Source organism: Talpa europaea (genome assembly GCF_964194135.1).
Source record: "Talpa europaea genome assembly, chromosome: 1".
Lineage (NCBI taxonomy): Eukaryota > Metazoa > Chordata > Mammalia > Eulipotyphla > Talpidae > Talpa > Talpa europaea.
In genome coordinates, this window is record NC_140073.1 from 144,053,566 (window position 1) to 144,123,443 (window position 69,878).

A 69,878-nucleotide genomic window follows, 5' to 3' on the forward strand; every position below is an offset into this window, starting at 1 on the left:
CTTCACGTTATCTAAGAATTACTTTTGTTGTTTTGCCACTTTTTAACCACTACCATACTGCATTTTTATCAATGATTTGACACAATCACTTTTCAGTCTCCATTCTCTCAGGATTTTTCCATCAAATGAATCCTTTACCCCACAATGCCTTTTTCTACAGAATTACTTTTTATCTCTTTCACTAGTTGTCTCTGTAACTTTCTCCCTGAAGTGGAGATGGAGGGCCTGGGGAAGAAACCTGTATTATCTTCTCTTATAACAGTACTTTTAGTAAGTGCTAATACTAGTGACTGATATTAATTTCTGCCCAAATATTAAAAAATAATTATTTTATTGTTGTAAGAATCATTAACATAAGATCTACCTACTTTACATATTTGAAGTGTAAAGTACAGTATCATTATACTTATATTATTTTACAATATTTATTTATTCACCTTGTTCAACTAAAATTTTTTCAAACATTTTTAATAGCTCATCACTACCCATAATATAGATCCAATGCTTCTCTGTGTTTGGCATTCACTTCCTATTTTTCTGTTTCCTATTTTCAACACAAATCATGTTTCACATACACAAGTTATTAAATTTTAAAGTCCTTCTAGACCCACTACCAACAACTTACTTAAACAGACAACTTTCCTTTAACTATTTTTGGAAATCTCATCCTCACTGGTCTGCGTTTAACCTGTTTTAAAAATAACAAACCACTCTGATTTATAGAGGCTTTCTCCCCCCTAAAGAGAGCCATACAAGTACAGAGATAAGTAGTGTTGTTGCTGAAAATAAAGGAAAAGGTGACCTAGTAAAGTTTCTGTATGAATTTATGACCCAAAGCTGGAAAACCCTTTCCTTTTTTCTTTTGTGTCCTTTGTAGAATTAAAAGGTGCCTGTTATCAGATGACAAAAATATCAGTAAACTGGAGCTTCCAAGAGATACAGCAGGTTCTTACAGCAGATTCCAGTGTATTTATTCATTTAACAAATTCTTGAGAAACAGAAATACTTACTAGTTTATACTCTATTAGGAAACAGATTTTAGATAATCATACAAGAAAGTACAAAATTGCCAGCTCCAAAAAATGATATAAAGTACAGGGCATGATGAAAGATTTTAAGAGGGTACCGACGTAAGACTTGGAGGACAGAGGGTAAAGAGCACTGAGAGAAAGCTTACTTGAGAAGTGCCACTTAAGCTTGAATTTGAAGAATGAGTTAATTGGGGAATGGTCATGATGAAACAATGCTGGCAAATCAAACTGCATGTGCAAAGTGATATGATGTGATTTCCTTTTGATAGAAAATAAACTGGTGTGACTAAGTGAATGATGAGGCTAGTGAAACAGAATCAGGTTACGCAGGGTCTTGTCAACAATAGTAAAGATTTTAAATTTTACTCTACAGGTAATACAGTTAGTGACGTGAAATTCAATGAGGGATTTTAAGCAGAGAAATAAGTCACCACTGAATAAAGAGGTGATATGGTTGGTTTGGGTTTAGGGAAGAGCGTGAAAGAAACTAGAAGAAAACAAGGCAACCAGATAGGAGAGTATTAAAATGATCCCACCTTTTGTTAACCTTGGTTATCTCATTTAATCCTCTTAACAATAAAAATTTGATGATTTTACAAATGAGAATACAGGGAATCAGTGACATTAAGTCCAGGTAAGAGAGGATTGTGCCTTAAACTAGAAAAATGATACTAAAGATGCACAGAAAGATTCAAGACAAATACTGGAATAGAATCCATCTTGAAAAGGATATGGATGCATGGGGTGAAGGAGAAGTCAAGAATGGCTTTCATTCTTGACTAGTAAGTGGACAAAGGGATATGGCACTGAATGAAATGGTATACTGGAGGAGAAAGAATTTGGGTATGGAGAGAAAAATTAAGACTGGTTATATTTGAAATTCCTAAAAATATCAAGTTGAAGTGTCAAACAGTGGGTTATTTAGATCTAGAATTGAAAACAGGGAACAGGATGAAAAAAAAAATTCTTAAGTCATCAATTTATAAATGGAATTAAAGCTTTGGGCAAGGGCCTCCCCTGGTGGCACAGCGGTTGAGCGCTGGGTTGCGAGGCTGCCCGCAGCCTCTGCAGCGCCAGTTCGATCCCTGGCCACTGGCGAGGGTCCCACCAAAAAAAAAAAAAAAGCTTTGGGCAAAAGGGAAGAGTAAAAGAACAAGACCTAATACCGAATCCAGGCATTCCTAAACTCTATCAAACATCTCTATGATAACCAATTACTTTAACGTGACCAGGTTTTTCAGTCCTCATTCAACTTTACCTTTCAGCAAAATTCAATGCTGCTGATTACTTTTCTCACCTCTTTTACAAGACTTGTCCTCCTCTATTCAGTTGTTAAATTATCAAGAATCCTTCAGTGCTACATCTTAGGTCCACCCTCTTCTCCAGCACTATACTCTTTAGGCAATATCATCTACTTCCACAGCTTCAATTACTATCAACCTAACAGATTACATAGATACGTTTACCTATATTTCCATCCCAGGACTCTCCTCTGAGCTCCATCCTACTAGATTCAATACCTACTTCATATGTTCTCAAGGTATCTCTTCCAGTTAAGACTTGTCAGACACTGCCACCCCAAAAAAGGTATTTACACAAGGTAGAAATTTTCAAAGAACTACCACAAAACCACTACAGGCCAACGCTCCAGGACACAGGATTATGCCATTAATTACAATTCGCTTTCATGGAAAATGACCTAAAGTGGGTAAACCTGACAACCTTATCTGATGATTAGAGATGGAAAGCAACCAAATGCACGACAAAAATACAACTCAAGCCTCTTAGACCCGGCTAGGGAAAAGAAAGTGAAGAATGGTCAAGAGAGAAGAATACCATGTCCAAGGCCTGATGGATGGATGGCAACGGAAGTCACCTGGAGACACAGCAGGCCTCGCTAAGGGGCGAGTGGAGGGCGATGACAGCCCTTGCGAAAAGGGGCCACGTTGGGTTGCGGAGGGAGCGAGTGACATTAAAGACCAGGTAAAAGGAGAGCGAAAGCCTGGTAGGGGGACCCAAGTAGGGTACCTGCGAGGCCAGGGGGGCGTCGAGGGGTTGGGGGCAGGCTGAGCAGCCGCGGGGCGAACTCCAGAAGAGTGAACGCCGAGTGGGCGGACCGCACGGGGCGGGTGGGGGGGCTACGGAAAACGGCTCAGTTGAGAAGCTCGCCGGGCCCGCCTTACCTGCGCTTGCGGGTCCGGAGCCCCCGACTGGCCTGCCGGAAGCACCGAGTCCGCGCGGAGGGGGAGGAGCCCGGGCTAGGAAAGGAAGGGACACCCGGCACGTAGGAACGAGACCCCTCGCTCCCCCCAGTCAGGGAGGGCGGCTGATGGCGGGAACTGTGACCACACGCAAACACGCACGCACGCACGCACGCACACTCGACGCCGGACCACACTAGGCGCGTGCGCGCTAGCTTGCAAACTCCGCCTCTCCTGTGCCCTCGCTCCGCCCCACCACCGAACGAAGTCTCGCCGGGGGAGGCCCGCCCCGGCCGGGAAGTAGTACGCATGCGCACTTTTCCACGTCGGGCACTTCTCGCCCTCCCACCATTTCCCCTCTTACAGTCCTGTGGGCATGCGCATACCTCCGAGACGGCCCGGATTTTCCCGCTCTTCACTGGCCACCGGAGGGGGGTCAGAGTTCATGCCCCTCTCCTGGGATACCTGCCTGAAGTCGGGGGGTGCGGGGACTCGTAGGTGGCAGACGTATTTCCGGTACCGAATCTTAAAGGGGCAAAGGACATTCTCCGGCCCTGTAAACTCGGCTAAGGAACAAGAGGCGGGAAAAGGTGGTGTGGGCGGGGTCAGGGGTTAAAGGTCAGGGGCTGCTAAGGGGGCGGAGCGAGCCGGAGGCGGATGGCGGCTGCGGCGCCTCATCATCTTTGGCGGCAGAGGCGCTGAAGCGGGGACGCTCGGCGGACGCGTCCGGCGGTAGGAGGAGAGCGGCGGCCGCTCCCAACATGCACAGTCTGGCGACGGCTGCGGTAAGCGCCCGTGCCGCCGGGCTGGGCCCGGAGCCTCAGCGCGGCGCTTCGGCCTCCTCCCCTGGTCCCCTGCGTCGGGCCGGGTCTCTGGCTCCTCCGGCCCTTACCCCCGAGGCTCCGGGCCGGGTCCGCCCCGCGCCTGGGTGTGTGGAGCCGGCCCCACTTCCCCGGCCGGCCGGCTCGCGCGGCCTCTCCCACCGGCGATAGGCTTCTTTTCCGGCCCCGGGGCCTGGTCCGGCGCTCGGAACCCCTCCCTCGCGGCGGGGATCCACCATTCATTGATTCACTGCGCGGACCAACAGTTTCTGGGCGCCAGTTGCGTGTTCGGCGGCGGCGGGGATGAGGCGAGTTCCGCGGTCAGCCTGACAAGGCCGGTGCTCTCGGAACTCACCGCCCGGCACTTCGTAGCGCGAAGGAAATGGCTTCTGGCTCTACCTCCTTGCTTTGCACATGGAAAATCTGAGACCCAGAAAAGTGAATAATTACTACGTCTGAGTTGCGGTTTTCTGCCTTTCAAATTTTTCTCACACTTCTCATTTTACCGGCGGGATCTTTTCACAAGAAAAATGGATCTTGAGATGCTAAGGCTTCTTATTGCATTTAGATTAAATCCAGACACCTTGCGGAGGCTTGTAAGGCCTCACCTGTACGAGATAGTCTTTACTGCCTTTCCAGGCAGTCGTCTTCTGTCATTTGCTCTGTAAGCTGGCCGCCGTTTCATCCCTTCTGCCTGTGTTTTTCCACTTCAAGGTGCAGTTTCTGATCTCTGCTCCAGGAATGCTGTTCTTACTCCCCCTCTCTTAGGTCCACATACAGCTTGTGGGTATAATTGGGCGATCTTTCCTTGGGTTTCTGCCTCGAGTGGCCTTCCCTGACCCTCCTATTTAAAGTAGTTCGTAAACTCCAATTGTTTTTTTGTTTGAGTAGTCTTTATAGCATTGATTTCAATTTGCAAGTTTTGTATTTGTTTGCTTGGTTATTTTCTATCTCCCTCTTGAGGCCAGGGACATGAGATAGTGTGGTTAGCCCAGTACCAGGACAGTTCCTGGCATAAGGTTGAGAGTTCCTGTTTGCTGGATAAAGCGGGATAGGTGAGGGAGGTTACTACTGAGAGCACATAGCCATGATGGGAAAAAGGAATTATGTGATTTAAACACATTCTTCTGAGCACCCTGTCCCAACCTTTTTGGTTTCACTGAGGTGAAGTGACTTAAGGAGAGTAGTACACTTAAATTGCATTACCAGGTAAATGAATGAGTACTAAATGGAGGACCAAAAAGTTGCCTTAACTTTAAATTAAAGAAGTGAACTGAGTGTGATTAGGTTAGAGAAAACATTGTCATTTCCAAGACCAGTGGCATATGTCACCATTTTTCTAAGTGTAACTATTCAGAGTGGAGAGGTACCTTTTATATTTCTCAGGTGGTTATATTTTCCTGATTTTTTTTTTGGGGGGGGGGGTTTGTTCTTCTCCCACATTATACATGTAATTTAGAAAGAAGTCCAAAGATGAGGTTGCTGCTGGTAGGGGAAAAGCAGTTTATTTATTTATTTATTTTTTAATTTTATTTTTATATTCCCCCATACAATTGCAAACGCCCCATTCTGACCCCAATCCTTCCCCTCCCGCCCCCCACCCCCCAAAAAGTGTCTCTGGTTCATAGTTTTTTGTTGATTTTGATTTTCACTTTCTTATATTCATTTTCCTGGTCCCTTATTTAAGTTTTCTAGATTCCTGCTATGAGTGAGACCATCCGGTATTTTTCTTTTTCTTTTTGGCTTATTTCGCTGAGCATGATCCCTTCCAGCGCCATCCATGTTGCTGCAAATTGCATGTGTTTATCTTTTTTGAATGCTGAGTAATATTCCATGGTATATATGTACCACATCTTCTTGATCCAGTCATTTATTTTTTGGGCATTTGGGTTGTTTCCAAAGCTTAGCTATTGTAAACAGTGCTGCTATAAAGATAGGGGTGCAGGTGCTCTTTGGAATGGATGTTTCTGTGTCCTTTGGGTAAATACCTAGGAGTGGAATTGCTGGATCATATGGAAGCTCTATGTTTAGTAGGTCCAGAAATCTCCACACAGCTCTCCATAGTGGTTGGACCAGTTTGCACTCCCACCAACAGCGCAGAAGAGTTCCTTTTTCTCCACACCCTCGCCAACATTTGTTGTTGCTAGTTTTTTTAATATGTGCCATTCTCACTGGTGTGAGATGGTCTCTCATGGTAGTTTTGATTTGCAGGGAAAAGCAGTTTAAACAAAGAAAAGGTTAGCTTATTTGTCTCTCAAAATCTGTGTCTTCTCCAGGCCCTGAGACCAAAGTTTTGTTTTCCCTATGCCTTCCCCAAACTCTATACCTATTCAATTCCTTTTATTTTCAGTTTTTCCCTCAAGCATTTTTTGAAAAGCCCTTATAGCTGTGGCACATTACTTATAATAAGTATTCAGTTAATTTTACAATACCTTACACTTATTTGAAACTTGAACTTTTAAATATATTTTCACCTGTTGGGCTGTTAAGATTGCACAAAAGTTTTGACAAGTTCCTTTGTACCACTCATTCAAGAATATTTGGTTAGTGAGAAGACTGAAACAGAAAAATTGAGCCACTTATTTCCCAATCTTTCATGCCTTTAATTAGAATAAATTGCCTGTATTATTCTGATCTGAGTAAAGGAATGTATCACTCAGAAATTGAGAAGAGTTAATAATACATGCAACACTACCCATAATAATCTGAACTAGTTGAGAAGATGCTTACTTTTTATCTAATGATGAAAATTTGTACTTGTATTTATCTTTAGTTCTCTTTTTTAAGTAACAGATAAATCATCCCTTAGGCTAGAGAAACATTAAGACTGTGATCACAAATGAATGCAGGATGCTAGAAAAAGGAATTGAGATAACTTGAGAAACATCTTAAAATTTGACCCCAGCCTGGGAGCTACCCACATGGCGCAGCAGACCTCTCCTGACTCGCCCTCTGCTCCCCTTGCAGTGTACATCTGTCAATCTGCCTATTCTGCTTCCCACTCTGTCTCTGGTGAATCCTCTCACCCCCCACATACCTCTGGCTTTTGCCCCAGCTCTTGTATTCATAAATAAATAAATCTTAAAAAAAAAAAAAAAAAAAAACATTTTGTGGGCCTCCCTGGTGGCACAGGAGTGGAAGACACAGCCCTATCAAGCTGTTGCCAGCCACTGTAGTACCAAGTTTGAGCCCCGGCCTGACCCACATCACACAGCAGTCTTGCCCCCTGCTCCCCTCAGCAGTGCATTTCAGTACATCTGCCTGTTCTATTCCCCACTTTGTCTCTGGAGAATCCTCTCACCCACTGTACCTCTGGCCTACACTCCAGTTCTTCTATGCAGAAATATAATAAATCTTAAAAAAAAAAAAAAAAAAAAAAACTTGTTACAGACATTGGAGTTTGCGTCAGGTTAGTAAAACTGTACCTCTTCAGGGATAATGGGTCTTCTATAGTGAATGCTATACTACTGATCTGATGCAATCGAAGGTAAGCCTTTAGGGGACATTAGGTATGTATTTAAAAAAAAAAAAAGTCCCACTGATTTCCACTGGCAGTTCTAACATCCTTAAACTGTTTCCCCCTCACTTTCCACCTTTTCAGCAGCATCATTAGTCACTTTATATCTTTTTTGTTCCAACTGTGCTGGACTCCCAGGTGCCTTCCTCTTTGGCAAGTGGAAAGAACACTGCACTCTGAAGGATCTAATTCAAACACTGTCCTTCTGTTATAGGACAGCCCCGATATTGAATGGTTCTATGTCTCCTTTTGAAGCTTTAAGCCAATTCCCTAACTTTTCTTTGCTTTTTCACTTTAATTTTTAAAAAAGTAATTTTGAAGGACATCCTGGCCTTTATTTTATGAAGATGTAATAGTAAGCTAATTCAGTGTTTTCCTCTAGCATCATTCAGAAAGTGTGTGTTTTTTTTTTTTTTTTAAGATTTTTAAAATGTATTTATGCATTCAAGAACTCGGGTATGGGTGAGAGGATTCACCAGAAACAGAGTGGGGAGCAGAGCAGGCAGATCTACTGAAATATACTGCTGAGGGTAGCAGTGGGTGAGACAGGAGAGGTCTGCTGAGCCATGTGGGTTAGCTCTCTGGTGGGGGATTGAACTCATGCTGCAGTGGTTGGCAATAAGCTTGATTGCGCTGAGACTTTAATCCATCTGCCACCAGGGAGGCCTCAGAAAGTGTGTTTTCTTAGAGTATCTTCATTATGTAGACAGCTAAAGCCATCTGTTGAGTCACCTCCAGATTTGGGGCAATGATCTCTATCAATCTAATTCCTTTCCTTGTTCACTGTCCCATATTCATTAGTAGGAAAACCAGCAGGTCAATAAACATAGAATTCTTTTGATAGCAATGCTTTCTATTTAAGAAAGTCATCAATACCAACTTTTTAAATTCACTCAGAGGGAGAGAAATCCTATTTTCCTTTTATGGATAAATGTCGATCACTTTTATTTAATTTCTAGGTATTTTTTCACATAGTTTAGCTCTTTCAGAGATAACCAACTATTAATTACAACCCTGTGTGATTCTTGGAGTTAACCATTGGTGACTGGCTCACTATGGTTAATGTCTTGCTTGTGCTAAGTTTTGTTAAAAGAAAAAAGTGTTTTGAAATACTTTTTCTATTAACACCCTGTTAAAGAGAAAAAGAGTGATTCCTTCCTAAATTTTGATAATACAAACTTTTAAAAACATATTAAAAGGAAAGGACCACAGGCTTTAGCAGACCATAACTAAAAACATGCAATCATATGCCTTTTTAATCTTGGAATTAAGTGTCAAATACTAATAGTCCCTCATAAATGACTGTTTCTGGGTATGTGATGTTTGCCTACATTGTTTACTTAGAGTTTCATCAGTTGTAGAATGAGAATAATAACCACATTGTTGTGGACATTGAATGAAATCATGTTTCAAACAAAAATATGCCACACAGTTTCTTCTCTTCCCTCATCCACCCATCCCCTCTTTCACTTCTCATTCCCTTTTAGAAAGAAACCAGTTTTCAGATTCTATTGTTTTTGTGAAAGGTTTGCCTAAATGATCCTTTGGATTCAGAAGGGGAGATTTGTATACATTTTGGATTTTTGTTAACACCAAAGTCTCCTAAGGTGTTAGAGGTGTGCTTTGGAGTTTTATGCAGGGATAGTCTCCAAAGTATTTTGTCAGTTGTCTAGTAACAAATTAATAGATAAATCAATGTGTAGTTTAAAATGTAAAGATATTTTTCTCTTAATTTTAAAAAGTAACTGAATTTCTGACTTATAAAATTACTTGATGTATGTATGTATATGCGCACACACATGCACACGCCTGCTAAATTATGCCCTTGTCTGAGTCATATGTCAAACTATTTCAATGACTTTTCTTTTAAAATGATGGTTGTTAAGTGCCTCATAGTCTCAATAAGTAAATTTTTCTTGACATCAATGAAATTGCTCCTGGTGTTGATTGTTCTTGCAGATTCTGCTGAAGTAATGGCCGTTACATTTTAACTTTTGTCTTAGATTCTTGTAAGTTCTCTATCTCTGTTTAAATCACAGTAATAGTTTTTTAGAAAGTCATCTTTAGATCAGACCTAATTTTTCAGGCAGGTTAGAAGCAGCATTGGCAAAGCAGTTAGAGTATGGACTTTGTTGCCAGGCTACCTGGGTTAAAACCCCGACTTTGCCACTTAATTTTAGATAGTATCCCTGTTCCTCAGTTCCCTATCTATAAAACCAATGCGGTGATGGTGTTTATTTATGCAGTGCCTGACAGAGTAAGCACAATACACGTTAGCTCCCATTTTTATTTTAAGAAATAATTGTATTCTATGGGGACTCAATCTGAGGGGGTGGAGGGAAGCAAATATTGTTTAAAAAATTAAAACAGGGCCTCCCTGGTGGCACAGGTGATTGAGCGCCCCGCTGTGAGGCTGTCTGCAGCCTCTGCAGTGTGGGTTTGATCCTGGCCTGCCGGCTGACCAGCCAGTAAGAATCCCACATGGTGCGGCAGACCTCTCCTGTCTCGCCGGCTGCTCCCCTCAGCAGTGTATTTCGTCAGTCTGCCTGTTCTGTTCCCCGCTCTGTCTCTGGTGAATCCTCTCACCCTCCACGCATCTGGCCTGTACCCTGGTTCTTGTATAAATAAATAAATCTTTTTAAAAAATTAAAACAATGATAAATGTTAAAATAAAAAAATCTGAATATTCAGGGAAAAAATAAAAATAAATTAAAATGGGGGAAAAAAGAAATAATTGTATTCCCCCCATAACAAGTAGGTATTCTGTGGGTATAAACCAACTCCTGCTATTAAATTGGAGCAAAATTCAATAATGATGAAAAGGAGGGTCCTTATCCCAGGTATTTCCTGGTACCAAACTGCCCTCATTGCCTACCATGCTATAATGGCTACAGATTCCATAGCACCAAACCTGAGAGAACTGCATTACACCTACCTGATGTCCCCAACTCTTAGAACCAAAGTCTCACTGATGCTGCAGTTTCCACAAGCAGCCTCAAAAGTTGGTATATTGCTAATAGCAGGTTGCCATGGCCTAGGGACCCAAGTAGACCTCAGGGATTGGCCCTCCAGTACCAGCACCACTCAAGGGGCACTGTCTCTTCTACTGGAGTCAGGCCAGTTCTGGAAAGAGAACATATAGGGAGGGATGAGGCCTGGTGTTCAGAACCTGTGCATTGGTAGCTACCAGGGCAGCGTGGTCTCCCATGGGCAGAGAGGGCTAAAGACATGCTGGATATGAGTCACAGACTGAATTTAGTGGGGATGATGGAGCTTACTTATGGTGGTGTTTGAATAATGGGACTTAGGAGATATTGACTGGACTCAATAATGAATAACCAAGATAGATTTATTGTTGGTGCAGTGACTGTAAGATTCCCTTTATTTACTAGATTGTTGGTCCAAGACAGGAAACCCAGAGCTAAAAGTTTAGCCCTGGTTTCCACTAAACTTTTAAAGTGATGTAATACTCTAAGGACACCCTGTCTTCTGGCGGGAATTACACTTCCAAAAATAATTTTTTAAGTTAAGAACCTAACTTAACTAACTTAACCTAACTATAGAGATGCATAGAAAGGGCAAGTGTTTGGACAATACTGCTCTTGTTGGGAGAGGGGAAAACTGTCCTATTCCTTCTACACCATATTGTTTTAGAAACATGTTTTCTTGAGGAAGGAACATCATTAAAATGGTGTCAAAATACGGCTTTTAGCAGATCACTCTGTGGCACTTGGAGAAGACTTGAGCTGCATGGTATTTCAGCCCACTTAGCAGAATACTTTGTGATTCATTTTGTCAAGCAAGTATGAATTGATAAGCATCAAGCTAAAAGCTTATAATCAAGTATCCATTTATAGAAAGCTGTTCAGTTTAGTAGAGTAAATGTGAATATACCTCAGAGTCCACCTTAGACTCATTCTATTCCTCAGCAAAGACAGTTGTCCGTTTTGTTCTTCAACTTATCCCTCTGTGCAATTCTATCATACTGAGGTATAATGGGAACGTGTAAATACTGCAAGAATCTGCCATACAGTGGAAGAAAACATTGGAATATGTTTCATAGTTGGATGGAGTGAGCAAGTTAATTCCTCAAAACTTTAGTGATGTCTTAGAAACATAGATGCTTTTTTCTGTCTGCCCACCCTTTTATTCCTCATTGTTTGGGAGGAACTAGGTGAGAAAATATTGGGCATAAGGGTAGCAATCACCATGAATTTGTTAGGATTTTAGAGCTAGAAATAGTAGCAGTAATCATTTTTTTAGTCCGCCATCTTATTTTCCAGATAAGAATAATTAAGGGATTTAACTAAGACCACAAGGCTATTTGACAAGTAAGAAGATTATAGAGATGCTAAAATTGGGGGACAATACTGTGATTGTCAGCACAGCAGTGAACACATATTCTGCATGTCTTTTGGTACAAGTCCCTACTACATGAGTAAGAAATGAGTGATTCTCAAAGAGATAGAGGTAGAATATGTATAAGATACATTAGAAAGGTGAGATTTTTCAAGTCACATAGGTTTTCTGCTCCATCAAGGTGTGGGGGGGTGGTGACAGAATTATTGGGGAGGGACCGATAACGGGTGGGGACAGGGTAACTTTTCTTTCAAGAATTATAGGCACAAGAAAAAGTTTTTTTGTTTTTTGTTTTGTTTTTTTTTTTTTTTTTTTTTAGATTTATTTATTTATTTATTTATACAAGCACTGGGTACATTCAGAAGCAAGCGCGGGAGGGTGAGAGAATTCACCAGAGCCAGAGCGGGGAGCAGAGCAGGCAGAAGGACCGAAGTACACTGCTGAGGGGAGCAGCAGGCAGCAGGAGAGGTCTGCGCGCCATGTGGGACCCTCCTCCCGTGGCCGGGGAGCAGCCGGGGATTGAACCGGTGCTGCAGAGGCTGCGGGCAGCTTCACAACCGAATGCTCAACTGCTACGCCACCGGGGAGGCCCCACAAGAAAAAGTTTTAAAAGATTTTATTGTATAGGATGAAAAGTCTCCCATATAAATCCCAACCTTAGAGATAACTATAGTTAATAGTTTCTTATATGTCTTCTTAGAAACATTGTGCTTGAGTATATAAGCATTATGTGTATGTATATCAATGTAAGCACGTTGTATATACTGTTCTGCACTTTGTTTTAGTTTTCATTTAGTCCATTGAGAGCTATCTCTCTTTTTTTTTTTTTGAAATATAGTGTTCTATATAAAAATGGTACCATGCATATTTAACCAGTTTCTTATTGATAGCTATTACTTAAAGTTTCTGCTTTTAAAACAAGGCCACAGTAACATCCTAGTATGTGTTCGGTATAGCCCAAGTATATCTATAGGATAAATTCTTAAACGTGGACTTAGTTAAGGGTGTGTGCATTCTAGATTTTGATAAATACACTGCCAAAGGAGTTAAATTTGTTTACGTCAAATGTATACATTTAGAAAAGTACCCTCGGTATTTATGAAAAATATATTTACTCTAAGCAGTACTACAAAGTGATACTTGGTTCGAATCTAATGAAACTCATGTTTGCTTTCTTGTTTTTCACCTGAAGCCTGTGCCAACCGCACTGGCTCAAGTGGATAGAGAAAAGATCTATCAGTGGATCAATGAGCTGTCCAGTCCCGAGACAAGGGAGAATGCTTTGCTGGAACTAAGTAAGAAGCGAGAATCTGTTCCGGACCTTGCACCCATGCTGTGGCATTCATTTGGTACTATTGCAGCACTTTTACAGGTGAGTAAAAGTGGCATTTCAATCCTGTAACATCACATTTATTTATCTCTCTGCCTTTGTCTAAATGATTGTGAAGATTTTAGGAGGATTATTTGTTAAATGTTAGCATTTCTAAAAATTTACTCACAAAAAGCACTTAAGGATTATTGGATACTACACAAGAGATTTAATTAGTTTGAGATTAGAAATCTGTATTTTTTTAACAAGCACCTCCCTCCACTCCCAGGTGATTCTGATGTAGGTGGTCTAAGAACTACACTTTGAGATCTTTAACTTTAGGGAAACGACAAAATGATTCTTAATGGCCGGTGGCAAAGGTGAATAGTAAAGTATAAGAGCCTCCCTGGTGGCCTAGAGGTTAAATCTCAGCACTAGCACCACTACAGCTTGAGTTCAATCCCTAGCCTACATATGGGGAGCTAACCTACATATGGGGCAGCAGACTGCTCCTATTTCTCAGGCAGCTCCCCTTAGCAGTGTATTTCAGTAAATCCGCCTGTTCTGCTCCCAGTTCTGTCTCTGGTGAATCCTCTCATTCCCCCACCCCGACTCCTGCACCTCTGGCCTAGACCCCAGTTCTTCTATGCAAAATTTTTTTTTTAAAAAGGCAATAAGAAAAGTATAAGTACGGGGCCTCCCCTGGTGGCGTAGCAGTTGAGCACTAGGCTGCGAAGCTGCCCACAGTCTCTGCAGCACCGGTTCAATACCCCAGCCACCGGCGAGGGTCCCACATGGCGCACAGACCTCTCCTGCTGTGCCCACTGCCCCCCTCAGCAGTGTATTTCGTCAGTCTGTCTATTCTGTTCCCCACTCTGCCTCTGGTGAATTCTCTCGCCCTCCTGCGCTTCTGACGTACCCAGTGCTTGTATATATAAATAAATAAATAAATAAATAAATAAATCTTAAAAAAAGAAAAGTATAAGGACGCAGGATATATTCTGGGGAAACAAAATGTTAAGATCAAGAGAAAAATGGCTGTAGAATTTAAGATAGGTACACTTAGGCATCAAAGAATAGAAAACTTACTTGGGTCTGACCAGAATGGTCCCTGGTGGAGAATAAATTGATAAGGTATAGTCTGAAGATATCAAGATAGTAGAATGATCATCTATTGCTTAATTTTTTTTTAAAGATTTTGTTTATTTTTGCATAGAACTGGGGTGTAGACCAGAGCTGAGGGGGTGGGGTGAGAAGATTCACTGGAGACTGGAAAGCAGAACGGGCAGATTCACTGAAGTACATTGCTAAGGGGAGCAGCATGTGAAATAGGTATTCTATCCCTGCTGTACGTAGCCAAGAAACTAATCTTTTTTTTTTTTTAAAGATTTATTTTTTATTTATTTATACAACCACTGGGTACAGTAAGAAGCGCGGGAGGGTGAGAGAATTCACCAGAGCCAGAGCAGGGAGCAGAGCAGGCAGAAGGACCGAAGTACACTACTGAGGGGAGCAATGGGCAGCAGGAGAGGTCTGCGCGCCTTGTGGGACCCTCCTCCGGTGGCCGGGGAGCAGCCGGGGATCGAACCGGCGCTGCAGAGGCTGCGGGCAGCTTCACAACCCAGTGCTCAACCACTGCGCCACCGGGGAGGCAGGCCCCCGAAACTAATCTTTCTTATAGGAACATTTTCTATGTAAGATTTTGCTATTAAAATAAACGGAATTATATTTAGTAAATGATCATCTTTTACAGAGAGCAAATACATGCGTTGTTGTTTGTATACATCCCTACCAATGTTCTTGTTTCTTCCATTTTTCATTTGCTACCTGACCATACTCAGACTTCTTTATGAGTCACTATAGTTCACTTGCTTTCTTTTTCTAGGCCAACTATCTCTTCACCATAACTTAAAGAAGTGTGTTGACAAAAGGAGGGATTATGAATGTAAATTGATTACTGTGAATAATAACGAAAGTAATCTGAAAGCCTCTGCAGATACAGGGTGTAAAAAGAAGTATAGTTGCTTCCATAGAAATCTTCCCAGAGATATGTAGAAGTGTCGCAGATGGCTTAAGTATATATTTGATTAAATGACAGGAATATTTTATTTCTGCTCCCTCTTTGATGATTCAGTTCTTACAGGGCATGTGGAATTAGAGGGCTTTAAGTTTCTTGTTTCAAATTTTATTTTCTAAAGATTTATTTATTTATGGGCCTCCCTGTTGGCGCAGCAGGTTGAGCACAGCGCTGTGAAGCTGTCTGCAGCCTCTGAAGTGCAGGTTCAATTCCCGGCCGGTCAGGGAGATTCCCATATGGCGCAGCAGACCTCTCCTGTTGTGTCCGCTGCTCCCCCTCAGCAATGCTCTCTGTCCATCTGCCTGTTCTGCTCCCTACTCTGTCTCTGGTGAGTCCTCTCACCCTCCCACTCCTCTGACCTGTACCCTAGCTATTGCATAAATAAATAAAATCTTTAAAATATGTATATTTATTTATGCATACATGAACTGGGGTACAGGCCAGAGGTGCAGGCAGTGAGAGGATTCACCAGAGACATAGTGGGGAACTGAACAGGCAGATTGACTGAAATACACTGCTGAGGGGAACACCAGGCCAGCCAGGAGAGGTCTGCCGAGCCATGTGGTAGCACCCTGGCCAGGGGATCCAACTTATGCTGTAGTGGCTGCGGTTAGCATCATAGGTTGCGTCTTAACCCTGGCGCCATCAGGGAGGCCCTTAAGTTTCTTGTTTTAATACCATGGCAATGAATTTTATAATAAGTTGTGATAATTTCCTGGTGCTAATTTCCTTTCTTTTAGGAAATTGTAAATATTTATCCATCTATCAACCCACCCACCTTGACAGCACACCAGTCTAACAGAGTTTGCAATGCTCTGGCATTACTGCAATGTGTGGCATCACACCCAGAAACCAGGTAAATGCTTTGGATAAGTCTCTGACCAAAGGTTTGTATCAAATGTGATCCCAAACTTTTTCTGTATAGTAGGAAGACGGACATGCAGGAGGGTGTATGTGTAGGGGTGTGACTCTTCAGGACGCACATTTACTTTTTTTCCCTAAAGAATTACTAGTTTCTAATTCACCACGTTAATGTAATAATGATACAGTGTTGTTTAACTTATTCTTTTATATTTTTCTTTTGCTTTTTCTTATTGTAGTAAAATACACATAACATAAATTTTGCATTTTAACTCTTTTTAAGTGTACATTTCAATGGTATTAAATACATTCATAATGTGCAGCCATCACCACCATGCATCTCCATAACTTTTTTCACCTTAAAAACCTGAAACTGTACACCCATTAAATAATAACTCACCATTTCTCCAAACTCCAGCCTCTGTCAGCCACTGTTCTACTTTCTGTATTTTTGCTTTTGACTACTGTGAATACCTAATCATAAAGTAGTTTTCTCTTTGTAATTGGCTTGTCTGTCTTAGCATGATGTCCTTAAGTTTCATCCATGTTGTAGCATGTGTCAAATTTTCCTTCCTTTTTAAAACCAAAAAATACCATCTCATTGCTCTTTACCCATTTATAGTAATGAACCTTAAAGGAGTAGTGGTCACATCTGAGGGAAGGTCAGGCATACAGCTCCCTCCTGAACCCATGGTAGCCATCGCTATGCCATGTGAGAGTTTAGTAAATATTTGAAGGGCCTTTTCTCTGTGTCCAGATTTGACTTCAAAATCTTTCTTAACACAGGATTCTCAGCAACCTGTGTAGTAGATGAGATTGGCATACAAATTGAAACATTTTGTCTTCCTGCCAAATCTGACAAATTAAGAGAAGGGAAATCCTGCTTTGTAACTTTTTTTTTTAAGATTTATTTATTTATACAAGAATTGGGGTACAGGCCAGAGATGTGGGAGCATGAGAGAATTCACCAGAAACAGCGAGGAGCAGAACAGGTAGACAGACTGAAGACACTGCTGAGGGGAGTAGCAGTTGCGACAGGAGAGGTCTGCGGTGCCCTGTGGGTAGTTCCCTGGCCGGCCGGGAATCAAGCCCACGCTGCAGAGGCTGCGGACAGCTTCACAGCGCTGGGCTCAACCCGCTGCACCACCGGGGAGGCCCCTGCTTTGTAACTTGTGGCTCTAAGACACTTAATCGTCATCTAATTAAAGCCTTCCTCTCTTTTGTAAGTTTCCTTATAAAATCTGAGTGCTTGGTTGGCACTGACCCTTGACAGCTCTAGAATACTGTTTTTCAAGAAATGCAAGAGTACTTTGAGTGTTAAAAATTTTGAGTGTTGATAGTGAGTTTTTGTCTCACAACTATGAGAATTGCTATTATCAAAAAGGAAAACAAGTATTGATGAGTATATAGAAAAAGAGAATGGTAGGACACCGTTGGTGGGAATGTAATTTGGTACAGCCAATGTGGAAAACAGTATGAAGGCTCCTCAAAAAAATTTAAGAGTAGATATACCATATGATCCCAACTATTCAACTTCTGGCTGTTTTCTGAAGAATATGCAAACAGTAATTTGAAAAGATAACCTATACCCCTAATGTTCATTGCAGCATTATTTATAATAACCAAGATATGGTAACAACATAAGTATCCATCTGTAGATAAATGGATTAAAAATTGATACACACTGGCACACATACACATGCATGCACAGTGGAGTACTACCTAGCTATGAGAAAAGATAAAATCTTGCTATTTGTGACAACTTGGGTGACCAGTACCCTCAAGGATATTGTGCTACGTGAAATAAGTCATAAGGAGAAAGACAAATACTGTGATTCTACTTGTGGAATATAAAGAGCAAAGCAAGCAAACAAACAAAACAAAAACAGATTTACTGAGACCAGATTGGTGGTTACAGAAGGGAAGGAGAGGGTGGAGGGTGACTAACCGCTAAAGGGAGTTATTTTTATGGTTGTAGATGGAAACTAGGTGGTGGTCATGATATGGTATAAACAGATGATGAATTAAAATACTGTATACCAGAAATTTAAATAATGTTATAAATCAGTGTTAAGTCAAAGATATATTAAAAAAATATTTTTGAGTGTTGGCTCTCCTGCAAGATATAACTCTAAATAATGTAAATTAGTAGACTGATTTCCAATTAGTTTCCTGACATATTAGCTGAGATTGAAATATTTTTTAAATGTTTGCTGTGTGTGAAATGCCCTAACCAAAAAAAGGAAAAGTATGCAGTTAAGCATAGCAGATAAATCTGTTAACTATGCTTTATTTTGTTGTATCAGTTTATAAGATCGTGTCTCAATGTACGTGTGGTGATTATTACTCAGTGGTAAGTTTGATGGAAGAGTACATCTAGAAGAATCTCTTGGGTACATGATTGCATTTTATGAACTAGTTTTAAAAATCTATACTTTGGTATTTTATCAGTTTTTAATGCATTTGGTGCTAACTACAAGGAAAATCACATATTCTCTTAATCATTGGCCTGAACTCAGGTTTTTCAGCCCTGGTACCAACGATATTTTGGGCTTAATAAGTCTTTGCAGCATTGGGGTGGGGCAGAGGGCTAGTGGGAAATATCATGTACATTGTAAGATGTTTTGCAGCATTCCTGACTCCTGACCTCTGCCCACTGGACGCCAGTAGTATCCCCTTAGGTGTGACATCCAAAAATTTCTGACAACCAATTTGCCACATGTTCCTGAGGGTAAAAGTGACCACTGATCCTCATTGATGACCAGCATCAGTGTTTTATAAGATTTTCTTGCATAGACAGTATTTAGAACTTAAAGAACTTATCACCTAGAAATTTGAATATTCAAAATCCTTAGAATTAATTCTAGGCTCTAAATTATTTTTTATTCTAGGTCAGCATTTCTTGCAGCACACATCCCACTTTTTTTGTACCCGTTTTTGCACACTGTCAGCAAAACACGTCCCTTTGAGTATCTTCGGCTAACCAGTCTTGGAGTTATTGGTAAGTTATTAAGGTTGTTTTCCAAGTCTGAAATCTTCATAATAATGGTCTTAAGTTGGGTGTTCTGTCTTACCTTTTATCGTTTTGTTCATTAATTGTTACTTTGATGTAGAGTATTTTCACTAACAAATGTTATCCAAAATATGATGACTTTTTTTTTTAATAGAGGCATGTTTTATTTATTTGTTTGTTTGTTTATACATGCACTGGGTACAGTCAGAAGCGTGGGAGGGTGAGAGAATTCAGCAGAGCCAGAGCAGGGAGCAGAGCAGGCAGAAGGACCGAAGTACATTGCTGAGCGGAGCAGCAGGCAGCAGGAGAGGTCTGCGCGCCATGTGGGACCCTCCTCCCGTGGCCGGGGAGCAGCCAGGGATTTAACTGCCACCGCAGAGGCCGCAGGCAGCTTCGCAACCCAGCGCTCAACTGCTGCGCCACCGGGGAGGCCCATAAAAATACGATGACTTTTATGAAACCCCATTCTGAGCATTGTTAGTAAGGCTATTATTAAGTGCCAACATTTGGGATTAAATTCAGGATATATGTAGAAATATTTACTGGAATTGTAGGGCGAGTGAAAACCAGTCAACAGATAGAGAATATTATTACAGAAATAAGAATTTGATTTGGGTTTTGTGTTGTCTTCTGAGCTGTTTTGTTTTGAGGAGTTTGCCTTCTGCTATTGCACTTAAATTTTGCACGCTTAATGTTTCCGTATACGTTTACTATGAGAGATGTGTCTAAAATACTTTTTACTTAAGAAAATGATACATCAGGACCTCCCTGGTGGCACAAGGGGTTAACACACAACCTATGAATGAAGCTGTCCGCTTCCTCTGCAGCACAAGTTTGATCCCCGGCTTCCTGCTTGCCAGGGAGCAACCCACATGGCACAGCAGACCTCTCCTGGCTCGCCCACTGCTCTCCTCAGCAGTGTACTTTGGTCAATCTGCCTGTTCTGTCTCTGGTGAATCCTCTCACCACTCCCACATCTCTGGCCTTGTACCCCAGCTCTTACATGCATAAATAAATAAATCTTCCCAAAAAATGATATATCAGGCAGCTCTCCTGACTGTCTGTGACTGTACAGATGTCTCTTTTTCTTTCCCCTTTCCCTAAAAAACCTGTCCTTTTAAAATGTGAAAAAAAAAAAAAGAAAAGAAAATGATGGATCAGCTATTTTAGAACTCAGACTCTAAAGTAGTAAAGAACTGTCTTTGTACTTGTGAAATGCAAATACATTCAAGAAGGTTTCTTCAAATGATTCTTCTTTCAATGTCTTTTTCTCATAGCTTTTACTCAGATACTACCCAAATAATAAGATCATTGGCTATACAAGCATCATTTTGATTAGATTATTGTTATATTTAACCTGTATTCTCATCTCTTTGATTATAAAGCACAAATTTAGAAGTATAAGTTAAAATTTGCTATTTCTAAGACCTACTTCTAAGAGACCTTTTTTCCTACTTTTAAAGTGTTATCGCAGATACTCCAAATGAATGTTTCTGTTTTTTATATTTCCTTCCAAGTGGTACTCTAATTAGAAACTTTTTCCCAGTGTATTTTTTTCTGCTCTTAAGCTAGATAAATTTCTTTTGTAGGGTTAAAAAAAGAAGTATGATTCTGCCAAAAAAAAAATTTGATGTCCTTAACGTGATTCAGTCATCACACTTTTGCTCTCTTTTGACCACTGCAGTTGGATGATGTAAGAATAAAAGCAGTGGAAGAATGAAAAAATTATTTGGACAGTATTAACTAGTTGTCCATTCTTGCATATATTTTCTGAAACTCACTTTCTCCAAGTTAATTTGGGGAAGAAGCAGTGGTGACTATTTCGGCCAAGACTTTTTTTTTTTTTTTTTTTTTTACAGTTCAAAGGTTATCCAGGCAAATTTGAATATGAATGAAATAATATGTCAGAAATCAGAAAATATTTGAAATTGAATAAAGTAAAAACAAAAATTTGTAGACAGAGTTAAAGCAGGTCTTTAAAGGACATTTTATACTATTAAATGCTTATACTATAAAAGAAGGGATGTGTTTAATCTTTGATCTAATCCTTCATCATAATAAAGAAGAAATTAGCTTCATGAACAATATAAGTTAATTTTAATTGGAAATCCTCACTTTGAAATAAATTTGTCTACATTTTCTTTAGGGGCCCTGGTGAAAACAGATGAGCAAGAAGTAATCAACTTTTTGTTGACAACAGAAATTATTCCTTTGTGTTTGCGCATAATGGAATCTGGAAGTGAACTTTCTAAAACAGTATGTGCTTTTATCTTATAGTCTACATTGTGTTGACTCTTGATCTACTTGTTTTTGATCCTGGTTTCATTTTCTACCTCCCTTGGGGCTTTTTGAAACCTTTGTGAATGTTTTCACTATTGAATAAAAACTGTTATGAAATGATAATTTAAAACCCAGAGCCTTCAGAAGAATATCAAGTTAAACAGGGCCTCCCTGGTGGCATAGAGGTTAAGTCCTAGCACTATCACTACTACAGACTATTTGATCCCTGGCCTGGGAACTATCCCACAGAATGGCACAGCAGACCCCTCCTCTCTTGCCCGCTGCTTCCCCTAGCAGTGTATTTCAATAAATCCACCTGTTCTGCTCCCCACACTGTCTCTAGTGAATCCTTTCACACATACCACTGCACTTCACCTCTCACCCCCCCACATCTCTGGCCTACACGCCAGTCTCTACGTAAAAATTAAAAAAAAAAAAAAAAAAATTTAAGTTTCTCCCTTTTCTCTGAACCTACTTCTCACTGCATAAGTGTATTATTTCTGTTCTTTATATATATCAAGTCATAGTCCTATTGTCTTCTAGTATTGACTATTGCAGTAAAGTCTTGGGCCAGCCTGATGATTTCTCTTTCATTTATTCTGGTGTCTTGCTTTCGCAGCATTATTGTGCTGTATTTTCTAGGATTTTTATCTCTTACTTTGCTCTCTAATGACTTTCTGTTCTATCCCAGTAAAGTAGTAAGATAAAATAATTCCCACAGTTGGTTCTGATGAGCAGCCAAGAAAAAGAATCATAACAATTGTTTGACTTGAACTGGTCTAATATTTTTTAATTCCTTCTATGTTGGAGTTGAGAAAAATGTTCAATATAATAGTATTATGTATAATACTTTTTGTACTATGACTTTCTCATCAAGTTGTGGATAATTCATGATTATTTTGGGGAGAATGAATAAATAGTTGGAAAACAAGTCTTAGCAACATTTTGGACTCCTTGATTTTGTTTTACTTCATTCAGGTTGCTACATTCATCCTCCAGAAGATACTCCTAGATGACACTGGTTTGGCTTACATATGTCAAACATATGAGCGTTTCTCCCATGTTGCCATGATCTTGGTAAGTTCTTTTATCATCCCCCTTTTTGAAGCTACTTCTGATCCCAGGGCTTAGTCCCTTTGCAGTTGACACTGAGCAGCTTTAGATAACAACTATAGAACCTTATATAATGATTCTTGGAATATCTGATGTCCAATGTCAACGAGAATTTTTGTTTTTTATTTCTGACTCTACCACCTTGTTTGGGGGAACTAGGGTAAGATGGTCCTGCAGCTATCCAAAGAGCCTTCTGCCCGTCTGCTGAAGCATGTAGTGAGATGTTACCTTCGACTCTCAGATAATCCCAGGTAAACATTTACAGGATTTCTAGGATTTGGGGGAAGTACTCTGGCTAATTGTTGCCCCTTCCATAGCATAACTCCTTTATCTTTAGTAGAAGGAAGGAATATAACTATATTTAGTTTTTCTAAGACAGTTTGGTTAATCTCTTCTAAAATCTGAAGTCCTGAATTTAAAAATTCATCAGAGTTGTATCTATCCACTGTAATTTTGTAATTTCCCTGTGTTCATTTTGTCTCTCTGTACCCTACTCTAAAATTCCAAAGTCCAGATAATTTCTAGGGAAGCTTTATGATTCATTACTCCTGTGGTTTGAACTGTATATAGCTATCCAAGTGGTCAGAAAGTGAGGCATATTTTCAAAGATCTCTTAGAAAGGGAAAATGCCCAGAGGGCTCTTGGGTAATAGTTCCAGTTCTCTATTTGATTCCTGTAAGTTCCTTCCTTGAGCTAATTATTTTTATCTCCTTAACGTTCATAATCTTTCTGCCAGAAATCATACATTGTAGATCTAATGCACTTTAGAAATGTTTGACCTTTTGCTTTGCCAATCCATAATTTATGCTTAAAGCCACTTGCTCAGATTCTGCTCAACCACATAATGGGGTAATTTCTGTGTTCCTAGGAATAGGGATAACTTGATTTAATATGAACTCTATCTCCTCCCACTGAGGTATATTCAAACCCTAGTTATTTCTTCTACTGTTTTGTCCTGTTCTTCAGTGGTTCCTGTTTTCTCCAGTTTGAAAATGTTTACTTATATTTCTACTTGTACAAAGAGAATAGTCCAAGTACAAAAGTCATCACTTTGTTTGAAACAGCTTGACATATTGTTAACATTTACCTATTTGAGGTTTTCAAATTTGACCTTCTGCTGGTCATCTTTTAAAGAAAATGAAAGATTTAAAAGTTCAGTAACGTAGCTACCATAATTTTGTTTTTACTGGTCATCTTTTATTGAGGTTTAACTATAAAACTGAAACAGTTTTTGTAAATAGACAAATTTGTATTAGTTTAAAATTAAAGTTCATGTTATATCCCATAAATGTACTGATTTTGGAAATGTTTCGTTTACTATAACCCTTATATTTCTTTTTTTATTACCCATACATTTATGTCATGAATATATTGACAGTATTTATTGTAAAAAAATTGAGTTGATGTAAATTACTATACTGTTTAGTTCCACTTTGCTTTGTCATAACATTCTACATTGGGGCATCATTCTGAAAATGTTTGCAGACTACAGATCCTGGAAATCTCTGAGCTATAACTAATAGAAACGTTTAAAGAATTTTGAATTCTTAAAGTAACTTGACAGAGCTATAGAATCCCAGAATATAATATCCAGAGCTATAGATATCCCAGAATTATGGATATTTATGTATAATGAGAGGGCTCTTACCTGTCCCCCAAATGTGGGTTTATTTGTTGGTCTCCCTGGTTGGTGTGTTTGTTTCTGATGTAGGGCACGTGAAGCGCTCAGGCAGTGCCTCCCTGACCAGCTGAAAGACACGACTTTCGCCCAGGTGCTAAAAGATGACACCACCACAAAACGCTGGCTTGCACAACTGGTGAAGAACCTGCAAGAGGGCCAGGTCACCGATCCCCGGGGTATCCCTCTGCCCCCTCAGTGATCCTCCCCTGTTCCCTCCTACTACTCCCCCAAGTTGGGGGAAGGAGGGGGAACCTGCAAGGAAAACAGCTCAGGTTTTATCGCCGACCGGGAATAGACAACCTCAATGCTGAACTGCACTGGAGAAAAGGGGCAGGGTACCCCGCTGAGGTGTGAGCTGCCATCTCAGGCTGCCTTGAGGACCTGGGCTCCTTCTGCTACCCCCAGGAATTGGGCTCCTGACAAAGCAGTCTGCCACCACAGCCCCAGGAGGGTGTCAACACCAGCAAATGCTGTACTTGCAGCACGCCCAAGCTTCCTCACCTCTGCCTAGCCACTGGCAGGGAGGGGAGACAGTGGTGACAGCAGCTGCACTCTAGGCATGGTAAACGCCTGGGACCAAGCCATGAGGCGTTTTTTTATTTTGCCTTCCTGGAAGATTAAGATGTGTCTCTTCATTCTCTCAGTATTTGTTTACTTTGGGTTTTTTTGTTTATTTTTAATCTCAGAGAGAGGTGTGTTTAGTGGACATAAGCTGTAATATTCAGCAAAATATTGTCAGTTGGCGCTGTTTACAAGTTTGTTAGCTGCATAAGCTCAATAAAAAGTTGGTCTGGGCATTACATCCCCTCTAGCAGGCCAATAGCTGCATGAGCTGTTGGGAGGAAAGGGAGGCAGGGGAAAAATACAAAAGCCAAAGGACAGCAGGAACCCGCCACTTGTTTCCCTCCCCTTTTCCATTCTTCTACCCCCCAGTTCTGGATGCCACAAGGACCTTAACTTTGTTTCTGGCTTTAGCTGCTAGCTTTTCCAAATCTCAGTGCTTTCCCCTTTTTCACTTTCCTCTATTTAAACAAATGTCTTAATTCATCAGGTGGTCCTGGAAAAGGTATTGTATCGGGGGAGGAGAAGCAGCAATGGACCTCACCTTCAAGTCCTCAAGGATATTTTCTGAATGACTTTTAATAGGGAGGTGCCTGAGATTACGATGATAGGCTACTTGATGCCATTCTTTGCTCTAGTGTGAATTTCTGCAGCTCCATCTGTCTTCATGACTGTACTTGAAGCAGTATTGTCTGAGTGAGTTAATTTTTCAGATTCGAGATGGAGGGCTGGACTCTGCTTGCTCATCACTCAGCCTGTTTTTTTTTGTTTTGTTTTGTTTTGTTTTGTTTTGACACATTCCCTTTTGGTCTATGGGAATTACAGGGTTGCCACTAAAATATTTTCCACTTCATATTTTTCAGAGAATCCCCCTTTGCGTCTTTGAAGCTTCAGATTACTCTATTTGTAATCCAGAATGTTTGACTCTATAACCCAGTGTAAACTGTTTTGCTTCCCCCCCCCCACCTCCCACTGCCAACACCTGTTCTCTCTCTCATCCCCCTCTCCAGTCAAAATGGGATTGTTAATCCAACTCTAGAGAGGGACCAAGTATTTTCTGTCCACATCTCACATGATTGAAAGTATGTCTGAATGATTTGGGGAAGACCTCAAAAGGGCATGCTCAGAAAAACCTTTGCAGAGGCAGTTTTGCCAACCCAAGGGCTCTTTCAAGCCGACTTTCACAAAGGGAGCCGGCCTTGTTAGTTGGCTTCTGTCTCTTTAGAGCCAAGAAAGTTGTAATTAAGTAACCTGTATGTGGGAAGGGTAGAATAAGCACTTATTCCCCTGCCTTCCAAAACGAAGAGGAGCACTAAGCCAGCTCTCCACAATCTCAAACCTGAAGAAAAGAGGTCTTGGAGAAAGCAGAGAACAGCATGGACTGAATAGACAGCTTGACTCCCTTCAGCCCGTAGCTTGTGTTCTGGAGAGCCCAGCTAGGGTAACCCTGATTTTTGCCAACCGCCTTCCTGCTGAGCCAAAGTTTTTCATTCCCCCTCCACTGGGGAAGCAGCTGAGGCCCAGGGCCTTGCTCCATGGGAAATTCTCTCTCCATCTTTCGGTGCATTGGCCATGTTACCATGCCAATAATGTCTTAATTCTTGTTCCATCTATTCTCAGCTGGCCTTGGACCCCACATAGGTATTTGGGGGAGGAGTGAAAATGGATATTATTACTTGCAGTTGATCCTGATGTTGCGCGTATGAAGAGATCCCTCCCCTTATTTTGTGTTTTCCATCCTTCTCGCTCCCTCATCAGGATTGAAATAAAGCGTGCTTTTGTTTTTATAAAAATAATTTTTCCTTTAAATTGGTGATTTTGTTTTGTCAGTATGGAGATATCTAGATACTTTGTTCAGATGATCCTTGCCACCCCTGCCTGGGCCCTGTGTTCACCTACACATACACACTGCCCTGCCCAAGATGGTGAGTCCTTTGAGGTATGTTCTTTGAGAGAAGAACCCTGTTGATGTATAAAAGCTATTGGGAGACAGAAATGGTGGCCAGTAAACATCTTTTTCTGGGACAAAACCTCACTCCTGGCTGCAGTGGCCAGAACTTGGTGCCTGTGAGGGAAAGACTTCTGTTAGTGAAGGGGTAATGCTTAAAACATTTATTTCAGACTAATAGCTATTTCCATGCCTGGTTCCTGGCTCTCAGTGGAATAGTCAACAACTTCTGGCTGCTTTTCTCCTTGGCTATAAATGGCCAGTGACTAGTTCAGTGGTAGAAAAGGCAAGAGAGGCACTGATAGCCTTCAGAGTAACGTGCTATGTAGCCTTCAGTACTATCCACACATATAATTCCCATGTTCACTATTTCTATTGCTCAAAGACCAGGAAGGGAGAGAAATATATAAACTTACAGCTATCAAAAGCCAAGGGAAACATTTAGAATAGGAAACCATAAAATGAAACGAGATTTTTTTTTTTATAGATTTATTTATACAAGCACTGGGTACAGTCAGAAGCGCGGGAGGGTGAGAGAATTCACCAGAGCCAGAGCGGGGAGCAGAGCAGGCAGAAGGACCGAGGTACACTGCTGAGGGGAGCAGCGGGCGGCAAGAAAGGTCTGCGCACCATGTGGGACCCTCCTCCGGTGTCCGGGGAGCAGCCGGGGATTGAACCGGCACAGCAGAGGCTGCAGGCAGCTTCGCAACCCAGCGCTCAACCGCTGCGCCACTGGTGAGGCCCAAAATGAGATTTTTTTTTTTCCCCTGAATGTTGTGGAATTTAATTTTTTAAAATATTTTAATATTTATTTCAAAGGCAGATATAAAAGATAAATTGAACAACACAATTAACAAACCTACCTTAATTGACATATAGAACACTGACTTTTTTTTTTTTTTAAGATTTGTTTATGCATATAAGAACTGGGGTACAGGCCAGAGTTGTGGGAGGGTGAGAGGATTCACCAGAGACAGAGTGGGGAGCAGAACAGGCAGATTGACTGAAATACACTGCTGAGGGGAGCAGGGATGAGACAGGAGAGGTTTGCTGCACCATGTGTGTCAGCTTCCTGGCCGGGAATCGAACTCATGCTGCAGTGGTGGATAGCTTCATAGTGCTGTGACTTAACCCCTTGAGCCACCAGGGAGGCCCTGGAACACTGACTCTAAACCAATAATATACTTTTTTTAGTTGCTCTGGAAGTATTTACAAAAATTGATCATAACTGGACCATTGAGCGAGCCTTAAAGAATTTCAAAATAGAATGTTTTCAATATAGTGGAATTAAGCTAGGAAAAAGAATGCTGAAAAGTTCCATAAGTGTTTAAAAAAAAAAAAAAAGGCAGCACAAGTTCTAAATAATTTACAGAGAAAATTAGGGAAAAACTTTGTAAGATCAGCTATTATCAAAATGTTGTAGATCGGCAAAGCAAGGCTTACAGCAGAAATATATAACTACACATTGCAAAAGGAAAGCTGAAGTCAGTGATCTAAGTTTTTGGAAAAAATAGCAAATTCAAAAAGTGGAAGGAAGAATATATTGAAAAGATGTACAATAAAGAAAGTGATTCCCTTGGAAACATCAATAAAATTAATAAATAACTTGGTTGGCTGATCAGAAAAGATAAAAATATTAGAAGTGGGAACAAGAGTAGCTTATCTTAGTCACCAATCTCATATGCTTTCAGAGACTAGAAAAAGCAACCTCTCAACTCACTTTTATTTTTTTTTTTAAATGCTCATTAATCATTTTTTTTTTTTTTTATAGAGGCATGCTTTATTTATTTGTTTGCTGGTTTGTTTGTTTGTTTTGTTTATACATGCACTGGGTACAGTCAGAAGCGCGGGAGGGTGAGAGAATTCACCAGAGCCAGAGCGGGGAGCAGAGCAGGCAGAAGGACCGAAGTACACTGCTGAGGGGAGCAGCGGGCGGCAGGAGAGGTCTGCGCGCCATGTGGGACCCTCCTCTGGTGGCCGGGGAGCAGCCGGGGATCGAACCGGCGCCGCAGAGGCCGCGGGTAGCTTCGCAACCCAGCGCTCAACCGCTGCGCCACCGGGGAGGCCCCTCAACTCACTTTTAAAATACAAGCCAGGGCCTCCCCGGTGGCGCAGTGGTTGAGTGCTGGGTTGCAAAGCTGCCCGCTGCCCGCAGCCTCTGCGGCGCCAGTTCGATCCACGGCTGCTCCCCGGACACCGGAGGAGGGTCCCACATGGCGTGCAGACCTCTCCTGCCGCCCGCTGCTCCCCTCAGCAGTGTACTTCGGTCCTTCTGCCTGCTCTGCTCCCCACTCTGGCTCTAGTGAATTCTCTCACCCTCCTGCGCTTCTGACTGTACCCAGTGCATGTATAAACAAAACAAACAAACAAGCAAACAAATAAAACATGCCTCTATTAAAAAAATATATAAAAATAAAATACAAGCCAGCTTCTAAAACCTGTCAAGGATATCACAAGAAAGGAAAAACAGGCCAACCTCTCCCACAGATATAGACATAAAGTTTCCAAACAAAATAAGCAAACCCAGGGATCTATGAAAATAATATATCATCCAATTTGGGTTTGTTGCAAAAATATGATTGATTCAGTACTTGAAAACTAATACAATTTGCCATAAGGAAAACATTCACACAATGATCTATGTAAATGCATAAAAGCCTACTATATAATTCAATACCTACTTGTGACTTTAAAAAGAAAACCAGGAATAGACAGGCACATCCAAAATCTAATGAAATGTATCAACAAGAATTCCATAGTCTCAATGATTAAATATTGAAATCATTTTCCAGGAGATAAGGAGGGAGAGAAGGAAGTCCACTATCACACCTCTCTTTATCATTACATTGGTCCCACCCAGCATGATATAAACCAAGAAAATCAAGACAGGATTATAAAGAGTGTGGGTGACATAATTGTGTACCTAGATCTAATACAAAAGAGTATACAGACTCTTAGGATTTAGTAAAGTCACAATAGTCCACACACAAAGTATCAATCACATTTCTAAATACAGTAGAATATTTCAAAGATATGTAATAACAATAGTTCAAAGATATATCAAAAGATATGTAGGACCTTTACATTGAAAACATTCTTTTAAAAAAAAAAAGATATATTTATGCATACAAGAGCTGGGGTGTAGGCCAGAGGTGCAGGAATGTGAGAGGATTCACCAGAGACAGTGGGGAGCAGAACAGGTGGATTGACTGAAATACACTGCTGAGGGGAGCAGCTGGCAAGACAAGAGGTCTGCTATGCCATGTGGGTCAGCTCCCTGGCCGGGGATTGAACTCATGCTACAGTGGCTGCAGATAGCTTCATAATACTGACACTTACCCCTAGTGCCACCAGGGAGGTCCCACAACAAACATTCTTGAAAGAAATTAAACACCTACATAAATGGAGAGCTGTATCATCTCCATGGACTGGGAAACTATATTGTTGATGGTGCCAATGATCTCAAATGATCTACTGATCAAATTCTAAGTAAAATTACAGCAGGTTTATTTTTGTGAAAAATTGACAAGCTGATCTAAAATATGTATGGAAATGCAAAGTGCTGAAACAGCCACAGAAAACTAGAGTCAAGAACAAAATTGGAATCTCTCCACTCCTAGATATCATCCTTGAACTTCAACCTTTTATGACTTTTCCTAAAAGTTTTGTCTCACACTGGAATATAGCACTTTGTATTTTTCATTCTAACTTCTCTCATCTTGTTCTCTTTATACCTCCCTTTCCCCCTTGTTTATTTTTTAAATTTTGCTGGAATGCAAAAAATATTTTCTGGTCTTCAAAGTTATATATCCTGGCTTTTCTACAGGTGCTCTCATTTCATGATTTCTTAAATAGAATTTAATATTTTGAGTTGCCTGTTTACCACCAAGAATATGGGCCTTATTAGAATTTTGAGTCACTTGTCTGAATGGCCTGGGCAGCTATCTGATTCCTCAGCCTAACTGTCCTGAAAAGCAGAGATGTGTCTGCCCTGGGATCAGGAGGAGGGTCTAGGCTTGCCTGGGTGCCAGCCCCAGATTACAGTGTGTAGGTCTTCCTCTACCATCTGGTCCTTCATTTCAATGTAGGTCTAGGCCTTTCCTGGCATGGTTCCCAGAAAGTCCCTCTGCTGCTGCTGGCCTGATCAGGTTTCTGGACCCGTTAATAATAGACAACAATGGGGGAAGGGCTAGGATCGCTATGGAAATAGGAACAACCAAGCCAGATGGACAGTTCCTGTGCCTGGGGCCCTGTCTGCTCCATTCCTGGATCTAAAGTGTGTCCTGTAGCAGGCATGTCTTCTAAGCTGCTCTTATTAACCTTGGTAAGGTCTCCAAATGCCTGCCTTGAAAGTCAGTACACGTGATGTGGGGAGTACAGGTGTGTTTATGGAAACACTAAAATAGAATATTTAAGATCCAGACTCTCCCAGAAAATCCAGCATGAGTGATAATGCCCTTCAGAATACTCAGAAGGGAAGGAGATTGTGGGGTGATTAAATGACGCAAATAGTGACTTAGAGGCAAACTGTATATAATCCAGAAACAAGAAAGGAGTAATGAATGTATAGGGGAGACCTGGAAAAACAAGAACATGACGGTAGTGGGAGAGTAGACATGGGAGAGCGAGACGAGCATGTGAGAAGCTGTCTGTAATCAGCACAGTGTAAATGTTGATCTTCCTGTTGCCCATGAATGACCTCCCTCTTCTCTCCATCCCAATGTACTTCTCTTTATCAAAACCTGCTCTCGACAGAGTATCATAAACTCAAACTAGGTAGAAATTCTGAAAGACCAATAAGGCTGCAAAATTTTGAAAACTTTATTCATTGCGAAACAGAATCACAATACATAAAGATAAGTTAGTAAAACGAGGACCCTTGTTTGCACTCAGGGCTATAATAGAACCTGGGCATCCATTACAGAAACCAGCTATATGCCTTATTCCTTCAGAACTCCCTCTTTCCCAAAGTAGCCACTATCTTGACATTTATGGTATCACTTAGGAGCATTTCATTTTAGTGGGGCTGGAGATTTAGCTATAAATAATCACTAATGGTAGACTATTAGGCAGAGTAAACCATGAGAGACAGATCTTACCACACATTAAAATCACATTATTTCATACAGTTATTTCCCTCCATGCCTATGATTAAGATACACTTCGATGGAAATGGATTCCACAGAAGTCCAAGTACAGTGCTATGCTCTGTGTCCTCAGTTGCTTTATTGTCATGCACTGGCCCAGAAAGAGCCACACCCTGCAGTCTTGCAAAGACAGAGCAGAAGTACCCAGGAGCCAGGTCACAGTGCTTGGGAGAGTGCAAGGGAATGGTTATTTTTGCTGTGGCCATGATACCTCCTAAACCTCCCTGAGCCTGAGTTTCTCACTGTGAAGTATGGAGCCATAATAAAGCCCTGTACAAACCCCTATCCCTCACCTAACCTGGTTCCCTTTCTTCATTCTCGCTTTCTATTTCAGCTGCCTGTTCATTCACCCTTGTAAGAAGCTCATTCTTTCCTTTCCCAGTTGGGTGCCTTGCCAATCTCGTGTTCCTCTTTTTACCTTCAATTTTTGTACGTCATGAGTCTGCTTCATCTCTACACACACTTTTATAAACATCCATGTATGTCCTTGCTGAACAAATTGGATGTGCTGAACGAAAGCTGGTAGAACGCATGAATGTAAAGGAAGAACACATGAATTGTTCATTCATGTATGCATCCCTTCAATATTTGGCAAATACCTAATATATACATAGATACTAATCCGCCCCTCTCGATTCCAAGATCATTCCTCTCCTCTCTTCTCGCCTTCCTCCTTTCCCATCCTATTTCTTTCTTCTTTTTCCCTCTGCCACGGAGCTAAACCAAGTGCCCTGCGAGGCAGGATGCAGAGATACAGGAGCAGGAATGGAAACAGATACCGTGGAAGGGAGCCAGGTAAAATAAGGGCAAAGACAGCTGTAGAACATGCAAAGAGAAGCCGACCAGAATGAAAAGCAGGGATTCATGGAGCACCGCAACTGAGACCGCCCTGGGTTTCACTTTGAAAGCCACTGCAGGATTGGGGTCAGTGAGGACTGGCTTCCAGATGAAGGGCAGCCAGGCTCCTCCCCCCTGGAGACGCGGTGCTTGTCAATCCCTCTGCTTAGTTTTTTCTCTCCACCCCGCCCCCCACATCTCCCTCACACTGTCCGGTATACTGGGCCTTTAAGAGTTGGATAGGCTGGACTGAGGTGAGCGCCCACATCTCTCCCCCTCACACCTTCCCTCTGGCGGTAACTGTGCCAGTTCCAGCAGCAAACTGCAGAAGAGGGGAGGGAGCGCAAGAACAAGAGGAGCAAAGGAGAAAGAGTCCCATCTGGATTTCCTTACTCACAGTGGACTGTCCGCAGGGCACGCACAGGACAGCCTGCCACGGTAAGGGTCTCGGGGCTCTGCCCTCCGCATGCTTATTCATCCTGATTAATTTGTACCCTGGAGTCCTTTGCCTGAGCAGGTCTAGGCTTTGACCTTCTGGTTCTCTCGAGCATATCCTCTTTTGGCTTAAGTTTTCCTCCTGATTGTGTCAGTCACCTCTTTCTGTGCAACCTCTTGGCAACAGAGGGCTGCCGCTGGGAAGGGAGTCCTGCCCTAGTCAGAGAAGAGAAAGCCTTGGAGTAACCTGACTTTAGCAGAGATTCGTTCACAGATGGTTGAGGATTACCAAATGAGGTTTGGCTGAGACCCCAGTAATGGTAACAGGGAGTTACATGACATCCTTGGAAAGAGCCAGGGTTTGAGTTCTATACCTCATTCTTAGCTGCTTGGTGGGCCAGGGTGGTTTGCTGGGGTGCCAGAGTGCAATGCTGGAAAAAGCACTTGCTTCTAGCATCTGACTCTGCCATTCACTAGCTGTGTGACTTTGAACTGCAACTTCCTGATTGGTGATAGGAAAGAGTTTAGGGTTTCCCAGGCTAACTTGTGTTATCAGGATACTTGTTAAAGGTAACATTCCTGAGTCCCATCCTTGAAAATTCTGACCTGGTAGAACTGAGGTGGGATTAAGGAATCTCCATTTTAAGACACTCTCCAGGGGATATTGATACATACAGGATCATCTGGATTAGATATGTTGTAACATAGGCTTTAATCTTTAACATTCTGAGGGCTGTGACCTATGGCCAGAGCCATTCTGTCCCCTTTATATAAACCAGGTCAGGCATAATCCTGCTCAGACATAAGAGAGTAGAAAATGACCCTCTTCTTTCCTGCCCCTCCAAGAGATATGAGATACCCTGAATTCCATTTTAATGCCATTGATTCCATCAGCAACTCTGCCAAAATCCATCCATAGGTGACATGAAATGAAACACCTGGAAGCTGAGGATCAAATCTTGCTTAGCAGCTCTGGCCACTTCCTACCTCTTTTGTGTCTGTTTTCTCATTTGTATTATAGAGATAATTATTCACAGGCTCAAGGATCACCATGTACTTGTCTAGGAGAGAACAGTTAAGATCGAATCTCTCTTTCTCTCAGTCTTCATTCTCTACTCTTTGCCTCTCCTGTTCCCACTCTCAATCCTTTGGCACTGCTCAGGCACCAGCTATAACCATCCTTCCCATTCTACTTCAGGCACCAGAGAAAACACCAAGACCTAGAACACAGGGATTCTAAGTTGCATTGTCTGGGTAAGTTAGTCAGTCTCCTAGGATACAGGGGAAAGAGAATGGAGGGATGTGCTACTAAGTATCTGAACCCAAATCTTCTCCCTCCTGAACCACAGTTTCAAACTTTGCCCAGGGGATGAAAATCAGGGCTATGGGAAATCAGTGGAGAAAAAAAGAGAGGAAGAAATAGTGGGAGAAGGATGAATACGGATAGCAAAGAGCAACTGACTTAAGTAAGGAAACAGGGAGGAAGAGAGAGTATCCAGAGAAAGAAGAGTGAGCTGGGAAGAAAGGAAAGGGTCAGGCAGAGGCTGGGGAAAGGGCATGGGGGGGAAAGGGAAAGGCTATAAAATGTGATGTGGTGGGAACAGAAAATGACGTAGGGAAGAGACAAATCATCGATGTCCCTCACTGAGTCTAGCCCTGCTTTTACTTCATTTCCATTGAAGGCCATCTCTCAGGGCGGTCTCTGGGCAGGTCAGATGGAGGTCTTGATCCTAGTGCCACTTCTGCTACTTAATCCATTTGGTGACTGGCAGTTCACGACACCCCTTCTCTATAACATGAAGTCCAGCTCTGACATTGTGTCTCTCTAAGTGTGTCTCTCTAAGTTGAAATTGTCTCTCTTATGCCACCTGACACCTGAGTACAGGTTTAAAATAGTGAGAGCAGGATTGGAAGAGCGTGCAACGCCTAAGGTTGGAAGAGTTTGACGACAAAAGGTAAAATGATTTTCTGACTGATTTGAAAGGAGATAGCCGCTAAAGTAGAGGTGTCCCGGCACTGGGGCTCTGTTCTCAGGCTTCCATGGTTTCAGGACATCTTTGCAAGGCTCTGGACACAGGCGTGAGGGGAGGCAATTCTATCTCCTCCCACTGCAGAGTCCCTGTGCCACAGACATAGGAGCTGAAATTCAGAGAGGAGAGGAGGCAGGGTGTTAATGAGGGGATTGGATTTCAGCCCCAGGCTGACTCCCCTCCCCTGGAATCTGCGGGACATTTGAGTGACATGTCTTCAGACTCCAAACAAAAATGTTTTTCTCCTCTTGTGAAGTACTCTGGGTCCCTTCCATCCAGAAAAGAGGGGCTTTTCTATCTTTTAAGGAGCACTCTGGATCCCTTCCTCCATGCAGAGGTTTCTTCTGGTGCCACCAGGACACACACATTCATCTCAGACCTTTTCTTCCTGGAACTGTCTCAGGGTAGTTCTCCCCTAACACCTAGCTTGAGTTCTCTTTCCTAGTTTGGCCCAAACTGATTCCCAGCCTTCCCCCTTCTTTGGGCCACTGCATATGGCTAGGTCTTTTAGTCAGAGAAGCTGTATTTTCAGTGACTTCTACATTCTTCCTTGGGGGACTTTATAGTTTCTTTCCACTAGAGAGAGAGAGGGCACTAATATGCCATGTGACCTCAGCAAGCCACATCACATTTCTGGATTTCTGTTTCTTCGTTGGTAAATGTAGACAGCTTGATAAAAAAATATATATAAATAAATAAAGTATAAACAGCTGAACTGCATGATGTTTTAATGTAGCACCAACTAATTTCTAATGGTGCTTTAGAGATTCTTTTAGTTTTTAAGGTGTTTACCACTGTCAAAACTTTAAAGGTATTGATTTCAAAACACAGCACTTCTATCCAAGTGTAGAGTCTTGACTTAAACGAAAGCATGCAACTTTGTGTTTCCGAAGTTCCAGTTTCATCATGATTTGATCATCATGATCATGATGATGATCAAAGCTAGACTCAAAGAGGCACCTGTCAAGTCTTGTGGTTCTTTTCAAGGGAAGTTTATTGTTACCTCCTAAAAGAACTTAGCCTTGTCTTAAATTAGACAGTAATTATCTTAACGGTGATACTCGTTTAGTAGGTAAAGCAAACTCAAAAACGCAGTTTTGAGACTATGTATATTACCCAATTCATTACAACTGTGAGAATAACCATAATGAAAAAGAGCACAAAATGTATGCTTCACAAAATGTGAAGATAGTAGAAAACTTTTTTTTACGTAAGCATAGCACTGTGTTGCAGAAGAAACAAAAGAAACCTATCCTAGCCCATCAGTAGGAGGATGATCTATCTACATGGGAGCATAGAGTGGGCTCCCAGAATATGGAAGCTGGGGGGATAGGTCCACCTGGAGAAAAGAATGCTAGAGACCCTCCAAGTTCTGGAAGGGGGCAGCCAGCAAGATGGTGGCTGCTAATAAAGCAGAGCTGGGCCTCCTTGGTGGCTCAAGGGGTTAAGTCTCAGCACTGCAAAGCTGTCTGTAGCCACTGCAGCACAAGCTTGATCCCTGGCCTGGGAGCTGACCCACATGGCACAGCAGACTTCTCCTGTTTTGTCCGCTGTTCCCTTCAGTGTATTTCAGTCAGTCTGCCTGTTCTGTTCCCTACTCTGTCTCTGGTGAATCCTCTCAGCACCCCCCACCACACCTCTGGCCTATACCCCAGTTCTTATATGTATAAATAAATTAAAATATAATAATAACAATAATAATAATAAAGCAGAGCTGAGATTTAGCAGGAGGTGGCTTGTGGGGAGAAAGGAGGTGTTTGGTAGAGGGTCCTGGTTTCTCTGTCTCTGGGGATGGTCACCAAAAGTAATAGAGGTTCTACAATCAGACATACCTGGGTTTAAATTCTGAAGCCCTATGTGATCTGAGATAGGTTTCTTAACCTCTCTAAGCCTCAGAGTTACCAAACTCAGAAGTAAAAATACTTGAGACTCTGTAGAGGACGTGCCTGACACATAGTAGGCAGTTGGGAAGCACTGGTTTCCTTTTCTTCTTCCCTTGGACTATTATTCTTTTTTTAAAAAATTATTTATTTATGCATTCAAGAACTGGAGTGTAGGCCAGAGTAGGGAGGGAGGGGTGAGAGAATTCACCAGAGACAGAGTAGGGAGCAGAACAGGTGTATCTACTGAAATACACTGCTTAGGGGAGCAGCAGGTGAGACAGGAGAGGCCTGCAGCGCCATGTAGATTAGCTCTTTGAGTGGGGATCAAACTCGTGCTGTAGTGGCTGCTGATAGCTTCATAGTGCTGATGCTTAACCCCTTGGGACACCAGGGAGGCCTGGCAGAACAGAAGTTTTGTGCATTTGATGATCAGATCGAGTTATATACTATTCACAGCATATATTGCCTAGCCCATGCTCTAGCTGTTCCTATGGCTTGTTCCTTTAGGTGACTCTGGCGCTAGCTGTTGGAGCAGTGGGCGATGGTGTCCCTACTTCAAGGGCGTAAGTATCCCAGCAGGGGAAGGGACTTTGGGGAGGCAGCCTAGGGATGGAGAGAAGACTGGACCCCTGCTCAAGAGCTCCTCCTGGACCCTCCATCCTCCCTTCTGGCTACATAGTCCCTGCCTCTCCCAACCCAGGGTTACCTGTCAGTGAAGACCTGCTACAGATGCAGAAAGGCACAATGATGCGCAAAGTGAGATCCAAAAGCTGGAAGAAGCTAAGATACTTCAGACTTCAGGAAGATTGCATGACAGTCTGGCATGCCCGACAAGTTGGAGCAAGTGCCAAGCCCAGCTGTAAGTGATGTGGATAGCTAGGGATGGGCACATGGTATTATAGGCTCCCAAGGAGCCTGAGCAGTGGAGGGTCCAGGGCCTTCTGATGTGCTCTTATGCTGTACCATTTGTGTCAGTGTCTGAGCCTGTAAAATAGACATTATGATAGCACTTGCCTCTTAATTCTGTTGTAATAAAATCGGTGATTGCATTTAAAGATTTAGAAGAGTCCTGGCACATAATAAGTTTCAAAAATCCTAGGTTATGGGCTTCCCTGGCGGTGCAGGGGTTAAAGTGTCAGTGTATCAAGCTATCACCAGCTACTGTGTCATGAGTTCAATCCAGCCAGGGAGGTGACCCACATGGCGCAGCAGACCTCTTCTGTCTCACCTGCTGCTCCCCTAAGCAGTGTATTTCAGTAGATCTGCCTGTTCTGTTCCCGACTCTGTCTCTGGTGAATCCTTTCACACCCCCACCTGCACCTCTGGCCCGCACCCCAGTTCTTGTATGCATAAAAATATAAAATAGGGCCTCCTTGGTGGTGCAAGGGGTTAAGACGCAACCTATGAAGCAATCCGCAGGCACTGTAGCACGAATTCAACCCGGCCAGCCAGTCAGAGCAACCCACATGCTGCAGCAGACCTCTCCTGTCTGGCCTGCTGCTCCCCTCAGCAGTATATTTCAGTCAGTCTGCCTGTTCTGTTCCCCACTCTGTCTTTAGTGAGTCCTCTCACCCTCCACACCTCTGGCCTGTACCCCAGCTCTTGTATGCATAAATAAATAAATCTTTAAAAAAAACAAAAAACAAAAATAAAATAAAATAAATCTTTAAAAAATAAAAAATCATAGATTATATCTTACTATCATTATCATAATAAGAGCATCATTTCAGGCATTAGACTGCCTGGTTTGAAGTCCTTGTTCTGCCACTTTCTAGCTCTGAATGACTTCATTTAAGGACAAGTTACTTACACTGAGCTTCCCTTCATCTGTAAAATGAGATTTAAACAGGGCCTCCCTGGTGGCGCAGCGGTTGAGCGCTGGGTTGCGAAGCTGCATGCAGCCTCTGCAGCGCTGGTTCGACCCCCGGCCACCGGTCGAGGGTCCCACATGGTGCGCAGACCTCTCCTGCAGCGCCTGCTGCTCCCCTTAGCAGTGTACTTCATCAGTCTGCCTGCTCTGCTCTCCCCTCTGGCTCTGGTGAATTCTCTCACCCTCCTGGGATTCTGACTGTACCCAGTGCTTGTATAAATAAATAAATAAATAAATCTTTAAAAAAAAGAGAGAGATTTAAACAGTAGCTGCCTAAAAGGTCACAGAGACTTAATAAGTTAGTGGTTAGTGTGAAAGCACATTGCAGTAAATGGGACCTAAAGTCAGGATGTATTTAATAGTGTTAGTGATTATGAGGCATGTTTTTATTTTTTATTTTTTTTTATTTTATTTAAAATTTTTTTTAATTTATTTTTTATAGAGGCATGTTTTATTTATTTGTTTCTTTGTTTGGTTGGTTGGTTATACATGCACTGGGTACAGTCAGAAGTGCGGGAGGGTGAGAGAATTCACCAGAGTCAGAGCGGGGAGCAGAGCAGGCAGAAGGACCGAAGCACACTGCTGAGGGGAGCAGCGGGCGGCAGGAGAGGTCTGCGCGCCATGTGGGACCCTCCTGTGGTGGCCGGGGAGCAGCCGGGGATCGAACCGGCATCGCAGAGGCCGCGGGCAGCTTCGCAACCCAGCGCTAAACCGCTGCGCCACCAGGGAGGCCCTATGAGGCATGTTTTTAAATGTCAAAAATCATCATCCTGTTGGCCACACATTTTCTGATACCTCTAAAATTCTGACCACCAGATATATCCAAGAGAGTCTGCTTGAGACATAATAATCAAAATCCATGATCCTTATCACCTCCAGCTAAGGTCAGGAGGGAGAATTTCTCTGACTCCCTCCTAGACATCTGGAAAGAGGAAGTCCTCAAGCCTGGAATGGGAGAACTGAACTTGGGAATATGCTTTGGTGTACCTGCTTCTACCCTGTAAACAAGCTTCCATTTGTCAGCTTCAGAAGCCTCCGTGGTCACCATGTGGAGTAGCCATGGAGGGGACCACCGTTATTTCAGATGAGGACACAGAGGTGTTAAGTCATTTGGGTCTGTGTCACACTGCTAGCTGGTGGCTGGAAGCCAGATCTTGCTGTTCCCAGAAAAGTTCCCTTGCCATGCTGCTTATGAAAATAGCAATGACTCATGTGGATTCCTAAAGCCCAGGCACATGTATGTCCCTGCACTAAGCCTTTTGGGGTTTTAACCTGTGGAGGCTGGGGTTGCTATTCCCTGTGGATTCACAGAAAATAAGGGAGTTCCCGTCATTGGCCCATAACTCTTGCAATTTGGCAGATCCACTTCCTCAGAGCCCCACTTGCTCCTTCTCTGGCAGTCTCAATCTCTGATGTGGAGACAGTGCGTGAGGGTGATGAGTCTGAATTGCTGCGCAGCCTGGCAGAGGAGCTCCCCCTGAAGCAGGGTTTCACCATCGTCTTCCGGGGTCGCCGCTCCAACCTGGACCTGGTGGCTAACAGTGTGGAGGAGGCTCAGATCTGGATGGAGGGCCTCCAGCAGCTGGTGAACTTTGTCACCAACATGGACCAACAGGAGCGACTGGACCAGTATCGACTGAAGTCAGAGTCGGGGCTGCGGTTACTGAAGGAGCCAGATGCTGTGGGGCTCAGGACAGCGGGAGGGACGCAGGGCTAAGAAGGCCCAAGAGTCCAGATGGAATGGGCAGAGACAGCTCAAACTGATGTAAGCCTAAGGATACAGAGGGAGAAATGGGTGCTTGGTGTGGCAAAGACACAGCCAGGTAGAGCCTGGGCATGAATCAGGCCTTGCAGGATTACAGAAAGGGACAGTGTGAGGCAAAGGACCAAACAAGGTTCTGATCCTGAGAGTTGAACAGACTATCCCAGAGCATTAACTACTGTAGGGGTGGGAAGAAATTCCTTAGAGAGCTTAGTGGTTTCAAATTACTTCCAGTTTCCTGGATTGTATTCACCTTCTATGCATTAACCATCCATTAAACTGAATGTATCAAGCACTATGCCAGGTTTTAGAGGTGCAAAGATCAATGAGACTCCGATATTGCTTCGGTTGGTAGAGAGGCTGGAATTGTGTAAGTATTATAGAAGTGTTATGCTACTTGTATTTTTTGTGGGTGTTTAAAAAGAGTAGAAATACTTAATTCTAGCTGGGAGGGTACTGAGAGAGCTTCAGGGAGGAAGAAACATTTGAACTGAGCCTTGACAATGAGTAAGTAGAATTTGCACATGAAGAGAGGGGGAGAAGTCATTTCAGTTTGAGGGAAGACTATGAGTAAAGGTCCAGAGTCAGGAAGCTGAAGAGCAGGAGAGAGTAGGACATTACAGAGCAGGAAGTTGCTGAGTCTGGTGAAGACAGAGTCCAGGGAAGACAGAGATGTGTTGAGCAGGTTGGCTTAGGGCCAGATCATGGAGATGAAGGAGACCTTCTGTATTAAGAGATTTGGACTTCTTTCTGCAGGCAACAGGGAAGTCACATCTAAGCCATGCAATGATGAGGTTGATTGGTGCTCTGGGGAGATGAGATTATTCTGGAAGCTCATATGGAAAGTTAATTGGCATGGGGACAGACTGAGAGGAGAAATGATGAGGGATGAACATGCACACACATGCACACACACACATACACACACAGAGTGCTTTTGCCTTGACTCAGACCTGGATGGCTGAGGGACTGGTTCCAGCGTGGAGACAAAAACCAGGATGGTCGGATCACTTTCCAAGAAGTCCAGCGGTTACTGCATCTGATGAATGTGGAAATGGACCAAGAATATGCCTTCCAGCTTTTCCAGGTGAGTCTTCTGAGGAAGGATTTGCAGAAGTCAGCTAAGGCCACATTCTCACTTGGCCACAAGTGGTCTGACCCTATCTAGCAGCACTCATTTGTTGAATCTCTGCTAAGTACCTTAGCATCACACCAGGCCCAGTGAAACATGTGGGCATGGTACTTACCCTTCATTCTTGTTGCAAAGATGATTCATAATCCTTTGCAGGGTAAATAATGACATGTTACTAGGTCAGTCCTCAAGAACTTCTCTGTCCATGGCCAGGTTTTCACAAGTGCCTAGTACAATGGAAAACCCCAACTGAAATGTGTAAATAGGAGGGATCTTATGAACTTTCAGAGACTTTTTGGGCATTTAACTCATACTAGTTGAAATTATTTTTTGGTAGTAAGCAGTATGTCTGAAATTTTGCTTTTTACTTAGGAAGGGACCCTATGGATACTAAATGTTAAGAGTTCTGTGGAAACATCTTTGGATCCCTCATATCAGTTAAATTACCCTTACAAGGCAAGTCAAAGCTGTTGCAGTTTATGGGTTCATCCATATTCCTCTAAATCCTCTCTTGCAGACAGCAGATGTATCCCAGTCTGGGACTCTAGAGGGAGAAGAATTTGTAACATTCTATAAGGCATTGACTAAACGAACTGAGGTGCAGGAACTGTTTGAAAACTTTTCTGCTGACGGGCAGAAACTAACTCTGCTGGAATTTGTGGATTTCCTCCGAGAGGAGCAGAAAGAAGGAGATGGAGCATCTGACCTTGCTCTGGAACTCATCAACCTCTATGAACCTTCAGAGAGTGGTAAGTGGAATGCAGAGGCATGGGACATGTGGTCAGGAAGGAGCAACAAAGGGCTCTCCTCAAAAAGAGTGAAGTCCCAAGGGGGTGTTGGACAAACACTCGTTTAAAACACCATAGGGGCATTGATGATAGGAAGAAACCCTCAGATCATATTTGGCAACACCCAGATAGTTCAGGGAATAAAACATAGGTTACTTGATGATGCCACTAAGAAGTCTTTGACTTTGATTGTCTCTGGACCTCACCAATAAAATTAGCCCTTTGGACTGAATAACGTCTACTGGGGTAACTGTTAGCTTTGTATAACTTTTAAATTAATTTCAAATTAAATTTAAATTTTGGTTCCCAGTCACACAAACACATTTTAAGTGTTCAGTTGCTATATATGTCTAGGGGCACAAAAGAAAATATTTCCGTCATTGTAGAAAGTTTTATTGGACCATATGTACTAGAATGATCTTTATTATTCCCCTTATAGCTTTAACATCCTCAGAAGGTGAGGATGATTGAAATGATAGATACTGGGGCTGGGGGGCAAGTTTGGGGTCTGGTGGTTGGAAGTGGATGCCACCTGAAAGTCAGGACCTTGGAGAGGGGTGGGGTAGAGGATGGGCTGAAGGTGTGCTGGGAGCTCCCACTCAGTTTCTCGCTCTAACTTTCCCCTATTTCACACCCAAGGCAAACTGCGTTGTGTGCTGAGCATGGATGGCTTTCTCAACTACCTCTGCTCAAAAGATGGTGACATCTTCAACCCAACCTGCCTCCCCATCTACCAGGACATGACTCAACCCCTGAACCACTACTACATCAACTCCTCTCACAACACCTATCTACTGGGGGACCAGTTTTGTGGCCAGAGCAGCGTCGAGGGATATATACGGTGCAGTGGGAAGGAGGGGAGAATGAGACCCAGCTCATGAAAAGCACCATTTGTCAAAAATTGATAGGCACTGTCAGTGGATAATAGAGATTGAAAGGTACTGTGGGTGGTTGGGGGTTGAGGATCCCTGGATCCCTGAGAGATTTGGAGGAGATATTGAAGAGTGGTATTAAAACCCCTTGGATAAATGGAGCTTCCCTCCTTTTCACAAGCTCTGAAACTCTCTCAGGACCCAGAGGTCCTGATAGATTTATTTGGGACAAATAAATAAACCAAATTTTAAAAGGGACATAGCAGAACATATGAATTAAATGCATAGATTCTGGAGTCAGACCATTGAAGGCCAAATCCTACTTAGCACTCTGGGGCTAAGTATTTAACTTCTCTATGCCTCAGTTTCCCCATCTTTAAAATAGGAATGATAACAGTGCCTATTCTATCTGGGTTGTTGTGAGGATAAAATGAGATAATTCATGTGTCAATAGTTAATAAATAGTACCTGCTTCTATTGTGATTAATTATGGATTAGACCAAAGATAGTTAAGATATCTTTGCAGTATGAGCAACTTAACTAGTAACTTCTGCCTAAGGAAGTCTGAATTTACCAAGAGTTTGAATAACCCAGAAGCTATATAACACTGGACAACAAAAATACCAGAAGCATAAAAAGGCAATATGGGGTGACTTGCTATGGAAGGACTGAGTTGGATGGAGTGGAGGGTGGAGAGCAGTATAGGCTGTGCAGTGTCCCTATAGACAGTGACAGCTCCGTGGAGATGTAGCTTGAACAGGATCTTGACAGGTAGGAGTCAGCGAGTACCCCTCTCCAGAGTGGGGAGAGGGCCCCTCGGTGAAATATCAGACCTTGACCCCTCCTGTCTCTGGTGGGTTGGGATTCTTGCAGGGCCTTGAAGAGAGGGTGCCGCTGTGTAGAGGTGGATACATGGGATGGACCTACTGGGGAACCCATTGTTTACCATGGGCATACCCTGACCTCCCGGATCCTGTTCAAAGATGTTGTGGCCTCTGTAGCACAGTACGCCTTCCAGGTAGGAGTTCCAGAAATACTGGTGAGGCCAGTATAATGCTAAAAGAAGAGCAGCTAGCACTGAGTCTGGGGAGGGTGGAGGGACACAGGGAAGTTTGAGTCAAATGGCATGTATGTAAAAGTGATTTTAACTGTGACGCTTCAGGCAAATATTAAGGGTAGTTATTATGAATAAATGTTGAATTACTAGTAATTAGTAGTCATAGAGGTACTTGCTAGAGGCTGCTAACTATCACTTCTAGCCATGTCTGTCACCTGTCTGGGAGAAGATGGAGAAGAAACAGAAGAAGTGGCAGGTAGAGCTGGGGGGTGAAGTGAATCTAGTGGAACATGAGGGCACATAACCAAGGTAATGGCCTGGTCTTCCAGTCCTGAGTGTGAACACTCAAAGGTCCCAGACCTGATATAGTCTGACATTAGGAGTCCCAAGAGTGCCTTTTAGATGTGGGGTGGACCCCAGACCCAGCAAGACTCCCTTGAGGCCTGAAATAGGGTTGAAGTTTAGTAATTGAGGTGCTCAGTGGAGTAAGAAACTTGAGGGGCCTGGGGAAGCAAGGAAGTTATAGGCTTTACAACTTGGTTCCAGTGCCTCTTTTCTACCCCATCAGACTTCAGACTATCCAGTCATCTTGTCCCTGGAGAACCACTGTAGCAGGGAGCAACAGGAGGTCTTGGCAAAGCATCTAACAGAGATCCTGGGGGAACAGCTGATAAACGCCACCTTGGATGGGCTGCTGCCCACTCAATTGCCCTCTCCTGAGGTAGGCACTCTGCTCCCCAATCCAGGTCTTACTGTTACTCCCATATCTTCCTACTTGGTTCCTTCCTCCATACCCTGCTTGTTCCTTCTTCCTACCTCAGATGGACCATCTTACCCTTCATGTCCTTGAAGACCACTTTATTTTAAAAAAAGACTTGAACAAAGATTTCACTTTATAATTCTCTAAATTTTAAATCAGCAATTTAATTTATATTTCCTTTTTCAGTGGAAAATCTTAATTTTTTTCCTGACAGTTCATAGTTGTAAACTATACAAACAATATAAAGGGAAATCTCACCATTAACTCAGCTACTCCCATAACACCTGTCAAAATATTTTTTAAATGCTTTCATAACGGTGTGTGTGTGTGTGTGTGTGTGTGTGTATTCACATTTTAAAAACCATGAATGGAATCATCTTCTATATCCATGAAATATCTATATGCCATATTTCACATGTAAAATATATCATGGATGTCTTTTCATATATATATTTCCTTTTTAACATCTCTATTTATACATGTACTGGGTACAGTCAGAAGTGCGGGAGGGTGAGAGAATTCACTAGAGCCAGAGTGGGGAGCAGAACAGGCAGAAGGATGGAAGTACATTGCTGAGGGGAGCAGCAGGCGCGGCAGGAGAGGTCTGCATGCCATGTGGGACCCTTGCCCGGCGGCTGGGGATTGAACTGGCGCTGCAGAGGCTGCGGGCAGCTTCCCAGCCAGTGCTCAACCGCTGTGCCACTAGGGGAGACCCTCTATTATATCCCATTTTATGCTATCTACCACAATTTATTTAACTTAGTCCATTTACTTTTTCTTTGAGATGAATTCCTGGAAGCAAAATTATTGGAGCGAACAATTTCTATGTTGATAATTTTGGTTGTTATTGTCATGTTGCCCTTTGGGGAAAAATACCAAACTGCATTCCAACCAACAGTGTAAGAGAGTGATCACAAATAATTCCAGTAGTGAGATTTTTCATAATAGCAAACATAGGGGAAAAAATAAGTTCTTCAAAAACAAAGGTCTGAGGGGCCTTCCTGGTGGCTCAAGGGGTTGAGTCTCAGCATTATGAAGCTATCTATAGCCACTGCAGCATGAGTTCAATCTCCAGGGGAGTTAACCCACATGGCACAGCAGACCTCTCCTGTCTTGCCTGCTGCTCCCCTCAGCAGTGTATTTCAGTAGATCCTCCTGTTCTGCTCCACACTCTGTCTCTGATGAATCCTCTCACACCCCCCTTGCCCCCATACCTCTAACACCTCAGCTCTTGTATGCATAAATAAATAAATCTAAAAAAAAAACCACAAAGATTTGTGTTTGTTTCCTTTGAATTGATATTATTTACCTACTTATTAGGGTTTATAACTTTTATTGATAACACCGATTTTTAAAAAAAATTATTTTTGTGTAGTAGAACTGGGGTGCAGGCAGAGGTGTAGGGGTTGAGAGGATTCACCAGAGCAGTGGGTGAGATAGGAGAGGTCTGCTGCACCATATGTGGGTCAGCTCCCTGGCCAAGGATTGAACTCAGGCCATTTGGTGATTGTGCTGAGCCTTAACCCCTAGGTCACCAGGGAGGCCCCATAATAGCTTTTTAAATGTTAAAATATTAATGCATTGGAAATTTTTTTTGGTCTATTTTTTCTTTATAGCCTCTTCAGGCTTACAAATGTTTTAAAGCTTTATGTAGCTAAATCTGTCAATGTCTTCTGAGTTTTTTTTTTGTCTTCTGAGTTTTCATCTTACATTTCTAAAGTTTTCCTCACCATAAGATTACTCAAGCAGATTTTCTATTTTCTTTGAGTATTCTTATGTTCTTTATGTTTACCTGTAAACTTTAAGTTTATGAATAGTTTTTGTTTCATATGTAAGGTAAGTGTCCCTATTTATTTTTTTTTCTGTATGGATATAGAAATGATACCAGTTTGCTTAACAACAGGGAATCCCTGCTGTTTGTATCAAGCAGCCTTCCTGTTGGAACTTCTGACCACTCACTCACTTCCTTTGTCTTTGAGGTGACCTTGTGAGAGCAGAGGAACCTGCATGATCCCCAGGAGGGAACCCAGGGACAGATAGACAGGCCCCTTTATTTCTTTCCCTTAGGAGCTCCGGAATAAGATTCTGGTGAAGGGGAAGAAGTTAAGGACGCTTGAAGAGGATCTTGAAGAAGAGGAAGAAGAGGAAGAGCTAGAATCTCAACTTGAGAGGGAGCTGGAGGCCCAGATTGAGCCTGAGAATCAGGAGTTGAGTCCTCGCAGTAAGGACAAAAAGGAGAAGGTAGGCCACGAAAGTGGTTTTTCTACTTTGACATTTGTTCAGTCTGTACACCTGTATTGACTAGAATGATGTAGCATAGCATAGAAGGTCAAGGAGAAATTACCTCTTGCCCACTAGAGCGGCATAAGAATGCATAGGTGTCAATATATATTTATAGATATATATCCATATATAGATAAACTAGTGTCTTTACAATCTTAGTCCATGAAATCTTTTTTAAAATAAGTTTTTACATGGAAACACGATATATACAATACATACAACATAGATAAATGCAGAGCCATACTCGTTGGAGCACCCATTTAGCTCTGTCCTATGACTCTTGAGTTATCTTTGTACCACTTCTTAGGATCCCCAAAGGTCAATTTGAAAACCACCAATAGGTGTGTGTGCAGCATTATTATATTGGGTCTGTAGGGGTTACTATAGTGACTGCTACTAAAGTAGACTTAGTTGAAGCTTCTTGGAAAAGGTGGGGCTGAGGAGGAACCAGAAATAGCCAAAGAGGAGCAGAAAGAAGTGTGGGGAAGGTGAAGGCTCTGAGCAGGCTGGGCCTGTGGCCTATCTCCCTGTGGGAAAGGGGTGTCATTGGTGGGAATGCCAAGTAGTCTGCATCTCTCTCTTGTGCTCGTTAGCTCCGCTGGCTTCTAAGCTTCTCCTTTGCTCTCAGGGGCTGTGGTATCTAACCCACTTTAATGTCCAGGGATGGAAATGGGAATTTAGGAGAAAAGCCTAAAGATATTATTCTGGGACCCTCACATCCTTTCAGGTGTGACTTGTCTGATCATTGCCTACCTCGACATCAGTCTGGGTTCCTGTACATTTTGTCCAAAATTGTTAATTTATTTGAAAAGGTGAAAGTTAGAGAGAATGACACCTCTGTTTAAAAATAACAATAAATTAAATACCTATTGACTAGAGAATTATGTGAAGTAAAACATTCAAGCCCAGAGGCTTAAAACTGATCCCATCAGAACATGCAGACTGCCTTTATTCCCACCCCTGTCCCTAGGTTGTGACTTGCCCGCTGCTTTGTCCACCTCTCTGTTGTCATATTACAGCCCAAGTTCCTATTTCCAAGTATGGGTCCCTTCTCTTTCTTAAGAAGGTGAGGCAGGAGGGAGGTTGAGGCGGGAGGCAGCGGGCAGAGGTTTATGTTGGGTGAGGAAGTTCAGATCTTGGCACTGACTTCTCAGATTGCTGAGTGTTCAGTTCCATTGTCCTCTCTACTTTCTCCTTTTCCAGAAATCCAAGCCTATCTTGTGCCCATCTCTCTCTGCCCTGGTTGTGTACCTGAAGTCTGTCTCATTCCACAGTTTCACTCACTCGAGGGAGCACTACCGTTCCTATGAGATATCGTCCTTCTCTGAAACCAAGGCCAAGGGCCTCATCAAGGAGGCTGGTCAGGACTAGGGAGGGAGAGGGAGGAAATGGGGATGGGTGGGGTCAGGCCTGACAGGTGGGCAGGTAAGTCCCAAGAAAGAGAACAGGGGAGCTAGGGAGGGATGAGGGAGCTAAGAAACTCCTCAGACCTGTACAGGGACAGGGCTTATGAAGAGTAGGCTTGGGGATGGGGGAGGAAGAAAGTTGGGAGGTGATGGTATGGATTAAAAAGATGGCCCTGGGGAACTTCTGGGAGCCAGCCCCAGGAGATGCTAGTCAGGAGAGTGGAGTCAGTTGGGGAGGAGGTTCTTGGGACCAGGCATGTGGGAGGAGCCACTGCATTTCCATCCCCCTCTTCACCTTTTTATAGGCAATGAGTTTGTGCAGCACAACACCTGGCAGCTGAGCCGTGTGTATCCCAGTGGCCTGAGGACAGATTCATCCAACTATAACCCCCAGGAATTCTGGAATGCTGGCTGCCAGTTGGGTGAGAGGGTAGCTGGAACAAGGGAAGAGGGCATGGGAGTGCAGCAGGTAGAAAGTATGTTCCTGTGTGGCAAGAGGGCCAGGATTGCTTCAAGGAAGATGCTGAGAAAGATGCCTGGTGTTCCCAGCAGGCCCTTTTATGGATACAATGTGTCTCCTTGACTCCCTGAAAGGGGGCATGGGTGGCCCCCAAAATGAATCCTTCCTTTTTTTCCCCCCCTGGGATCCCTAGTGGCTATGAATGTGCAGACTGCAGGGCTTGAGATGGACATCTATGATGGCTTCTTCCGCCAGAATGGTGGCTGTGGCTACGTGCTGAAGCCGGACTTCCTACGCGATGCCCAGAGCTCCTTCCACCCCGAGAAGCCCATCAGCCCTTTCAAAGCCCAGATCCTCCTAATCCAGGTACAGGGGAAAGAGAACCACTGGGAAGAAACTTGGATAGCTAGAGAGAAACGGGAATGGGAGAAGCAGTGGCTAGGCCTGACAGGAATGCAATGGAAGTTTCTTATGAGGCGTAGGCAACCAGTTGACAGCATAGTTTGCAGCCTGTTGTGTAGGCTGAACCCATTTGCCAGTTGTGTAGTTGGGCAAGTCTCTTAATCTGTCTTCTCACCTACAAAATGAGGGTCATAATATCACCTAACAGGGTTATGATTAGTAAATATTAAGTGCTTACAACAGAGCCTGGTGCATGCTGAGTGCTATAGAATGGGGCTGCTGTCACTACTATGCCTGCTTCCAAACCTTGTTAAATTTCTATTTGAATTGCAGAGATTTTAGAACTTATTACCCATGGAAGATTAGCTTTGCAAACCCAAAAGCGATATATAGTGCAAGGTTCTGCATCTCCCCTTCTCTCTTCTTTTTTCCCTTCCTAGGGAAGTGAGGGTAGGAGGGAGGCTGGGCTGAGCAGGAATTAAAAAGATTCAGAATTCCTCTTCAGAGAAGTTTCTTTTTAGCTCTTCTGCCCATTTTTTGACTGGATTATTTTCTTTGTTTTTGTTGAGTCTCATCAGCTCTTTGTAGATTTTTGTGATCAGTCCTTTATCATTAGTGTTGTGTGCAAAAATGTTCTCCCAGTCGGTGGGGTTTCTCCTCGTTTTGGTTACTGTCTCTTTTGCTGTGCAGAAGCTCTTTAATTTGATGTAGTCCCAGCTGTTTATCTTTGCCTTCACTATCACTGCTTTGGGTGATGTGTCTGTAAAGAATTCTGGTTGCAGGTGATCAGTGGGCAGCAATTCCCCAAAGGGGCCAAGACCAAAGAAGCGTCCATTACAGACCCACTTGTGAGAGTGGAGATCTTTGGAGTTCGTCCAGACACAAACTGGCGCGACACCAACCACGTGGAGAACAATGGTGAGTATGGACAGTGGGGGAGGGGGCAGGTAGGAGGAGCATCCCATCCACACAGGAGGCAGTATGGAACTGGACAAAGGGTTGGGACACTCACAGTGATCTGGGCAAATTGCTTACCCTTCTGAACTCAATTTCCTCATTTGTAAAATGTTGATTGCTATGAAAGTTTACTGAGAAGAGCAACCCAGCTTGGGTCTAAAGTCACACTGTCTGTTCCTTGATCCCCTTGTCTCAGGCTTTAATCCATACTGGGGACAGACACTATGCTTCAGGCTCCTGGTGCCTGAACTGGCCCTGCTGCGTTTTGTGGTGAAGGACTACAACTGGACATCCCGAGACGACTTTGTTGGTCAATACACCCTGCCTTGGACCTGTATGCGACAAGGTGAGTCAGCCCATGACCCCTGACCAACATCCGAGCTCTGGCTGCCTCCCTAATGCTGTCTTGCTCCTGTCCAGGTTACCGCCACATACACCTGCTCTCCAAGGATGGCATCAGCCTCCACCCAGCTTCCATCTTCGTGTACATCTGCACCCGAGAAGAGATCGAGGAGGCTGAATCCTGAAGTGGACATTTCATGGGAATGGAGGGGGGGGAGGGTGTTAGATTTATATGTTAAGAAAAACCTGATGCTTCAGAAAGCAGAGAGGTAGTAAAAACCAAGCTTTGGATTGTGTATTCTAAGGCACAAAATTACCTCACTCTTCCCAACAAGCAAATGTAGGACCTGATTTTTCACCTTTTTTCTTCTCTCTGTTTTCACAAGCCTTTGAAGGTATCTTGCCCTTCCCTTTTGTGTACTCTATACTGGAGTTCCTTGCTGTAAGGCTCAATCCCAGACCTGATCTAGAACTAATCTTCTGTCAACTCTGGTTCAAAGACAGACCGTAACTGGAAATCCAGAAAGGGACTTGGGGCAGAGAACCCGAAGAAAATGTTCTCCTTCACCTCTAACTTCGTCAAAGTCCAAGGATAGGGTAATGCAATGGAAGGATAAATGAAGCCTCAGGGCTCCCCAGGCAAAAAACTGGGGAAGGAGACATGATGCCAACACTGTACTATGACTTTCAAGATATAACAGTGCACAGTCCTTAGGGTCCCCACTGGGCTGCTCCTCCTTAGCCCCACTGGTTTAAATAGAACTTGTTTTCCCAGCTCAGCTTGAGCGTGGTCTATCATTACAGGCAGGGAGAGGCACGAGGGTTGAGGGACATTTGGGTAGATAAGGTGGTACAGGGAAAAGGTGGAAAACAAGCTTTCCAGAGGCTCCCCAAATGTGCTACAAAAGAAGGGTATAGAGTTACAATTTTGAAGGGGCAGGGCAAAAGGAGATAAAGGGTTATGCGATCCTAGTCTTCCTGAACAGTTTGTCTGGAATAGTCCTGGTTTGTCTACTATACCAGCGTAATTAATTTCCCAGTGTACCTGGGAAGTTTTAGATGATTTATTATATAGTCATTATGAGGCACTTACAGAATTCTAGAGATTTACCCTGTCAATGATTGGACTTTCATACTATTCTTATACTTTGAGTAGCTGCTGAGCCAGACTGAGGAGGCTTTATAGGTAGCAAACCCTCATTCAACAGATAGACAAAGGAGCCTGGAAATAAGGAGCAGGGTGAAGGCCAAAACAGGCTCAGGGATAGAGAGAAGGCAGACCTGGGCCTTTCAATGGTCAATCACTTAGTGAAGACAGGAGGCAAAGGAGAAGCAGAGGTCTGAAAGGCGACAGAGCAGATGGAGAGGAAGCCTGGAAATGTTAAGACGGAATTGGACGAATCTACAAGTTAGTAATCATTCTGTTTAACATGCTTTATAGACCATTAGGTGCAACAGCACATGCAGTTAGATACAACAGTTTCAAGGATGCTGAGAGAAAAAAAGACTTGACATAATAAAAGGTGAAGTGAAGATGGAATGAATAAAATCAGGATCTTACAGCCAGCAACTTCAGTGGAGTTATAAGAAACTAGGAACTCAGAAGTTAAAAACACAAAATGCCTCAATAAGAAACCAATTTGTGGTCCATGACCATCAAATTCAAAGCAATATAGCTGTGTCCCAGAGGGGTCCAGCCTCCCTGACACCCCAAAGCCAGCGCTTCCTAAGGCCCTGAGCTCTTCAGGCTAGCTCTGGTTCCAGTCTGCACATCTTGGACGATGTCCTCTTTCTGTTTGGGAGGGGAAGTAGGCGATCAGCCATCAGGTCCAGTTGGGGGAACAGCAAGAGCAGGAGGGCTGGGATCCTCCAACTGCACGTCATGGAGGTGCACCGTGGGGGTGGTGGGGTCTTTGCCCACGCCTTGGTTTGGGTCAGCTTGGTCAGGGTGGTGCCTGCGCACATGTTTGACCACCTGGAATTTCTGCTTGGCCTTGTAGTTGCAAAGGCGGCAGAAGAAGGGGTGGCGGTCAGTGTGCGTGAGGGCATGATGGCGTAGGCCTGCGGCCCAGCGGAAAGCACGGTGGCACACATTGCACACATAGGGTTTGGCCTCGCTGTGCTTGCGGAGGTGTGTGCGTAGCAGGAAGCGAGTCTTAAAGGCCTTGCCACACTGTTCACACATGAAGGCCCGAGCTTCCCGGTGCCGTGTCTCCTGGTGCACACGCAGTGCATCAGCCCGGTTGGTGCAGTACTCACACTCGGGGCACTGGTATGGCTTCAGTCCTGCAGGACAGGGCAAGCACAGGGAACAAATTACCACTGAAGTAAGTGGTTCATTGTGATTCTGGGACATGAAGAACACAAGCAGCAAGCAAATAACCACATCTTTGGAACATTCTAGTCCTGTCTGACATTTCTGTGCCCTCTCCCAATACAGCCTCTGCATATAACGGGTGCTCAAAGGATGTGATAACTAACTGGACCCCCAAGCGGTCGCTTGATAGCAATGAATACTTAGATATGATTGGATTTCCAGATGGAAAATTCCAACCCCTTTTTGCTCATGGGTGACTCGTTGAAGTTGGGAATCCATTTAAAATAACTCCTGTTCAACTCAGTAAGTAAAGAAAATGTTTAAGATTGAACAAAGTAGAGGTGAAAGAAATATTCATAGATGCAGAGTGCCTTGAAATGCATCTGATCAATTCCTTTAAATGGGGCCATAGACAACAACAGCAGACAAACACTAATTAACCCTTTCCTGAGAACCTACAGTTTGTGGATTCTATGCCCTGGAACAAAAAAAAGGACAAGTTTAAACAGGTGAAGGGTCCACTTTCTCTTCCTTACTCATTATAGGTCCATCATGTCTGTGAAGGAACCCAGCAGACCTGCCCTCTCTCATGTATGAGTTGGCAAGTTCTCACCGGTAGGTAGATGGTTTTGTGCATGATTACACATGCCCAGGTTCCTCTTTCTTCTGATTCTGAGAGGTTTTCAGTGGTCTGGAGAGCTATTCTGGGCATTCAGTCTGCCCACTACCCCCGAGGTGAAAACTGATGGGTGCCCTGAATCTGAGCAGGACACATACGTCACCTCAGAGAGGCCGGGAGTGTCAGGGGGTGGGGGATATCTTTGGGCCTGTCAAAACCACGCAGACTCACCTGTGTGCTTGGTCATATGGTACTTGAGTTGGTTGACCCATTTGCACTTGTAGCCACAGTCAGGGCACAGATACTTCCGTTCTTCCTTGTGGATTCGCATATGGTACTAGAGAAAGGAAGAGCAAAGAATATACCCAGAAAATGTGCACCCCTTGTCACTTGCTAGATGTGGAAATAGAGGAAGTAGGCAGAGAAACTGCTGGCAAATAACCCTGTGCCCTGCTCCCTTCCTATCTATATTCCTGTGACTAATCAGGCCCCTCTGCCCCACCCCCACCATCTGGCCACTTTGACACCAGTCCAACCCATTTGGTATAGCCCCAGGTCTGCCTTGGTGACCTCGGTTCTGTCACTTAGCTGTGTTTTGGGGTGACCTAGCTCCTAATTCTCATTAAGTGGAAAATAGTAAAAGTAACTCTCTTATTTTTGAAAGACGCAAAACTACAATGCCTGGCACACAGTAAGTGCTCAACAGATGTCAGCTGCTATTATCCAGATTATCCCAAACCTATTACATGTGTTTATCACAAACCAAATATTATAGCATGTTGCCTTTGCAATAATCCTATTATCCCCTATTCCCATGTGAGGAACTGAGGCTTGGAGAACTTCAGGTACCTGACCAGGGTCACAAGGCTAGAGAACTCAGGTAGTTTAACTTCACAGCCTGCCCTCCTTCCACTCCTGGCTCCCATGGCTCTAACTTTACCTTGAGGCGGGAGGGGTCAGCACAGGCATAGGGGCAGAGGTGACAGCGGTAGGGCTTTTCTCCAGTGTGGATGCGGCTATGCCACGTGATCTTCTGTCGGTTCTTGGTGCTATATGCACAATCAGTACACTTGTAGAGTCGGGTGCCCCCATGGCCTTTCACATGGTGGTCCAGCACCAGCTGATGGCGGCATGCAAAGTCACAAAAAGGGCAGCGCAGAGGGGGCTGACTAGCTTCCTGATCCCCATCTGAGGCTGCTGCTGCTACTGAAGTTTCCTCGTGCTGTTCCAGGTAGTGCTTCACCAGGCCCACTCGCTCCCGGGCAGCAAAGTCACAGAGCTGGCAGCGGTGGCTGAAATGCTGCTGTCTACGGTGCTCATCCAAGGCCGGCCGACTAGGGAAAGCCTCCTGGCAGGCCCCACACTCGAGCCGTGGGTGCTGTTTACGGGTGTGTCCCCGAAGGCTGGCAGGGCTGGGGCACAGTAACCCACAGCGGGAGCAGTGCAGAGGGCCCTCAGTGGCCTCTGCAGGAGAGCCTGGGGCTGGGGGCACAGGCTCGGGATGCCGACGTAAAGCATGTTGTTTGAGTGCTGTCTCAGAGCTGAACTGGGCTTCACATCGGGGACAGGCAAAGGCTGGGGTGCCCTGGTGGCAGCTATTGACGTGGCGTGTGATGTCATGGCGAAGGTAGCCACTATAGTCACAGAGGGGACAGAAGTGGGTTGGTGTTTTGTCATGGACTCTTAGCCGGTGCAAGCGCAGTTTTGAGTTAGTACCAAATGTCTGGGGACAGGAGCTGCAGGGGATGCGGCCAACGCCCGTGTGTCGGGACTGGTGAGCCTCCAACCGGTACCTCCTGGTGGTGGAAAAGTCACAGAAAGGGCACTGATGTGGCTTCACGCCCTCATGCTTGAGGCGCCGGTGCTGCTGCAAGCACCGGCTCTGTTTGCAGGTGAAACCACAGTCCCCACACTGAAGAGGGGGTCGGGGGCCACGGGCTGGGGTTCCTGAGGGGTGCCTCCGCTTCTGGTGGAGCCTCAGGGCAGCAGCAGCAGGAGCAGTGAATGGGCAGAGGCTGCAGTGCAGCTCTCCAGACTTCTCGAGGGGGCAGCCCCGGGTCTGGTGAGTCCTCATAGCCCGTTCCTGCTGGCAGCTAAAGGGACACGTGGGGCAGGAGAAGCGAGCCCCCTTCTGCTTTGGAGTCAGAGCTGTGTCCCCACTGCCAGGGCTATATTCTCTGCTCCCACTATTTAGGGGAGCAGAGTCCCCATCGCCCAGCAGGGACACAACAGGTTGGAAGGCCCTTCGCTTTCCGCCCCGGCAGCCTTCGGTCACATGAGAGGTAATGGAGGAGCGCCGAGAACAAAGGAACGTGCATGAGTTGCAGTGAAACTTGCCCTGCTCAAAGTGGAACTTCTCAGGGGTCTCTGTGGGTGAAGAGTTTGCTGCAGGAGGGACTGGGGAGTCAGAGAATATAGCAAGAGGCTTCTCAGTTTCTTCTGGCTCCCTAGGAAGCGCAGGAGCGTCTTTGGTGGGCACTAGCTCTACTTCTAATGGTGCAGATGGGGGCTTCCCACCTTCCGCATCCTCAGAGGCCTGGGTGCCTGGAGGCAGAGGAGGCGTGGGTGAGTCTGGTCTGGGTAAGCCCTTGTTCTTTCTGAGCACAACAGGGCACTTCTTCAGCAGGTGGGTGCTGAGGCCCCGCTGTTGCTTGAAGCTAGCCCCACACTCAGGGCATAGCAGGGGCTCTCGACGACCATGGCACCCAGTCCGGGAGTGCAAACTCAAGGCCTTCTCCCGGCGTGTAACAAAAGGGCAGTGTGGGCAGCGGAAGGCCCGCCCCTCTCCCTGTATCACTACCATCTGAACCCGCCCCTCCAGCACCAGTGCCTCTGCCTGTTCTTTGTCCTGCCTCCTTAGGGCCTTGAGTAATGACTCTGACTCAGAAAACTGGGGCAGGGGTGCTGTCTTAGTGGGTAGAATTGCCTTCAAAGTTCCCACCCAACTGTTAGGGGGCTCCTCTGAGGAAGAGAGATTACTGGGGTTTCCAGGGGCTGGCTTTTCCAGAATGGGCTCTTCTTCAGCACCTACACCAGAAGTCCCGGCACTTTCAAAGGCAGACAACTCCGTCAAAGTTCCGTCTGGCTCTTCTAGTGTCAGCGGCCCTGATGGATCCAGGGGCCTGAACTCCACAGGGGCTGTTCCTGTGATCTCCTCAAGTGGGCGCTCGGCAACAGGTTCAAGCTCTACTCCCAGGGCCTCTAGGTGTAGTGTGCAGCCACTTTCATCTACCTCTGCTGGACTGGGACTACCAACCAGGTCATCCCCCTGGGGAACCTCACTGTCCTCCTGTCTCCCGGTGCTGTCCTCCTCACTGGTTGCTGGCAGGGCTTGATCCAAGCTGGGGTTTATCATAGTTCCAGGGTCATGGCCAGACCCCTCAGACTGGACAGACAGTTGGCTGGAGGGATCTGAGACTGGTGGGGGTGTTGGGCACTGCCTGGCTGTCTCTGGCTCCTGGTTGGCATAACGGAGCTGCCAGACCTGGTCCCCGGGCACGTAGCCATGGGCCTTGCGCTTGTGGAAGAAGAGGGTGGTGTTGCTGAAGGTGCGGTAGTCACAGAGGGCACAGCGGAACTCACGGAGGCGGGTATGCTTGCAGTTCTCATGACTCAGCAGGGCCTGCTTGTGGCGGCTCTGGTAGCTGCAGTAGCGGCAGGGGTAGAGTGGGGCTGGCGTGCCAGGGTGGTGCTGGGAAGCCATGTGCTTTTGCAGCTCGTACTTCCGTTTGCAAGCAAAGGCACACACCTCACACATCAGGGACTTGCCCTGGTGCCGCAGTTTGTGGCTGCTCAGCTGATCAGCCCGGTGACAGCGATAGGAGCACTGGTTGCACTGGTACCTGGTAAGGAGGGGAGGGGCAAAGTCACAATAATAAATGAATCATAATCGACAGTTACTAAGTGAAAACCTGCAATGGACCACGCTCTATACTCAGCATCATAAATGCATCATCAAAATTAATTTTTCTCACTACCCTATGAAATACATAGTTCCATTTCGCAAGTGAGAATACTAGAGCACAGAAATTAATAACTTGTCTAAGGTTACAAAGACAGTGAAGAGCAGAGACGGTCTAGCTTCAGGGCCTATGTTCTAACCTCTACATTGCTTCCTAAAGGGGAAAGACAGTGAATCAGAAACCGACTGTGGACTTCTAAGGAGTTGATGGGGGTATGGCTCTATGGAACAGGTCTCTGTGCTTAGTTTCCATTTTCCTGGGGAGGCATGAAAGCTATGGAGAAATCCCCTAGCCAATTGTGCCCACCAATCAATCCCCTCTGGATCTGGATTCTGGATTTGGAAGAGGTCAGGACTGGGCCCACAATACAAATCTATCTATTTCCTTAGGACTGAACTCAAAGAACTCAAGAGACACCTTGTCTCTAGGCCCATACTCTGGGTCTATATATATGCCCTTCCCTTAGCCCAGAGAGTTCTCACCATATAGGTGGGGCCAAAGGCCCAGAGGGCAGCTATAGGCCACGGATCTGAGATGATAGGAGCAGAGAAGGCATCAGGAGTTTCTCCATGGCCAGTTGAACAGGTGACTTAGCATAAGGTTCTCGAGGTGGGGGTGGGACACGTGTGCACTCATACCTGAGGTCGCCAGCGTGTTTTCGCATGTGCACACTGAGGTAATGCTTCCACTTGGTGACATAGCCACACTCAGTGCACATGTAGTCCTTGGTGTTGGAGTGCGTCAGCATGTGCTTAGACAGGTAGCTCACGTCTCGGCATGTGAAGTCGCACAGCTCACATTTGTGAGGCTTTTCGCCTTATTGTGGAAGCGGGGGCAAGAGTGGGGGCCAGAGGAGAAAACACAGGTTAGACACAGAACAAGCAAGTGGACAGACCATTTGCCCTGCACGCTTGCCCTGATGTCAGGTAGGAGTAAAAGTCTGATGTACCTGAGGAGCTGATCACAAAGGTTGGTGCCTGTTTCACATCCTTCTCAAACAACTACTCTAGTGTAGAGGGAAAGTGAGACTGAGCTTTTCAAAGCTACCTTTAGAGTCCACTCTTGACACAGTTTGTTGGCACTAATGGCCAACTGTTTCATGTAGTCCAACTCCTTCCAGCTTTGTGGAAGAAGAAAATAATTAGGCAATACAACACAGGAGTTAAGAACTGACTCCAGACTCTAACACGGTAATGACAATGCTAACAGCCAACACTTATATTGTCCTTTGCCCTGTACCTTCCTGAGCACTTTATAAAAATGCCTCCTCACTAAATCCTTGCAATAGCCCCATGAAGCAGGTGCCATGATTATTCCATTTACAGAAGAGGAAATTGAGGCAGAGAAATCAAAGAGCTATTAGTGGTGGTCCAAATTCCAGCTTACTACGATGTGGACTTTGGCAAGTTATTTAATCCCTCTAAATCTGTTTTCTTGTCTCCAAAAATGGAGTAGCAAAAATACTGACCTCACAATATTAAATAGGACACCCCAAAGTCCTCAGTGGTACCCAGTGAGAATTGAAGGATAAGCTGTCCATATAGTTGCTCAAGACCAGGCACTAAGAGGCTAGGGCATGTTCCTTTAGGACCCTTCCCTTATCCTGCCCACCTACTCAGTCCCTTCCCTGTGGTAAAAGCCAAACACCTTGGTGTTCTGGTTCTGATACCAGCTGTCTGATCTCGCAAAAGGGCATTTAACTTTTCAGCTTCTCATCTTTGCCTGCCTTCCATATATGAAAAAATTCTGTAAACTATAAAGCACGATATAGACGTAAGGCTTTAGGAAAGGTCCCAGAAAAATGAGCTTTCTGACTAAGGCATTTATAAAATTAAACTATTAGATGGGAACAATGGTTTTGTCCCAAGTTGCCAAAACTGTCCTCCCAACCAGAGTTTTGATGAGATTTTTTAATATCTTATCAATCACTGATGCTGACAGAATAGAGACTGGATGATGCTATAGCAGGAAGTCTAATTTGGTCATCACTCAAGGCATCAGTAATGCTAGAGAACAATTAAGAGTCTGAGTTGAAATATTTACAACTTTCAGGTCACATGAGGTCATCAGGTTTCAGTGTCATGGATGTCCAAGCTACACGGAAGGCCACACAAGTATGATGGCTCAATGCTCTTGACTACTGTCTCACAGCACATCCCAAAACTCAAACTGCAAATGTATCTGTTCCAGTTTGGTTTTTGTTGTTGTAATAGTCTGGGTATTGACCCACCCAAACCTGTCTAGGGCCTTAAGGGTGAGGCATAACAGCACAGTGGGTTAGAACACAGGTTTTGGATCAGACTGCCTGGATTCAAATCCTGTATTGACAGTTTCTAGCTGATGACACTCAAGGCTTATTTGAAATTCCGAATACTAGATTCAGCTCTAGGAATACCAGGTTAAATGAGACAATGTCTCCAAAGGCCTTCATGTGTCTGGTACACAGCAAAAGCTCATCTTAGCCATCATCAGAATTATCATGACGGTTTTTAATTTTAGGATAGAGGCCAGCTTACCAGTATGAAGCAGCATGTGGCGAATGAGCACCCTCTTGTGGGCAGTGGCAAAGCTGCACTCGGGACACTGGTGGATCTTCTCATGAGCATGCATCTTGCCCACATGGTCCTGGTAAGCCACTGGATTGAAGGTAGCAAAGGGGCAGAAGGTGCAGCGCAGCTCTTCATTGCCAGGGTGGCCCTGCTTCTTGTGTTTGCGGAACAGGTGCTTGTTGGAGCAGGCGAAGTCACAGTGGGGGCAGTGGAAGGCATAGTGGCTCTTGTGGTGGGCCTCCATGGCTTCAGCTGTGGCAAAGAGCATGGGACACGAGTGATGGCGGCACTCCACAGCCCGCACCCCATGGGTCTCCTTCAGGTGCTTTACAAAGGCCTTGCGGTCAGGTGCTGCATAGCTGCAGCCTTCCTGAAAGCAGCCAAGGGGCAACGGCTCTGCTGCAGCTGCTGCTGTGTGGCTCTTGAGATGCTCCTTAAGGGCCTGGCTGAGGCGGAATTCCTCACGGCAGACAGGACAGGCATAGGTGTCTGAGTAGAAGTTGGAAATATCCTCGTGCATGCTGGCCATATGGCGGTTAAGTGCATTCCTCTCCACTGCGCTGTAGTGGCAGAGTGGGCAGCGGTGCGCCTTCTGGCCCAACTCCCGCAGCAGATGGGTCTTGAGCTTACTCTTACTGGTGAAGAACTTCTGGCAGTTGGGGCACTGCAGGCTGGGGTCTGGGAAGTGGAGATGCAGGTGCTCTACCAGGTGGGTCCGCTTCTTAAAGCAGCGCTTGCATTCTGGACACATGTGGGTCTTGAAGAGGGATTCGGTGCCAGAAGCCACATCTCCTGGGAGAGGGTAAGACAGAGAGGGTTGGAAGAGATTCCTTTATAGGTCAGAGGCTGGTAGATAATGGAAGAACCACAATTCGCCCAGACACAAACACTGGGTGGCCTTTCTCTTTTCTCGCAGGGAACAAAACAATGGCATCGCAAACAGTGTGGACGCAAAGAAGATGAGAAATTCAGGTACAGAAACATGTCAAGGACTCCTCAGAACTTGCTGGGGCCTGTTTGAAACATTTTACCCAGGTCCTCTCTATTCCTGAGCCTTTGTCTAGAGCTGCTCCAAAAAAACAATCTGGGGACCTCCCTGGTGGCTCAAGGGGTAGGCTCAGTGCTATCACTGACAAGGCCTGAGTTCGATCCCTGCCAGGGAGCTGACCCACATGGTGCAGCAGACCTCTCCTGACTCGCCTGCTGCTCCCCTCAGCAGTGTATTTCACTTCATCTGCCTGTTCTGCTCCCCACTTTGTCTCTGGTGAATCCTCTCACCCCGTACCTCTGGCCTACACCGTGGTTTTTGTATGAATAAATAAAAATAAATCTTTTTTTTTTTTAAAAGAACAATCTGGATGGAACATTCCTGTACTTGTTCCTGGGGCAGGCAGAACGATCAGGGCAGTTGTTTGGAAGGAAAAGCAACCCATAGGGAATAAGCAGAAAGGAAGAGAAGTACTCCTACTTCCTTACACTGAAAGGCAGACTAAGTTCTAGAACGTAGAGATCTAGGAGTAAATGCAATCAGAGCTTTTCTATTCACTTGACAGTAAATGTGTTCTGTGTGTGGTGGGTTTCCAATGGTGCTCTACTGAGTTGGAAAACTGGGAAGCAAGGGTTCAGGGGAAAAGAAACCTTAAGGGCTCACTGCCAGTCAGTGCCAGGCTGCTGATAACCAGTAACTGCTGGCAGCTTCATACTATGGATATCACCCTCTCACTGCCTACAAAAGAGCGTTCTGCCTGAGAAAATCCAGGCTAGGAGAACAAATTCCATTTACTCGTACCCTGCGTACTATAGTCTTTATCTATTTATCATGTGCCCACTAGAATGTCAGTGTGGAACATTAGAACTTGAAGACTCTGACCAAAGTCTAGAAAACAAAATCCTAACACCTGAATGCCAAGCTCTCCACAATCCATTCTTCCCCACTCATGAGAGGCTCAAGTACAATCATGTTATTACCTTCTAACTGCTGTGTCCCCTCGTCTTTCTCCAGGGCTTTCTGGGACTCCTTCTGGGTGCTGCTCTCTTCTTCCTCTACATCCTCTTCTTCAGCTGACTCACGCCCAGGCAAGGGCATACATGCTTCTTCCAAAGTCTGTCCCTCCCCAGGGGGCAGTTTGGGAGCTGGAAACATATAAAACTTGATGAATTCTACAGGAGTCAATGACTACACAGAATGTTTGTATTTCTCTCACTGGCTCGAAGAATAATCTCCCCATTTCATAAAGGAATCTTGGGACCTAGGAATATAAATTTATACCCACTGAAGATAGGGGTAGGAAGACCAGGCGCTCAGCTGTCAGTAATGCTGCTCTTTAAAGTAAATCATACCTCAGGTGACACCATCTTCAGACCCTTTGAAGGTAAGAACTTTGAGGTCACTGGAGTGGGGATAGGGGCTGAGAGGTACACAATGTGCATGGAACTTTACTGGCTCAGGGTCCCAAGGCTAATGGCTGGTGGCTCAGTGAAGGTGAATGTATGCTGGCCTCTATAATGTTCTACTGAGAAACCCTACTCAGCAATTCAGGATCACACCTTGTCCCTTCAAATTCATTCCTTTTATCTATATCTCAAGAGAGGCATGGGCCTCCCCGGTGGCGCAGCAGTTAAGCGCTGGGCTGCAAAGCTGCCCACAGCCTCTGCAGCGCCGGTTCATTCCCCGGCTGCTGGTGAGGGTCCCATGTGGTGCGCAGACCTCTCCTGCCACGCCTGCTGCTCCCTTCAGCAGCGTATTTCGTCAGTCTGTCTGTTCTGCTCCCCACACTGGCTCTGGTGAATTCTCTCACCCTCCCATGTTTCTGACTGTACCCAGTGCTTGTATAAATAAATTGAAAAAAAAAAAAAAAAAAAGAGGCAGCTGTCTCAGTAAGGCAAAGACACATGACTATTTCCCAGGAAAGAGGAGTCTTATCTTTGGACCCCAGAGCACAACTAGCAAGTCAAATTCTCTCATGAATGAGAACCCGCACTTCTCAGAACTCAGTTTGTCTAGAGCCTCTTGCTCCTCTATTCACCCTATGCCCTTTTCTTGAGACTAAGAGGAGTAAGCTTCAGTGAAGCACCTCTTCTTGAAGGGTTTTTTATCCTGCTTGCCTTTGGAGCGCTCAGTATTCCACCAGTCACTAATGAGGCATTTCAGCTCTTGCCTTCACAAAATTTTGAAATGGATCAGAAAAAAAACATTGGTTTTTAAGGCCACAGTAAGCCAAATCTTACTCTATGGACAAAGGCTTCTTTGTTCTGTATATTCAACTTTTCTAGACGCCTTTTCCATGTGATCTAGTTATTCTGCCCTCCTGGGCCACTGCTCTGGATTCCCTTCTCCTCAAGCACATTCATGCACTGGAAACAACTGCCTCTCTTATAACACTGACTATGGCTGCATTCCAGGCAGGGTAGAGCTAGGCCCTTGGTCTCATACCTGGCAGCAGCTCCTGGGATGGAAGACCCTGAACGGTAGACAGTTCTCCTTGTGTCCCGGCCCCATGGCTCCTCTGATGCTGCCGGAAGAGTTTGACGTTGGAGCCCATGAAGCTGCAATGTTTGCAGTGGAAAGGGTAATGGGCCTGCCGGTGCAGTTCCATGCCCTGCTGGCTCCCGAAGAGCAGAGGGCAGCCCCGGAAAGAACAGGGCACAGGAACCACTCTGTGGGTCTGCCTCAGGTGGTGCTGCAGACCCTTTCGATCTTCAATGGAGAACACACAGCCAGACTCTGGGCAGGAGAAGGTGTCAGGAGTGCCCCGGTGAATCTTGAAGTGGCTCTTCAGGGCCTGGGGTTGGGCAAACTCCTGTCTACACACAGGGCATGGCAGGGGGCTATCTGGTGGGCTCTGGCCCGGTAGAGGGCTAGGTAGAGTAAGGCTGCTGGGGGGCAGCTCTACAGAGCATGAGGGATTAGAGAGGTCCTGCACAGGTTGTATAAGGGTCTCAGTGCACTGGTGCAGGGCCAGCAGAGTGGGCTCTGCGAAGCTCTGCTCACAGTGCTCACAGAAGTACACCTCCACCACCTTTACCAGGACACCTGCAGGCAGAGGACCGACAGAGAAAGGCATAGAATCAGATGGAATGAGACTCATAGGGGTTAGTTACTAGTAGAAAATGTAGGTAAATCTTTTAATATTTGTGGAGAGGAGATAGATGGACTTTAAGTCTGGTTCTACACCGGGCCTATAAGCCCCATATGGTCAGGGCCAGTTTATCTTACACATGTGTTTGGATTCCTAGTAGCTTCACAGTACTTGGCGCAAAACAGGTGCTTAATAAAAATTTGTTAAATCAATATAACAAGCATTAACCAAATCCAGAAAGCATTAAGAAAAGGTAAAATATTTGGCCCAAACAAAAAATTAGGAACTGGGGCCTCCCCGATGGTGCAAGGGGTTAAGCACTGCACTATGAAGCAATCCGCAGACTCTGCAGCACGAGTTTGATCCCCAGCCGGCCAGGGAGCAACCCACATGGTGAAAGCAGATCTCAGTCAGTCTGTCTGTTCTGCTCCCCACTCTGTCTCTGGGGAATCCTCTTACCCTCCGCCCCCATCTCTGGCCTGTACCCCAGCTCTTGTATGCATAAATACATAAATATTAAAAAAAAAAATTAGGAACTTCCAAAAGAAGAAAACAACAATTTGTGGGTAATATCTGCAATGTAAATGACAAAGTATTACTTTCATATTCTACAAAGATATTTTCAGAGACAGTAATTCATAAAATGGAGAAAATTTGACCCTTTTGAAAAGAGTCAAATCACTTTCATAAGAATCACTGCCGTTTCATAAGCAATGGGAGGGACCTTGATTAGGAAAAGGCTTGGGAAACACTGTTGTTTGGTTTTCCAACTGCCCTACGAGAAAAGCGACCAGGGATTCTTCAAGATTAAGATCATTATGCTTGTTAATGGGGGAGCTGTGACTCAAGCCCAGGTGTGTCCTACATTTATTCTGATGGTCCTTTTTAATTATTTTTTTGTATTAACAAAAATTCAGAACAAGTCAAATGATGTAAAAGTACACAAGAAGAGAATAACCAGTGTCCAGTTCATGACACTTCAGAGCAGAGAAATCAAAATGAAATTTTTGCTCTTAGTGGTGGATATTTGGGTTGTTCCCAACTGTAACAAAATAAAGCTGCTCTTACACATCCTTATCTCTATATCCTTTGTTGCATGTGTGTACATTTCTAAAGGACATATCCTTGGAAGTGGAGTTATTGGGTCAGAGTATGCATATTTAAAAGTTGTTAAAAAAATTGTTAAAAAAAAAGCTATATAAATGAGCTGACCTTCAAAAAATTATGCTACTTTATACTCTCCATCAATTTCCCCACAGCCTTAACAACACAAATTATTTTTTAAAAATGTTTAATTTTTTCCAAAGTTGAAAAACAGAAATGGCATCTCAGTTATTTTTAACTGGAATTTATGTGTAAAACTGAACATCCTTATAGTTGTTGACTATTTTTCTTCTTTAGCAAATTGTAGCTAGGCTTCTTTCCTCCTTTTTACAAAATACTGTTTCTTTTACTGTGTCTTTAAATTTTAAAGATTACTGGCTCTTATTTATTGTGAAATCTCTTTGCTTTTTATTTCTTCTATCTATATAAGTTTAGAAATAATATGTGGTAAATTAGCTAATCTTTTCCAGTGCTCTTTGTCACTATACTACTCTGTCAAGGGAAGTGGTGACAACTGTAGCTGGAGGATGGCAGCTAAAAAACAGGGAAATTACCTAAAAATAAGTCTGTAGACATGGAAAAAATAGAGGGAAGAGTCTTTCAGCATAAATACCAATACTCAACTCCTGTTCTTAACAACATGCCTTGGATCAGTAATGTATGTTAGACACAAGAAACTAGGGCAGGGAAATACCAGATTACTGCTTGCAGAGCCCTGATAAACCCTGGGTAGTAGAAGGAGGCTGGGCATTTTGCTTAATCCCTGGCTGTAGTTCCTGGGTGGGAAGAGCAGTATGGGGGAAATAATCCCCAAGGTCTATAGGAGTAAGGACAAAGTCAGAATCAGGCGAAGGTGTCAGAAAGGTCTTCCCTTCTGGATTACCGCCCAGCAAATGTGAAGCCCTTGCAGGTATAGACTCTGCCAAGAGCCTGTTACAAGGCTGTATATACCTCGCCAGCTTTCAATCAACATCTACCAACTGCAAAGCAAATTACAACATCTCTAAGTATAAAAATAGGATGCTACCTTGGATTCTCATTATATTTATATAGAAGGATCAAAAATAGCACAGACAAAACCTCAGGGCTGCTTGTTCCAATGGCCTGCTAACAGCTGTGTTTCTACCTGGGGACTCTCCAGGAGCACCGGGGGACAGGTTTCCAGCTACTGCTTCCACAATGATCTCCATGTTTCCTGTGTCCTCTTCAGTTGCTGTGGCCTCTACCAGCAGGCAGCCTGGGTCAGCTGTCAAAGGTGTAGGGTTCGCAGGACAGGAGCTCTGTGTGGGCTCCAGGATTCCACGGTTAGAGAGAGGTGGGGGGATCAGCAGTAGTTCAGGGCAGAGTCCATCCATCTCCTCAGTACTGTTGGCTGGCTGTGTGTCCAACACAGGGTCTGTCATTACAACTTCTATGTTGTAGCCTCTTAAGTGCTGATAAAACAACCAGAAGAGAAATCATACAGAATAATTACATTGCTCTTTCTTCCCAGCTGGTATGGGTGTATAACCCAATGCCTGCCCAATTAGGTATTTGCTTGCACAGCAGCATGCCATACCTACTTAATCTCAATAAAGGATTTTTTATGACAATATTTAAAACAAAAAGCACAAAAATGACAGTAGGGGTAATTTGGAGAGAAGCCAGCAAGTTTCAACCAATATATCAAAAGACTGTAGTTTATGTTTCTTTCTTGGACCTCTGTACCTTGGTCAAATCATTAAGCAATCTAGGTCTCAATATTCTTATCTGCAACAAAATTGGGTGGGGCCAAGGGAATCTCAGAGGTCCTGTCCCTCTTAATATTTTGTGACATCACTCCTTAACATGGGTTTAAGGCATTTTCTTCATGATCTGGCCTCTGCTGACTTTTCCCCTCAACAGATCTCTGAACCTGACATAACAATATCTTGCCTTTTGCTTTCACATCTTTCCACATGCTTGCACACCTCCTCCCCTGCCCACCACCACTGGCATTTCCCCTTCTCCATCTCTTTTGACTAACCAACTCGCAACCAACTCTGAACAATCCTTTATGCATCTATCTGAACAGATAAGGGCTTCCTGATGCTCTTCATCTAAATTACTTTTTCCCTCTGGGATCCTACTGTGACCTTGTACATAGCTCTATCAAAAACTGCCATATTGCATCGGCTTATCTATCAGTCTCCTTCCCGAGACTCTGGGCTTTTAAAGTGAAATTTATTGACATGTGCACTTCATAGAAAACAAACCACCAACAATCTATGCAAATCAGACAAATAGGGGTCTAGTGACAAACTGTAGTCAAGGAGATGCATCAGAGCAAAGCTAGGTCCCTACCAAGATACGAAACCAGTCTTTGTTTATCTATAGTGACACATAGGAAAAGATTTCAAATTCATTGACTATGGCCCCATATTGAAACTAGAAACTAACTGAGAAATGAATGCCACCTAATTGCATATCCTGCTACATAGGACTAAAATTAGTCCTAAAATTAGTCCTTAAATTAGTTTAAGCTAGAAAACTGCTAAATCACAGAGGTCGAATAAGGGCCGAGGGTTAGGAAATAAGGTTGCAGGTGAGAATACCGCCACACAAAACCTCTGATCATCAGGATTCATACTGTAGCAGGGAAGTGCACTTCCGGGGTCAGAGATTCCTCTGGAAACCGCAGCCTCCTCTTAATGAATATTACCCGTTTCTGGGGAAACCTTCCAGCTCAGTCTACACGGCCTCGGCGGGGACCCAAGGAGGAGTAGGGGTCGTTTAGACTGAGAACCTTCAGCCGATGGAAGGCGGGGTGAGCTAGGAGACAGCTGGGCATGAGAAGAAATGATCTTATCTTTGGGGCCACCGAGGAAGACAAAGCACGAGTTAAACCAGGGCGAGGCCTTGGGGAGCAAGGCCTGGATTCCCACCTGCCTGTGAGCTCGGAGTCGGCGCGTGGCCTTGGGCAGAGGCAGCCACCTCGCTCCTCCGGGCCTCAGCTTTCTTCTCCGTAGAGTGGAGGCGATGACAGCGTCCACATCTTTGTGCGGGAGCGGGAGTCATCAGAGCCGGCCGCCGGGAAAGCCGTCTTGTGATCTGCAAGGCTTGGGACGGAGCAGCGTCAGGATTATGGTCCTGAGGAGAGGCAGCGGGTCCCCGGGCGGGATCGGGGCAGTGACGCGGCTGCGGCGCCCGGGCGGCAGGGGTGCTGCGCCCGCGCCCCGCTCGTCGGCGCGCTCCCTCGAGCACCTCCTCCCGCGGACTCCCGCCGCGCAGGTCCCCCCTCATCTCGGGGCTCGAGAAACTTTTGCCTCTGGCTGGCTGCACCCGCACTCCCTCCTAGCTCCCGCCCCGCAGCCGCTCACTCACCTCCCGGCCCGAGGCCGGCAGGAGCCGCATCTCTATGGTCGGCGGCCGCGGGCGAGGCCTCCCGGGACTCCCTTTGTGCGCCCGCCTCCAGCCCAGGCGCCTCTAGGACACGGGGCCGGTGGCGGCCACTCTCTCCTCCTCTAGTGGGCTGGCGGAGTACTCTATGGTTTTCCCGTAGCTTTTGGCGACTCCCTCCCAACGCCGGCCGTGAAGCCCTGGAAGTACCATCGAGAGCTGTGGGGCAGAGCGGCACAGCCGCCTCGGTGGGTGTGGTGGGAAGTAGACGGGAGAACTCGGGGGCGGGGTCGAGCGGCTCTTCCCTCAAGAGCAAAGGGTGAAACCATGGAGAGGGAGGGCCAGAGAGTCATGGCGGTAAGGGGGCGGAGGGACGCTTTACTCCAAACCACGTTGCTGGAGGCGCGAGCCTGGGGTGTGGAGGGGGTTCGGGAGGGGGTTCGGGAGGGGGCTTCTGGGCGTCCGGCAAGGATCGGGAGCGGGGAGGGCTTTGTCCGTGGCCTTCCATGCACAGATATTTTTGAATTGCATCCTGCTCCGAACCTCAGCTGAGGTCACTGATGTCAGCTCACCACCCAGCGTGCCTGGTGCCGAGCAAAGTGGTCGGAGAAACTTACTAGAGGTGGTTTGGCCCCTGCTCCTCGGGATCTTACGGTCTAGAATTAGACCGGACCATGTTTTATTGGGAGTAGTGGA

At 44.5% G+C, this 69,878-nt stretch overlaps 3 protein-coding genes across 6 annotated transcripts; 2 read left to right on the forward strand and 1 right to left on the reverse strand.

The window, feature by feature from the left end:
* Window positions 1-3,993: 3,993 nt before the first annotated feature.
* On the forward strand, window positions 3,994-24,462 carry CNOT9 (CCR4-NOT transcription complex subunit 9; the record flags this gene model as incomplete). The annotated part of the gene is made up of 8 exons (XM_084253737.1): window positions 3,994-4,017; window positions 13,122-13,301; window positions 16,056-16,171; window positions 19,068-19,177; window positions 21,336-21,445; window positions 22,448-22,546; window positions 22,742-22,833; window positions 24,294-24,462. 8 exons carry the CDS (start codon window positions 3,994-3,996, stop codon window positions 24,460-24,462), a joined length of 900 nt encoding a protein of 299 aa, XP_084109863.1.
* Window positions 24,463-37,833: 13,371 nt separating this feature from the next.
* PLCD4 (phospholipase C delta 4) lies at window positions 37,834-51,380 on the forward strand (the record flags this gene model as incomplete). The annotated part of the gene is made up of 15 exons (XM_084255367.1): window positions 37,834-37,963; window positions 40,375-40,603; window positions 41,688-41,823; window positions 42,386-42,617; window positions 43,296-43,497; window positions 44,402-44,546; window positions 45,154-45,306; window positions 47,413-47,586; window positions 48,599-48,694; window positions 48,832-48,988; window positions 49,340-49,456; window positions 49,688-49,860; window positions 50,679-50,814; window positions 51,050-51,199; window positions 51,274-51,380. The coding sequence occupies 15 exons, from the start codon at window positions 37,834-37,836 to the stop codon at window positions 51,378-51,380; spliced, it is 2,337 nt and encodes a 778-aa protein (XP_084111493.1).
* Window positions 51,381-53,011: 1,631 nt separating this feature from the next.
* On the reverse strand, window positions 53,012-67,228 carry ZNF142 (zinc finger protein 142; the record flags this gene model as incomplete). 4 transcript variants are annotated; one of them, XM_084235471.1, is made up of 8 exons in its annotated part: window positions 53,012-53,481; window positions 54,363-54,468; window positions 55,072-57,973; window positions 58,732-58,909; window positions 60,610-61,434; window positions 62,611-62,775; window positions 64,076-64,366; window positions 66,952-67,228. In XM_084235471.1, the coding sequence occupies 8 exons, from the start codon at window positions 67,226-67,228 to the stop codon at window positions 53,012-53,014; spliced, it is 5,214 nt and encodes a 1,737-aa protein (XP_084091597.1). The 4 variants fall into 4 exon arrangements, with proteins under 4 accessions (XP_084091597.1, XP_084091596.1, XP_084091595.1 ...); XM_084235470.1 differs by having other exon boundaries at window positions 64,076-64,675; XM_084235469.1 differs by having other exon boundaries at window positions 62,611-62,802; window positions 64,076-64,675.
* Between the last annotated feature and the right edge of the window lie 2,650 nt (window positions 67,229-69,878).